The sequence below is a fragment of the Triticum urartu genome, chromosome 7A (assembly GCF_056163025.1).
Source record: "Triticum urartu cultivar PI428250 chromosome 7A, HENAU_Tu73, whole genome shotgun sequence".
NCBI lineage: Eukaryota > Viridiplantae > Streptophyta > Magnoliopsida > Poales > Poaceae > Triticum > Triticum urartu.
Window position 1 is genome coordinate 740,266,875 of NC_141879.1, and position 72,089 is coordinate 740,338,963.

General features: G+C 44.4%; 2 long non-coding RNA genes and 2 pseudogenes across 3 annotated transcripts; 3 read left to right on the top strand and 1 right to left on the bottom strand.

Annotated features, from left to right (window-relative positions):
- The first annotated feature begins 15,589 nt into the window (after nucleotides 1-15,589).
- On the top strand, nucleotides 15,590-20,060 carry LOC147962576 (putative disease resistance protein RGA3; annotated as a pseudogene).
- A 2,136-nt stretch (nucleotides 20,061-22,196) lies between these two features.
- Nucleotides 22,197-23,257, top strand: LOC147962577 (uncharacterized). Its single transcript, XR_015612403.1, has 3 exons — nucleotides 22,197-22,335; nucleotides 22,425-22,542; nucleotides 22,628-23,257. It is a non-coding gene; the product is annotated as an uncharacterized LOC147962577 (long non-coding RNA).
- A 654-nt stretch (nucleotides 23,258-23,911) lies between these two features.
- LOC147962578 (uncharacterized) lies at nucleotides 23,912-26,525 on the bottom strand (annotated as a pseudogene). Its single transcript, XR_015610795.1, has 3 exons — nucleotides 25,269-26,525; nucleotides 25,037-25,145; nucleotides 23,912-24,846 (listed from the first exon to the last, which is right to left on the bottom strand). The product of XR_015610795.1 is annotated as an uncharacterized LOC147962578 (transcript).
- Nucleotides 26,526-27,125: 600 nt separating this feature from the next.
- LOC147962579 (uncharacterized) lies at nucleotides 27,126-31,074 on the top strand. The gene is made up of 2 exons (XR_015611606.1): nucleotides 27,126-27,370; nucleotides 30,707-31,074. It is a non-coding gene; the product is annotated as an uncharacterized LOC147962579 (long non-coding RNA).
- Nucleotides 31,075-72,089: the final 41,015 nt, after the last annotated feature.

Genomic DNA, 72,089 nt, shown 5'->3' on the forward strand with positions numbered 1-72,089 from the left:
CTAATCCCCCCCCTCTAGACATACTTTCGATCCTACACCTGCCCTTCACCTTTAGCCATAGCCGCAAGCACATCACCATCCACGGTAGCCAACAACGAGGTAGGAGATGTGGGAGGGGCCACCTGCCCCTCGGTATCTCCCAACTAAAGAACTGCCGGTGCATAAAGGGGAGCCACGGAATCCACGGAACCCGGATAGACGCCCCGAAGCCGAGGTGGAGCAGAGAACGGTCCCAAGGACCCAAGCTGCAAGGTGGATGTCGGAGCCACACCAGATGACCGAGCAGGAGCAGTATCACTAGAATCAGTCGGACCGACCGGCTCCTTGGCCCCGTCATCATCACCCATAGCCGAATCATCCTGGTTCCCCGGGGCACCTCCTCCCTCAGTCGTGTCCATAGGAATATCATCCTCAAACTCATCGAACAAATTAGGATCCTCATACAGAACGTCCAGCTGATACAGAACACCATCGTACGTCCAAGGCACCATGTTCGGCAAGAACTCAATATTAGCCACACTGACAAGTAAACGCGCCACCCTGTTGGCCCGAGTGAATGGCATATCCACCTGTCCAGTCTTACCGATCAAAGACCCCAAACTCCACGTCACCAAGAAGCTATCCAGGGGATCAGATGGCACCCCGGAGAAACGAACCCAAATCTGCCTCAATGGCGTGCCCTGCGGCTCTTTCTTTTTCCATTCATCAAACTGCAACACAAAACTAGTGCCTGGGACCCTGCTCATACCGAACTTGAGGATTCGCAACTGATCCTCCTTAGACAGAAAATCAACTTTGTAAGACGTATCATTTAGCTTGAGCAGCGACCACTGAAAATTACCCGGAGCGAGTTCCCGCAGCTGCTGAATAATTTGTGCCTCGGTCAATGGTCCATGAACTACCTTCACCACCCCTGCGAAAGAGGTCTCTACTGCTGGTGCCAGAGGTGCCACACTAGGAGACTCGAAGAACATCAACTCCGAGCAGCATACCCCGAAAATCTGAACAGTAGGCTTGGGCCCAAGCATAAGAGGGCACTCGGCAGCGGTATGCTTAGGTTTCCGGCACAGGTCACATAATTCCGCAGTGCACTCAGCCATAAAGTGTCCCGTATCACCACATCGAAAACAAGTAAGTTTCTTCTTCTTTGCCGCCCACTTGGACAACTTGTCAGCCTCAGATTTGTCCGTACCATGCTCAGAAGCAGAATCACCAGTCTACATGGGTTCCGGCACTGTGACTTCAGCCAGGGCCTGAACCGTTTCCGCCGCCACCTGCGGTAGAACCGATCCTCCGTCAGCCCCCACCGCAGTCTCAACCGTAGGCTTCGGGTGCCTAGGCGGGTAGTTACGTCTGTGCCCGCCCCGACCTCCACGGAAACGGCCCCGGAAAGAGCGGTTATTAGGAGCGACCGCCCCCTCCACAAAGTTACCGGGCGGACCCTGAAAGCCCTGGTTGGCATTGCCTTCGTCCGTCCAAGCATGACCCCGGCCACCACCGGAGGATGAAGAACCCCTATGCAGTCCAGCACCGTAGGCGTCGTAACCATCATCACCCCACTTGCCTCGCGGGGGATTCCGGTCCTCTCCCTGCAACGCCGCAACACCACGGCCGAGCGGGCCTTGACCAAGGCCACCGCGGCCGGCCGCCATTTGCCGCGGCCACGGCCTTTGGGTCGGCTGCGGCTCAGCTCTAGGCGGTAGCTCAGCCCTAGGCTGGTTCGGCTGCGGCTCCGCCCTAGACGGAGGCAGCGGAGCAGCCCTAGGCTGCTGTGGCGGCGGAGGCAAAGCCCGGGTCGGCGGTGGAGGAGGCGCCGCCCGAGGCGGCGGTGGTGGAGGCGCCGCCCGATGCGGCGGCGGACCCGCCCGGGGCGGAGGTGCCGCACGCGCGAGACCCGACGCAACAGCGCCCGCCGCCAAAGTGGTCGATCCACCCGTGGCCCCGGACTGGCCTCTCACCATTGGAGGTACCCGCGGCGGCGGCGGCCTGGGCGGCATGGCTGCCCGTCGAGAGACTGGAGGCAGGCGCCGGTCGACTCCGGCCAAGCTATGCGAAGAACGGCGCGAGGGGGCCGAAAGAAAACCCACACGCCCGTGGCGCCTAACCCTAGCAGAGACAAGCGGAGGGAGGAGGGGGGTACGTGCATGCAGGGGCGATCGAACCAAGGCCACCTCATGCACGTCGCTAACCCCCGCTGCGTCGTTTGCCTGGCCAGCCCCCTGGGCCTCAAGCCCAGTACCGACCAGGCCTACGTCACAAGCACCCACAGCCATCCCAACAGAGCCCAACAACTCATTCAAACGCTCAGATCTGGCCGCCCGAATGTCACACGGCACGGCCACCGCCGGCGAGCTCTATGACACCATCGGACCACGTTTTTTCTTTCACCGAGTCAATCTCGTCCAGCACTCGGGATGGAAAAAATCTGACAAAGTGATGACCGACAGCACATCCTTTGGCAACGGACCCTTCCATGGTTTCACCTTCGACTTCTGCGAAAGAACCGAAGCATCCGACGAACTCGACTTCTTAGCACTCACCTTAGTTTTAGGTCCCGAGGTAGATGTAGCGTCAACAACGGTAGATGGTAACCGCACCGGCGCATCCGGTAGATCCTCATCATCGTCTTCTTCATCATCAGCTAGTATCCAAAAACGCCCCCCAACCCGCTGCGCAGGTTTGGGTTCCTCAGCGTCCGTCGTAAGGTCCACGAACTCAATTTGCTCATCGCATTCTCTGGGTGCCTGGACACACTCAAGAACTACGATATTGAAAATATCAATAGTAAAACTCTTACCAACAGCAATATCTTCGCCGGCGTAGAGATGTCGTCCGGCTAAAATGTCTCCTTCTTCATCGCGGATCGTCATCCACCGGGACGGGTGCGAGTAGATTAGGCCATTGATCCAGCTCCCCGCACCTCTTTCGTCCTGAAAACGCACAAACCATTTTGTATGATTCAAAAAATCCCAATCCCGATTTGCCGTTGATGGATCCGGGCTAGACGACGAGCAGAGAGGGGGATCGGGCGCCGCCTCCGGCACCGGCCTCCACTCCTTTTGGATCGGATCCGGATCAGGCGCAAGACGCCGGGGCGACGGCGGCGGAGGATCCGCACTGTGGGCGAGCGGCGGAGAGGAAAGCCCCTTCCCGACGGCACCCAACCTTACCCCGTCCGCCGTCAAGATGGGCGGCGGTGGCTCCGGCAGGATTGGAGTCGTCGAGGGTTCACAGCCGCCGCACGTCGAACCGCCCGAGGAGTCGCCCGACATCCTGCAGATCGTTGCCCGCATTTTCAATAATCATGGCGCATTTTCCTAGCCTTCTCGATAGCCACGAGGCCCAGCAGCCTGATCTTCTGTTTTTTTCTCATTGTAACTTCTGCATCTATTAGGGCTCTGCTTTCCTATGCTACATTAAAGCGAAGGATCAATTCTTGTGCCATGTGGAACTATATCCTGGGATCACTGAAGAGACCCTTGCTCCAAGCTTTTAGCACTCGGGTTGTACGTTTCAGCTTGCAGTTGATGATCATGTATGCCGATGAAGAATGAACCGGAGTGCACCAGGCCTGCATGACAGTTTCTCTGAAACCAGAGAACTTGGGCCAGAAACTTTCAAACTTGAAAGCTTTCTTTTTTCTTGGCGGGTTTTCATTGGACATCACGAGGGATGCATGGTCTGAAACAGTTGTGGAGGCGGCCTGGAGTAGGTAGCTTGGGTGTCCGTGATCCCAATCAATGTTGCAGAATACACGATCAAGTGCCACTAAGGTTAGCCTCTCTTGCTCATTGCTCCATGTATATTTTCTGTTTTTGCAGTGTATTTTCATCAGTTCGGCCGTGTTAATAGTAGCACGAAAGCTACCCATCATGCTTCTATTGAGATTTAACTTGCTCTTGTCTCTCTCCTCGTAGATGAGGTTGAAATCTCCTAAGATGATCCATGGGTTACCCCTGGGTGGTGCCGTCAATCCCATCTTTGCAAGGAATTGATCTTTGCCAGCATCATCTATCGTCTCGTAGACCGCAGTCAGAAGGAAATGATCGTTGTATTGGATTGACGTCACAACGGCAAAAATGGACAAGTGGTAGGCTACTAGCAGTGTTAGACTAACTAAGTTGTTGTTCCGAAACAAGCTAATGCCACCCCATGATCCGTTCGCCGAGAGGTGGAAGGACTGGTCAAGGAGTCCGCCTCCAATGTATCTCTCCAGGGGGAGTTCCCATTTCCGATTTTGGTTTCCTGCAAACATATGATTCTAGGTCGGCCAACAGCGCGCTTTGCTGGGGAGTTAAGCCCGCACACATTCCAGGACATAATCGTGCAATTGGTTTCACTCATTAATAAACTAAATTACCACCAGAGAGAAGCATACTAAAGCTAACGCAGAGTACACACGCCATACATAAACACTGCTACACCGGAGGCTACCACCAATGACCCACGGGTGCGTCGTAGATCCTACATCTACCTTGGAGAACAATGAAGTAAAACTAACACTAACCGATCATAGATCGGCCTCTGCTTGGCATACATAAGGTTTGCTAACATGGGGAAACTAATCAGCCTTTCAGCCGGAGGAGCTTGCATCGTCTAACCGATCCTAGATTAGGCAGCTTACAAAGGAGGAGGGGGGATTTGCCCCCCCCCCCTCTCGCACCCCCAGGCGTCCCTGTTAGTATGCTCCGCTTCGGCCCATGCCTACTGGCGACGAGCCTCGCTCTGCTCCCTCGTCAGAAGTTAGCCTTTCTCTTTATACTTCAATTTGGATCACAACATAATAGTTGAGCTCGAGATTCTCCACCTGGTTTGTCACATCCTCGAGCTACATGGCTGTGCTACTCATGGGCACACCAGGATCGGCAGTGTCTACTAGGCCTTGGATTGGCACAACTGATGAAGTGGTGCCAACTTTCTTCTTGATCGGGGGTCTTGCCTAATGGGGTGAAGGACAGTGGTTGTGACAGAGCTGCCCCGATTGTTGTGTTGACTTCAAACAGCATGTTGTCCACCCAGCGTGGCGATGAAGGGACGTCCTCCTTGTCGGCGAAGAACTCGGCCACCGAGTATATGTCGTCGGCGTCGTTGTTGTGTCCTGGCTAGATGTGTTGTGCAGGGCCAGTGGTGGCAGCAGGTGCAACAGGGGCATTGGGGCCAGCCAGTGCAGGCGCCTCGCCAGCCTCCGGGTGCACGATGATGTGGAGAGTATGTTGGAAATATGCCCTAGAGGCAATAATAAATTGGTTATTATTATATTTCCTTGTTCATGATAATCGTTTATTGTCCATGCTAGAATTGTATTGATAGGAAACTCAGATACATGTGTGGATACATAGACAACACCATGTCCCTAGTAAGCCTCTAGTTGACTAGCTCGTTGATCAATAGATGGTTACAGTTTCCTGACCATGGACATTGAATGTCATTGATAACGGGATCACATCATTAGAAGAATGATGTGATGGACAAGACCCAATCCTAAGCCTAGCACAAAGATCATGTAGTTCGTATGCTAAAGCTTTTCTAATGTCAAGTATCATTTCCTTAGACCATGAGATTGTGCAACTCCCGGATACCGTAGGTATACTTTGGGTGTGCCAAACGTCACAATGTAACTGGGTGACTATAAAGGTGCACTACGGGTATCTCCGAAAGTGTCTGTTGGGTTGGCGCGAATCGAGACTGGGATTTGTCACTCCGTGTAAACGGAGAGGTATCTCTAGGCCCACTCGGTAGGACATCATCGTAATGTGCACAATGTGATCAAGGAGTTGATCACGGGATGATGTGTTACGGAACGAGTAAAGAGACTTGCCGGTAACGAGATTGAACAAGGTATCGGGATACCGATGATTGAATCTCGGGCAAGTATCGTACCAATAGACAAAGGGAATTGTATACGGGATTGATTAAGTCCTTGACATCATGGTTCATCCGATGAGATCATCATGGAGCATGTGGGAGCCAACATGGGTATCCAGATCCCGCTGTTGGTTATTGGCCGGAGAGTCGTCTCGGTCATGTCTACGTGTCTCCCGAACCCGTAGGGTCTACACACTTAAGATTCGGTGACGCTAGGGTTATAGAGATATTAGTATGCGGTAACCCGAAAGTTATTCGGAGTCCCGGATGAGATCCCGGACGTCACGAGGAGTTCCGGAATGGTCCGGAGGTAAAGATTTATATATGGGAAGTCTTGTTTTGGTCGCCGGAAAAGTTTCGCGCATTATCGGTATTGTACCGGGAGAGCCGAAAGGGGTCCGGGGGTCCACCTGCCCCGGGGGGCCACATGGGCTGTAGGGGTGTGCGCCTTGGCCTATATGGGCCAAGGGCACCAGCCCCAAGAGGCCCATGCGCCAAGAGATAAGGGAAAGGAAGAGTCCTCAAGGGGGAAGGCACCTCCTAGGTGCCTTGGGGAGGATGGACTCCTCCCTGGCCGCACCCTTCCTTGGAGAAAGGGCCAAGGCTGCGCCCCCCCTCTCCCTTGGCCCTATATATAGTGGGGGGAAGGGAGGGCAGCCTGACCTAAGCCCTGGCGCCTCCCTCTCCTTCCCATGACACATCTCCTCCTCCCGCAGCGCTTGGCGAAGCCCTGTTGGAATCCCGCTACTTCCACCACCACGCCGTCGTGCTGTTGGATCTCCATCAACCTCTCCTCCCCCCTTGCTGGATCAAGAAGGAGGAGACGTCGCTGCTCCATACGTGTGTTGAACGCGGAGGTGCTTTCCGTTCGGCGCTAGGATCATCGGTGATTTGGATCACGACGAGTACGACTCCATCAACCCCGTTCTCTTGAACGCTTCCGCGCGCGATCTACAAGGGTATGTAGATCCACTCCTCCCTCGTTGCTAGATGACTCCATAGATAGATCTTGGTGACACGTAGGAAAATTTTGAATTTATGCTACGTTCCCCAATAGTGGCATCATGAGCTAGGTCTATGCGTAGTTTCTATGCACAAGTAGAACACAAAGTAGTTGTGGGCGTTGATTTTGTTCAATATGCTTGCCGTTACTAGTCTTATCTTGATTCGGCGGCATCGTGGGATGAAGCGGCCCGTACCGACCTTACACGTACTCTTACGTGAGACTGGTTCCACCGACTGACATGCACTAGTTGCATAAGGTGGCTAGCGGGTGTCTGTTTCTCCCACTTTAGTCGGATCGGATTCGATGAAAAGGGTCCTTATGAAGGGTAAATAGCAATTGGCATATCACGTTGTGGTCTTTGCGTAGGTAAGAAACGTTCTTGCTAGAAACCCATAGCAGCCACGTAAAACATGCAAACAACAATTAGAGGACGTCTAACTTGTTTTTGCAGGGTATGCTATGTGATGTGATACGGCCAAAGGATGTGATGAATGATATATGTGATGTATGAGATGATCATGTTCTTGTAATAGGAATCACGACTTGCATGTCGATGAGTATGACAACCGGCAGGAGCCATAGGAGTTGTCTTAATTTATTTATGACCTGCGTGTCAACATAAACATCATGTAATTACTTTACTTTATTGCTAACCGTTAGCTGTAGTAGTAGAAGTAATAGTTGACGAGACAACTTCAAGAAGACACGATGATGGAGATCATGATGATGGAGATCATGGTGTCATGCCGGTGACGATGATGATCATGGAGCCCCGAAGATGGAGATCAAAAGGAGCAATATGATATTGGCCATATCATGTCACTATTTGATTGCATGTGATGTTTATCATGTTTATACATCTTGTTTACTTAGAACGATGGTAGTAAATAAGATGATCCCTCATTAAAATTTCAAGAAAGTGTTCTCCCTAACTGTGCACCGTTGCGACAGTTCGTTGTTTCGAAGCACCACGTGATGATCGGGTGTTAGATTCTAACGTTCACATACAACGGGTGTAAGACAGATTTACACACGCGAAACACTTAGGTTGACTTGACGAGCCTAGCATGTGTACAGACATGGCCTCGGAACACAGAAGACCGAAAGGTCGAGCATGAGTCGTATGGTAGATACGATCAGCATGAAGATGTTCACCGATGTTGACTAGTCCGTCTCACGTGATGATCGGACACGGCCTAGTTGACTCGGATCATGTAATCACTTAGATGACTAGAGGGATGTCTATTTAAGTGGGAGTTCATAAGATGAACTTGTTTATCCTGAACATAGTCAAAAGGATTTTGCAAATTATGTCGTAGCTCGCGCTTTAGTTCTACTGTTTAGATATGTTCCTAGAGAAAATTTAGTTGAAAGTTGATAGTAGCAATTATGCGGACTAGGTCCGTAAACTGAGGATTGTCCTCATTGCTTCATAGAAGGCTTATGTCCTTAATGCACCGCTCAGTGTGCTAAACCTCGAAACGTTGTCTGTGGATGTTGCGAACATCTGACATACACGTTTTGATGACTACATGATAGTTCAGTGCGTAATGCTAAATGGTTTAGAATTGAGGCATCAAAGATGGTTTTTGAAACGTCACGGAACATATGAGATGTTTCGAGGGCTGAAATTGGGATTTCAGGCTCGTGCCCACGTTAAGAGGTATAAGACCTCCGACGATTTTCTTAGCCTACAAACTAAGGAGAAAAGCTCAATTGTTGAACTTGTGCTCAGATTGTCTGAGTACAACAATCGCTTGAATCGAGTTGGAGTTGATATTCCAGATGAGATAGTGATGTTTCTCCGAAGTCATTACCACCAAGCTGCTAAGAGCTTCGTGTTGAAATATAATATATCAGGGATATATATGATGATCCTTGAGATATTCGCGATGTTTGACACCGCGAAAGTAGAAATCAAGAAGGAGCATCAATTGTTGATGGTTAGTGAAACCACTAGTTTTAAGAAGGGCAAGGGCAAGAAGGGATACTTCATGAAACGGCAAATCAGCTGCTGCTCTAGTGAAGAAACCCAAGGTTGAACCCAAACCCGAGACTAAGTGCTTCTGCAATAAAGGGAACAGCCACTGGAGCAGAATTACCCTAGATACTTGGTAGATAAGAAGGCTGGCAAGGTCGATAGAAGTATATTGGATATACATTATGTTAATGTGTACTTTACTAGTACTCCTAGTAGCACCAGGGTATTAGATACCGGTTCGGTTGCTAAGTGTTAGTAACTCGAAATAAAAGCTACGGAATAAACGGAGACTAGCTAAAGGTGAGATGACGATATGTGTTGGAAGTGTTTCCAATGTTGATATGATCAAGCATCGCACGCTCCCTCTACCATCGAGATTGGTGTTTGCGTTGAGCATAGACATGATTGGATTATGTCTATCGCAATACGGTTATTCATTTAAGGAGAGTAATGGTTACTCTGTTTATTTGAATAATACCTTCGATGGTCTTACACCTAAAATGAATGGTTTATTGAATCTCGATCGTAGTGATACACATGTTCATGCCAAAAGATAGTAATGATAGTACCACCTACTTGTGGCACTGCCACGTAAGTCATATCGGTATAAAACGCATGAAGAAGCTCCATGTTGATGGATCTTTGGGCTCACTCATTTTTGAAAAGTTTGAGACATGCGAACCATGTCTATTGGTGTATATGCATGAAGAAACTCCATGCAAATGGACCATTTGGACTCACTTGATTTTGAATCACTTGAGACATGCAAATCATACCACATGGGCAAGATGACTGAAAGCCTCGGTTTCAGTAAAATGGAACTAGAAAGCAACTTGTTGGAAGTAATACATTTTGATGTGTGCAATCCAATGAGTGCTGAGGCATGTAGTGGATATCGTTATGTTCTTACTTCACAGATGATTTGAGTAGATGTTGAGTATATTTACTTGATGAATCACGAGTCTGAATTATTGAAAGGTTCAAGTAATTTCAGGGTGAAGTTGAAAGATCGTCGTGACAAGAGGATAAAATATCTATGATATGATCATAGAGATGAATATCTGAATTACGAGTTTGGCACAGAATTAAGACATTGTGGAAATTGTTTCACAACTAATACAGCCTGGAACACCATAGTGTGATGGTGTGTCCGAACATCATAACTGCACCCTATTGGATATGATGCATACCATGATGTCTCTTATCGAATTACCACGATAGTTTATGGGTTAGGCATTAGAGACAACCACATTCACTCTAAATAGGGCACCACGTAATTCCGATGAGACGACACCGTATGAACTATGGTTTAGAGAAACCTAAGCTGTCATTTCTTAAAAGTTTGGGGCTGCGACGCTTATGTGAAAAAGTTTCAGGCTGATAAGCTCGAACCCAAAGCGGATAAATGCATCTTCATAGGACACCCAAAAACAGTTGGGTATACCTCCTGTCTCAGATCCGAAAGCAATAAGGGATTGTTTCTAGAATCGGGTCCTTTCACGAGGAAAAGTTTCTCTCGAAAGAATTGAGTGGGAGGATGGTGGAGACTTGATGAGGTTATTGAACCGTCTCTTCAACTAGTGTGTGGCAGAGCACAGGGAGTTGTTCCTGTGGCACCTACACCAATTGAAGTGGAAGCTTATGATAGTGATCATGAGACTTCATATCAAGTCACTACCAAACCTCGTAGGATGACAAGGATGCGTACTACTTCAGAGTGGTACGTAATCCTGTCTTGGAAGTCATGTTGCTAGACAACAATAAACCTACGAGCTATGGAGAAGCGATGGTGGGCCCGGATTCCGATAAATGGCTCGAGGCCATAAAATCTGAGAGAGGATCCATGTATGAAAACAAAGTGTAGACTTTGGAAGAACAGCTCGATGGTCGTAAGGCTGTTGAGTGCAGATGGATTTTAAAAGGAAGACAGACAATGATGGTAAGTATCACCATTAAGAAAGCTCGACCTGTCGTTAAGATTTTTTCCGACAAGTTCAAGGAGTTGACTATGATGAGACTTTCTCACTCGTAGCGATGCTAAGAGTCTGTTGGAATTATATTAGCGATTGCTGGATTATTTATGAAATCTTGCAGATAGGATGTCAAAACATTGTTTCCTCGACGATTTTCTTGAGGAAAGGTTGTATGTGATACAACCGGAAGGTTTTGTCAATACTGTAAGATGCTAACAAGTATGCCAAGCTCCAGCAATCCTTCTAAGGACTGGGGTAAGCATCTCGGAGTTGGAATGTATGCTTTGATAAGATGATCAAAGTTTTGGGTGTATACAAAGTTTATGAGAAACTTGTATTTCCAAAGAAGTGAGTGGGAGCACTATAGAATTTCTGATAAATATATGTTGTTGACATATTGTTGATCAGAAATGACGTAGAATTTCTGGAAAGCATATAGGGTTATTTGGAAAGTGTTTTTCAATGGAAAGCCTGGTTTAAGCTACTTGAACATTGAGCATCAAGATCTATAAGGATAGATCAAAATTCTTAATGGTACTTTCAAATGAGCACATACCTTGACATGATCTTGAAGTTGTTCAAGATGGATCAGTCAAAGAAGGAGTTTTTGCCTGAGTTGTAAGGTATGAAGTTAAGACTTAAAGCTCGACCACGGCAGAAGAAAGAGGAAGGACGAAGGTCGTCCCTTATGCTTTTATCATAGGCTCTCTACAGTATGCTATGCTGTGTACCGCACCTGAAGTGTGCCTTGCCATGAGTCAGTCAAGGGGTACAAGAGTGATCCAAGAATGGATCACAGGACAACGGTCAAAGTTATCCTTAGTAATTAGTGGACTAAGGAATTTTCTCGATTATGGAGGTGGTAAAAGAGTTCGTCGTAAAGGGTTACGCCGATGCAAACTTTGACACTAATCTAGATTATTCTGGGTAGTAAACTAGATTCGTATAGTAGAACAGTTATTTGGAATAGCTCCAAATAGAACGTGGTAGCTGCATCTAGGAGATGACATAGAGATTTGTAAAGCACACACGGATCTAAAAGGTTCAGATCCGTTGACTATAACATCTCTCACAAGCATAACATGATCAAACCCAGAACTCATCGAGTGTTAATCACATGGTAATGTGAACTAGATTATTGACTCTAGTAGACTCTTTGGGTGTTAGTCACATGGGGATGTGACCTTGAGTGTTAATCACATATCGATGTGAACTGAATTATTGACTCTAGTGCAAGTGGGAGACTGTTGGAAATATGCCCTAGAGGCAATAATAAATTGGTTATTATTATATTTCCTTGTTCATGATAATCGTTTATTGTCCATGCTAGAATTGTATTGATAGGAAACTCAGATACATGTGTGGATACATAGACAACACCATGTCCCTAGTAAGCCTCTAGTTGACTAGCTCGTTGATCAATAGATGGTTACGGTTTCCTGACCATGGACATTGAATGTCATTGATAACGGGATCACATCATTAGAAGAATGATGTGATGGACAAGACCCAATCCTAAGCCTAGCACAAAGATCATGTAGTTCGTATGCTAAAGCTTTTCTAATGTCAAGTATCATTTCCTTAGACCATGAGATTGTGCAACTCCCGGATACCGTAGGAATACTTTGGGTGTGCCAAACGTCACAACGTAACTGGGTGACTATAAAGGTGCACTACGGGTATCTCCGAAAGTGTCTGTTGGGTTGGCGCGAATCGAGACTGGGATTTGTCACTCCATGTAAACGGAGAGGTATCTCTGGGCCCACTCGGTAGGACATCATCATAATGTGCACAATGTGATCAAGGAGTTGATCACGGGATGATGTGTTACGGAACGAGTAAAGAGACTTGCCGGTACCGAGATTGAACAAGGTATCGGGATACCGATGATCGAATCTCGGGCAAGTATCGTACCAATAGACAAAGGGAATTGTATACGGGATTGATTAAGTCCTTGACATCGTGGTTCATCCGATGAGATCATCGTGGAGCATGTGGGAGCCAACATGGGTATCCAGATCCCGTTGTTGGTTATTGGCCGGAGAGTCGTCTCGGTCATGTCTACGTGTCTCCCGAACCCGTAGGGTCTACACACTTAAGGTTCGGTGACGCTAGGGTTATAGAGATATTAGTATGCGGTAACCCGAAAGTTGTTCGGAGTCCCGAATGAGATCCCGGACATCACGAGGAGTTCCGGAATGGTCCGGAGGTAAAGATTTATATATGGGAAGTCTTGTTTTGGTCGCCGGAAAAGTTTCGCGCATTATCGGTATTGTACCGGGAGTGCCGAAAGGGGTCCGGGGGTCCACCTGCCCCGGGGGGCCACATGGGCTGTAGGGGTGTGCGCCTTGGCCTATATGGGCCAAGGGCACCAGCCCCAAGAGGCCCATGCGCCAAGAGATAAGGGAAAGGAAGAGTCCTAAAGGGGGAAGGCACCTCCTAGGTGCCTTGGGGAGGATGGACTCCTCCCTGGCCGCACCCTTCCTTGGAGGAAGGGCCAAGGCTGCCCCCCCCCCCTCTCCCTTGGCCCTATATATAGTGGGGGGAAGGGAGGGCAGCCTGACCTAAGCCCTGGCGCCTCCCTCTCCTTCCCATGACACATCTCCTCCTCCCGCAGCGCTTGGCGAAGCCCTGTTGGAATCCCGCTACTTCCACCACCACGCCGTCGTGCTGTTGGATCTCCATCAACCTCTCCTCCCCCCTTGCTGGATCAAGAAGGAGGAGACGTCGCTGCTCCGTACGTGTGTTGAACGCGGAGGTGTTGTCCGTTCGGCGCTAGGATCATCGGTGATTTGGATCACGACGAGTACGACTCCATCAACCCCGTTCTCTTGAACGCTTCCGCACGCGATCTACAAGGGTATGTAGATCCACTCCTCCCTCGTTGCTAGATGACTCCATAGATAGATCTTGGTGACACGTAGGAAAATTTTGAATTTATGCTACGTTTCCCAACAGAGTGCACGGTGGCGCGAGCAGGCATGCCTGCTCAGCTCGCACCAAGCGTGCTTGGGGGGAGCGGCGCTCGGAGGCGCGCCACTGGCGCGGTGCAGCAGCCATGGGCGTCGTGGTTGGATCAGGGCCGCCTTGGCGATGGCGGCTAGCAGGTGTCCTGCTGCGGTGACGATTTTCGCGCAAAGAGTGCGGCACAATGTGATATCTTCCCGCCATCCTGAAGCCCGGGAGGGTGTCCTTCCAGGAGCGCTTGTTGTGTCCCTCGTCGCCGTCATGGTTGCGGCACTGGCTAGCCTGTGACATGCCCCTAAATCCAGAGGAGCTGACGCGTGGGAAAGGCGACCACGCTGAACAGTAGGAGCCGGCGCGATGACTGGGAGGGGGGGCGCTCGTCAATGGGGATGACCGGCCTGTGCTGATCAACGTCGAAGTCCAGTCAAAAGGCTCGATGCGCGGGAAGGGCTGGTCATCATCGTCGCCGTCGTAGCCAGCAGAGGGCATGCTGCTATGCCCGGAGGACGGTGACCGCTACTCTCTTGGCGTCCAGTCCTCCACTTTGTCCTGGTGGAAGAGCAAGGTGTGGTGCTCAATAGTTGCTGGCGGAGGGACAACGCAACTTGGGGGGGAGGGGAGGGCGGCCCCTTCGGGGAAGGCAAACATGAAGTGGTGCGTCGGGATGTCGGTGGTACGCCGGCACCACACCCAGCAAACAAAGGTGCGCGTGTCCAGGTGCTCAAAGGTGTGTGTGTCCAGGCGGTCGATGCGGCAAAACTTGCCGAGGGACACCCTGTTCTTTATAAGCAAATGCTCCTCTCCAAATACATCTTAATTTGCAAATGGGACTACCACCCTCCTCGAGCTGTTAATTTTTTTTATACTTGCTTGAACTTCAGTTTCAGATCTTTCCGAGTACTCCCTCCATTTCATGATAATGCAGCTGCATTTTTAATAAATTGGGTTAAAAATGTACACATTTCAACGGCAGAGGAGGGCCATGAGCGCGGGGTCCACAAGTCATAAGACAAAGGCATCAGAGGGACCAGACGCCGCCCTCATCTTTGTTTTCCAATCCGGGCGGAGGTGCGGCGACGACGTTCCCCAATCGGGGCAGATGGGGCGCGGTCGGCCGCCGGTGCTTCGCTCCTTGGTCGTCCCGCTCCTCGCTTTCCCCCACCACGCATCGGCCATGGATGAATGGTCTCACCAAGTCAATCTAGGTCAGCCCCTTCTTAGTTCTTACCAAGAAAGAAGAACGTAATATAGTAGCATATTTTAATCTCGCCGGCGAACTTTATCACTGCCTTAATTTCACTGAAGACTCGATTACTGTACTAGATCCTACTTGAGTTCTAGACCTAGATTAGTACTAGTAGAGATTCCAAGTAACAAAAAATAAACGGTTCAAGTTTACTTTTTTGCGGGGTAGTTCAAGATTACATTAACTAGTAACGAAACACGACGATGTTACTGAAGACTGTGTATGTATGCGCGAGTCAAGCCTTTGGACGTGTCAGCTTGATGACGATCTCTAATCTCCAATGGTTCAACAAGTCAACAAAAGCTAAAGTTCCATCCTTTTCAGCTGGATAAGGCACCCCTTGGGCTGGGGATGAGTCGCCGAACAATCGGCCAAGTCTTCATATTTAATTCGTCATTCCTAGCAAACCACCTCTGGCTTAATACGAATTCAATGGTTGTCACACTCAAGATTACACCTACTCTTTAGAACGAAGCGTCGAGGATGGCCGTCCGGCCTTTCGAATACTATACTTCATTCAAGAGGCAACACAAATCATTGTCTGAGAGCACCTTAACATGCCCAATAACAGAGAAGAAAAATGGCTCAGTGCGCAAATGACCACACACCTTTTGTCCTTGCTCCTTATTGCTTGAAGAGAGTACAAAGCTATTTCCATAAAAGGATCCATCCACCAAAGACACACGAACAAACAGCTTTGCACAGCCTTTCTCGCCTAAAAACACCCCCACCCAACGAATTCTGCCGGAGCCGGAGGAGATGATGGAGGCGGCTATTGGCGCGGCAGTTCGCTCCGCGATTGGGGCCGCAGGCGGGCTCATCGGCAGCGTGGTGAATAAGCTCTCCGATAAGTTGGTGGAGGCGTATGTTGCCAGCTCCGAGCTCGGCCTCAACTACAAGAAGATAAAACAGGATCTCATGTTGACGCAAGGGCTGCTGCATGAGGCCCAGAGGAGGGGGGTGAGCGACAATCCCGGTCTGCAGGGGCTGGTGCAGCAGCTCAGCGGCAAGGCCGACGAGGCTGAAGACACCCTGGACGAGCTCCACTACTTCATCATCCAGGACCAGCTCGACGGCACCCAGTATGCGGTGCCGGATCTGGGCGATGGCCTTCGAGGTCAAGCTCGACATGGTGGCCATGCTGTCCGTCACACTGTCGGTAATTGGCTACCCTGCTTTTCTTGTTGCCGTAAAGAAGAGGATGATTGTGCTGCTGTTACGAAGAACCCACACAATCCAACAATTTCTAGTAATAGGAATGATGCTCCAGTTCCAGTTGATAAGCTCCCGTTTGACAGAGTAGCCATGTCCAAGAAAATTAAGTCTGTGATAGAGGAAATACATTCCCTGTGTGACCCTGTCTCCAAATTGCTCAACATAATTCCACACCATAGTAGCACAGCAAGTGTGACCCTGACACGGTCTCGCATGGGATCAATCACTACCCAACATACACTCTACGGAAGGGAAACTATTTTCGAGAAAACACTAGATGATATCACCAGTGGTACATATCATTCGGAAACCAGCCTTTCTGTTCTTCCTATAGTTGGTCCAGGGGGTATTGGAAAGACGACTTTCACACAACACCTCTATAGTGATAAAAGAATATAAGAACACTTTGATGTTAAGGTTTGGGTGTGTGTATCAACTGATTTTGATGTGTTTAAGCTCACCAAGCGTATCTATGACGGCATACTTGGGACTGAAAAAGAAGAAAGCAACACAAGTGCAAATCAAACAACCAACTTGAACGGGCTTCAAGAATCTATTGCCAGGAAATTGAAGTCCAAAATGTTTTTTATTGTCTTTGATGATATATGGGAATGCAACAGTGAGGGTTGGGAAAACTTGTTAGCACCATTCATCAATGGGGACACCAAGGGCAACATGGTTCTCGTTACAACTAGATTTCCATCTAAAGCTGAAATGGTGAAAACAACCAACCCAATAGCACTGGAAGGCCTGGAGCCTCAGGTCTTCTTCACATTTTTTGAAGCATTCATATTTGGTGGACACAAACCTAAGGATTACCAAGATGACTTAACTGATGTTGCAAGAAATATTGCCAATAAACTAAAGGGTTCGCCTCTAGCAGCCAAAACAGTAGGTCGGCTACTGAAGAAGGAACTTTCTCGGGAACATTGGATTGGAGTTCTTGAAAACAATGAATGGCAAAAACAAAAAAATGCTAACGACATCATGCCATCCCTAAGAATCAGCTATGATTACCTTCCTTTCCATCTGAAAAAATGTTTTCCTTATTTTTCCCTATTCCCTGAAGATTATAGGTTTAGTAACTTAGAGATTACATATTTCTTGATTGCATTAGGAATCATAGACAAAGATGAGAACTGCATGGAAGAATTAGTGGATAATGGTTTTCTCATAAAGGGAGTTGATATTAGGGAGAATCAATACTATGTGATGCATGATTTATTGCATGAACTATCTCGGAGTATTTCATCACAAGAATGCCTAAACATATGTACTTCAAATTTTAGAACCGATGTCATCCCACAAACCATTCGACACTTATCTGTCACCATGGAATTTGGATATGACAAGAATTTTAGGAGAGAGATGATTAAATTGAGGAGCAAGATAGACATTAGAAATTTGCGGGCCTTGATGATTTTTGGAGAATATGATGGAACCATTGATGGGATTTTGAAAGACAGTCTTAAGGAAATAGAGGGTCTCCGTGTCCTATTTATAGTAGTAGACTCTCCAGAATCTTTGCCACATAACTTTTCAAAACTTATCCACCTTCGATACCTCAAAATTACCGCATCAGATCACGAGGAAATGCCTTTGCTGCCTTTGCCTAGCACAGTATCCTGTTTTTACCACTTAAAATTATTGGAACTAAGAGGTCAATGTAGATATAAATTGCCTAAAGATATGAGCCACCTTATCAATTTATGTCATTTTTTGTTAGAGATCATGAACTCCAGTCCAATGTTCCCGAGGTTGGAAGGATGAAGTGTTTAAAGGAGTTGGAAGTGTTCTATGTCAAGAAAGAGAGTGTTGGGTTTGAATTGAGTGAGTTGGGGGAACTAATAGAGCTTGGAGGAGAACTGAGTATATATAATCTAGAAAAGGTGTCCACTAAGGAAGAGGCTATGGAAGCCAAATTAGTGTGGAAAAGGGATTTGAAAATTTTGAGTTTAGGATGGCATTGGGATGCAGGCCAACATATCACAGAATCTGATGTTATTGATGGTCTCGAACCACCCCCTAATCTTCAAGAACTATCCATTACAAATAATGTTTGCACAACTTATCCTCGTTGGTTTTGTGGTGACATTAGCACAAAAATGCTTGTCTCCCTCTACCTTGACGGTGTGTTATGGGGCACTCTTCCACCTTTTGGTCAGCTTCCTCTTCTCAAGACACTCACAGTGAGGCATATTTATAATGTTCGTGAGATCAAACCTGGCTTTGGTGGTGCTATGGACAAAAGCTTTATGCATTTGAAGAGGATTGTTCTTGATACATTGCCAGAACTTACCGAGTGGATTGGAGCTCCTAATGCTCATTCCTTCTCAAAACTTGAATACATTGAGTGCAGAGAATGTCCCAATCTCTGTATGCTGCCCTTCCTTCAGGAGGGCTCTGGCTCTTCTTATACTCATCTATCGCAACTTGAAATTTCTAATTGCCCTAAGTTGTCCCTGCCGCCCATGCCTCACACTCCCACATTAACGTCTTTCTCTGTGCAATGTCGTCATGGCACAAAATTGCATTATCTTGGAAAAGAGTTGGAAGTTAAGCAGTATGACAGGGAGTTGGCCTTGCATAACCTGGATAAAGTAGAGACTGTGAGCATTACTGGTGTATCACACATTTCGTTGACACGGCTCAACAAGCTTAGGCCCCTAATAAGACTAAGTGTCTGGTCATGCGGCATCACGTGCCATGGACTCCAGGACCTCACGCGGCTCCAATCATTTACAGTATACGACTGTGGCAACTTCTTTGGGTGGCCCATAGAAGAATCAGGAGAAGGAGCTCACACCATCAAGCCTGTTTTCAATGTTTCACTCAGTGATTTTTCAGTTATCTCAGACTCCAGCATGAAGTCATTGGCTCTCCTCTCAAACCTCACGTCTCTCACAAGGCTAGAGCTAAAAGACTGCGAGAATATAATAGTGGAAGGGTTCAATCCTCTTATCACAGTCAACCTCAAGCAATTGTGCGTCTACAATAGTAAGTATAGTATTAAGGGTTTTCAAGCCCAGTCTGTAGCTGCTGATTTGCTGTCAGAGATGGCAAGAGTGAAACTGCCAGCAGGCTCCTTCCACCGATTGACAACACTTGAAGTGGATAGCATCTCAGCGGTGCTTGTTGCTCCCATCTGCACCCTCCTCGCCACTACTCTCCGCATATTACGGATCAGCTGTGATCGGCGGAAGGAAAGCTTCACAGAAGAGGAAGAGAATGCGCTGCAGGTCCTCATCTCCCTACAGGAACTAGATTTTATGTTTTGCCAAGATATGCCATCCCTCCCTGAAGGGCTACACAGCCTTCCTTCTCTCAGGGAACTGCGAGTCTACGAGTGTCTTGGAATCCGAGCGCTGCCCAAGGGTGGCTTCCCCACTTCCATGCAACAGGTAGAAGCAATACATTGCAGTGCAGAGCTAACGGAGGAAGTCAAGGAATTAAAACGCACAACATACCCATATCTTAGCGTGAGATGTGTCTGTATATCTGCACGTGGATGCAAGTCATGTCGCATGCACACCTCAACCCATTCATGATTTTTTCTGCCATTGCCAGTTTTATGGTAAGTACATATTTGTGCTCAATGATTCATGATTTTTCATTCATTTGCGCTTCTTCATCTCACGCATACAGCTAGCTACCCAGGCTTGCATATAATTTCTTATGCAGCTTCGTTCTGTATGCAGTTTTGGAAGCTCTGAATTGGTCTGTCACACCTGGTATTCGAAATGGACTATTACTGTTCTCATGTTATACAACTGCCTGGTGAACTTTGAAGACCAAGGCGACACCTGATCGATGGGCCTGGAGGTGAGTCAATATCTATGTGCTTTCTTTTAACTGCTAAATAAAATCTCATCAAGCAAATATTTTCAAGTGTAAATATGCATTCAAATTTATCCATTCATGCAACTATCGGTTCCTCCATTCCTGCAAGCAGACAGGCATGTGAATACATATTTCTCCATTCCTGCAAGCAGACAGACATGTGAATAATGGAGCATCAACTATCGGTTCTGCAATTTAATTCTGTATCATCATGTATGGGACAACCTCAACAGGACGATTCGGGTACCTAAGCTGCTGATTTTTTCAGTTTTGCTTTACATTCTTCTCATAAACTGCTGAGATCGTGTCACTCACCATGAAACTTCCGTTAGGAGGACAATTTGAAGCTTCGAATGGCGATACGGCATCATGTTCCATGTACTGACTACTGGTAAGCAATTACAGTTAGTACCAACAACAACAAAAAACAAGGGTACGTATGTCCTTGACGCAATAATTTGCCATTCTGTCAGTGCACACTCCTGAATTACTTGAATTCTTTTCACCAGAAAGGTACTTTGCCGGTGCCACACTCCTCAAGCACCTGATATATTATACTAGCAAAGAAGATATTAAATCAGCGCCTTGATTCAAGATAGTCAGCACCTCTTTTCTCTAGTTGCTCTGAAGGAATAATTATTTGAGCAATAAGTCCTAAATAGCACAGGTTATGTTGCAAGCATTAGTTCTGTGTTTGAGTATACATCTCAAAGTTTTAAAGCATTCTTCGTGGTTTTAAGCGAGAATGTTCTATTAGCCTATTTTTCTGAAAATCTCAGTGCTAAAATACGTGTCATTCAACTTTGGAACAGGCTGATTATTTGTTCGAGTGAAGTGCATCATAGGTCCTCGAACTATTCCAGATCCTCAGTGCAATGTGTGTCATGCTGGTCCTCAAACTATTTCAAAGGTGTCAGGTAGGTCCTTGAACTATTTCGTAGGTGTCACACATACACACACTTATTACATTTCAAGGATTTTTGAGGACCTAGGTGACACTTTTCATAGTTTGCGGACTTACATGACACCTTCGAAATAGTTCGAGGACCTAGGATGCACTTCACTCTATTTGTTCACTAGCTGCCTAGTACACCTTGAGCTGATTGGAAAAATGCTGATGTTTCACTAGGCAGGTTCACCTGTTGACCAACTCAAAATTAAAGACCTGAGCATTTGGATTCATTGGATTCCTTAGCATTCGTTCATTTCTCTGACCTTTGCATTCGTTCCTTGGATTGTGCAGAACTATTACAGCGAAAGGCGAATTCTGCAGCTGGCATTCTGGAGTTGACTGTTCTACCCAAAGAATAACGTTAACAGAAGCCTCTGTCTTGGATCTCTTCTCAGTGTGGCATGATGATTCAGGTGTTTGACACTTTGACTTGTTTGATTCATCGTGTCGCATCATCATTCTTCAGGTGTTCCCCTCCCTATCTATTGACCAACCCAGACGTTGTGGCTGAAGTTGTGACTCAATGGCTGAGCAAGTGGATGGAGACAGCTATCGAGCGGTTCTCCTGATTCAGTGTTCCATACATTTTAAGGAAGTGTTCGGTTCCTCTCCGCTCCTCTAGCTCCGCTCCCGGAGCGGACCAAACTTCAGCTCACTTTGGCGGAGCTGCCAAAACCGAGCTCCACCAATTCCGCGTATTGGAGAGATTCCAAACAGGGCCTAAGTAAGTAGGACAAAGCATCATCTGTACGTATTGCATTTCAAGGTCTTAACAGTGAGATACCACGCAAAAAAAAAATCTGTAACAATCTAATTTGGATTATGCTGATGTTTCAGGTTTGACATCAACACTGCTCTGTCATTAATGGCCTCCTTGGACTGTTGCGCTATTCTCTTGCAACGCACATTGGCTGTCTTCCTAGTGACTCGGCTGCTTGCGTGTTTGATGAGGTTACCGATTTGGATGGAACAACAATTTATTCCCTGGTATGTTCATCTCTGAGCAGTTTTAGATGATAAGGGTGTTGTATATGGTGTAGGCAACGCACCTTCTTTTGTCCATTCACATTGGTTGTTCAGATAAAGAATGTTTGCTTAGCCCTTTGTTCCGAAAATCTGTTTCATTCATGCACAGCATCGGTACAGGATAATTATTTGTGCACACAGTACATGACACCAGAGAGAGCCAATTACATCGAAGAAGAAAAACAACTTGAGCAGGTTTTGGAGACTGCACATATGTGGTGTTTATTACACTGGCGTCTGTGAGAGTTTCAGTGCCAACTCAAAGTAATCAATTGAGCATTTACATTATGCGAGTTCCCTTTACCTTGTTCAATCAATTGCCTGACCTTAGATTAATTACTTGGATTCTGCAGAACAATTTGCAGACAACAGTAACTTCTGAAGTTGGTTGTCCGTCCCCCCGACAATACAAGTAACCAGTGAGCCTCTGACAGAGTGCTGCGCAGTTCTGCATAATCGACCCTATCAAAGGTAATTTACAGTTCATGTGTTCGGTGTTGCACGATTGATGATTCGGATGTTTTGGTACTGATTTTGTGCATCATCGTGCATGCAGGTGCCTGTCAGCCTGCCTCACTTTTGATGAACCTGAAATCCTCAACCATGATTAGGAGGAAGCTACTACAGTACGGTACAAGACAGGGAAGCAGTACAAACATGAAACCCGCCTTCTCCCCGGCCTCTCCTAGACTTACTCCACTCCCCCTCTTTCCCCCCCTGCATCCGCTCAGGCCACATTTTACGCTGACGCCAACCACACGTCCCGTTGCAAGCTCATCGCCCCGTTGTCATTGGGCAAGCCCTGAATGCTCCCTGCTGCCTTCGCCAGCCAGCTCCCCACCCACTCCATGTTCCTCCCTCCACCTCCTCTCATCTCCATCCTCCTCCTTGTTATTGCACACGCCGATTCAGTCCGTGTGCAGAGAGTCTGCTAGCTGCACAGCTACTCAAACGCATGTCCACACTTGTCTGCTCACAATGGCCAGCATAGCTGAGCTTCTTAGTGTCCTCTCATATATGGTGGATCTCTCCTTCGTCCTGGGCCTGACGATCACCACGGCAAATCGACTGACGGGACGGGATCAACCATCTGCAAAACTTGGCACGCGAGAGACAAGAGCCTGTTTCTTGATGATGATGGCGGTTTTAGAAAACCATGCACATGTTTCTGTAGTGTAGGTCAGTACATCAGTTCTTCCCTGCCATTTGTAAACTTACTTCAAAGGCTGGAATGTAATTATTGCAGTTTGGTTCCAGCAAATAAGAAAGAACATATGAGAAAAAAAAGCTCAAGCGTTGTAATGCTGCTACTTCAGAGTTCAGACTGGACAGTTCATTCTGCCAAGCTTGCAAACTCTGACGAACCTGGAGCAGCATTGCTTGTTTTTCAGATATGTGGTTACTACTAACAGTGTGCTGCACACTTGAATTATTAGTCCTTTTATTCTTGGAATCTGCGTAGTACGATAAGAGCATACTCCGACACTCTGCAACGGCAGGTAGATCACAAGAAACAGCAAAATAATATAAATAGGAAAGGAGCGCAAGAAATGAGTTTTTCGGTCAGCCCCACTCTCAGCACACCTCCAGGATTAACCATTTTTCAGCCTCGCGTCAATCTTTCTTCTCCATGGAAACTTCAGATACATGCTGCACTTGACACACCCCGCCGGCTTCTGCCACTGTAACATGCATTAAGGAAACTGCACTGTTAAGCGGGCGCAAAGGACTCCTGGAAGGAATTTTCTTCAGAGATCCACCCTCATCTCTAAAGCATTTCTGATCAACGCACCATACAAGGCGAGAAACAATGCATTGAAATGAAAAGGTGATCTACGCCCTCGGAAGCATTGCATATCACACACATGGAGATCCCAGCCAATTACAAACAGCCAGCTGCATAGCCAATAGTGCTGTGATTTCATCCATAGACTTTAAGTCTGCTACACACACGTGCCCACCTAGTTCGAATACATTTTACGGGCACAACTTTGTCTCTGTCGATGATGGTACATGTAACCAAAGAAGTAATCAGAGAAACTAAGCACTACACCACTAGGCAGACCCTTCAGGGATCGTATGACATAAGCTCCAGCACAGTTCCATAAGTAGATCACAGAACCAAACATAGGTGTATGAGGCTTCGGCATTTTCGCACTTCAGGTGGATGAGGAAAGCATCGTCCAGAGGCAAGCAACACTTTCCCAGGGGCCCTGCAGCCATGCCTTCCTCCAAAAACCACTCTGCTACCTGAGCCATGATGAACAAAATGTAGCATTCCTGTCAGATAGAATGTAAACAATTTTTCGTTCTGTACTTATTACTACTTATTAGGTTCTGTCATGTGATTTTAAAACACAAAAGCACCGCACGTGACCATCAACTAGAGCAGAAATCAATTTCTTTTTTTTCGAAAAGGGGGGACTCCCCGGCCTCTGCATCAGAATGATGCATACGGCCATCTTATTAACCAAATAAAGCAGTGCGAACATGGTTCCAAGGTCTCCAAAAGTAATAAAAAAGCAAAGAAAGCTCACACAGAGCCAAAAAGGGCTAGAAACACCAACTAGCCATGAAAAGACGCCACAACCGGCTGGCTAAAACTAGATAGGTAAACTAAATGCATATCCTATTACATGACCGCCATCCAAACCGGTTGAAGATATCCCGAGCTACCATCTCCCAGCGGAAAGATCCAGTAACCAAATGCTCCCTGGCCTCTGTCAGGGTGAGTAGCGACCACGAACGGATCAGTGACGTAGTTCGGAATATAACCTGCAAAAAATGAATACATGATATTCTGTTAAAAACCAAATCATTTCTGCAAGTCCAGATAGTCCACATCAAAGTGCAAACTCCAACCCGAATGTGATTCGCTAAGTCAGGCTCAATCCCATTAAGCCATGTCCCAAATAATGCGTTAACAGAATTCGGTGGATTGATATTAAAATCAATTTATGCTTACCTATGTATTTGATGGAATTAGCTCTACAGCACACCTGCCTCGCCTTCTCGGTCGTTTACAGTGATCACTGCTGCCGGCTCCTCTTCTTCTACTAATTCTTCGGGTAAAGCTTTGGAACAAAGAAAAAACAATGAGTATTAATTTGCACTATTGGGCCAGAGAGAAGAGAATTAATCTAGCTTATTATGTCAAAGTCTACAGAAGCCTAGCTGCGGGAGAGAAAAAGACTTACGAATCCGCTGGCAACGAAGGGTGGGCCGGTTAGGATGGGCGTCCAATGCGAGCTCCAACATATCAGCCGCTTTCTGCACTGCTGGCAAGCAGTGTTCCTCAGACCAAAGACGAACCGTGACTTTCTGTAAAGAAGGGAGGTGCCGCACGTCGGCGTCCAAGTCACCACTGGAGATGTGCGACGCTCGGGCACAGAAGAAAAGAGTTTCAAGCCTGGGCATAGATCCCCGTGGAAACATTGATGGCCCTATCTGATCTTTGCAAACTTAATTTTGTCGAGTCCATACAACATCTTCTTGAAATTCTTTGTTATGTCGGGATTCCGAGACACCGAAACAAACACTCCACAGTCGAATTCTGCTCTGATCTTGTCATACACCGCCCTAGCAAGCGTTGTCTTACCCAATCCACCAAATCCAACAATAGACATAGTCTTGAGCTGCTGCTTGGACCTCTCATCCTGACCAAGGAGCTTCTCTATCAGCTCATCCCTTATGCCCTCAATGCCTACAAGTTCTGCGGCATCTCTGTACACAGCCTTAAGGCGAGGATCAATGGCATTCCCCACACGGTCGGCGCGTGCCTCTGACGGAGCTCACCCAGCTCCTTGGCGAGCTCCTGGGCGTCTTGGATGGCACCGGAAATCTGATGGAGAGACTTGCCCTTGCTGAACAATTTCTTGGTCCGCTTGAAGAATTTCTTAACTCTGTTCTTCAAGTTGTTGGGGCCGAGCTCGGCATGGCTGCCGTCGTACACGCGGACCATGTAGGCGTCCACGGCGTCCTCCATGTTATGTTGTAGGACAGCTCCCTCACCTTGCCCGCCCAGATCCGGACCTGCGGGTCGAGCTGCTCCGGCGGCACGTCGCCGACCTTGGAGAGGACGACGTACATCATCTCCAGCTCCGTGACGAGAGACTGGACGCCCTTCTTCACACGGCTGCCCAGGGTGAACTCGGCCACGAGCAGGTCGCCGAGCTTGCGGAGGAGGGGGCTCAGCGCCCCGGTCGCGACCTGCATTGCTCTGCTCGATTGGATCTAGTGGCGTGGCGGTCTCCGGCGGCTGGTCTCCAACGGGGATGGTGAGGTGGACGGGTGGCTGCTTTGTGGTGAATGGTGAGGTAGTAGTGGGACGGGTGAAAATGGGAGGGCACGAGTTCTCTCCGGCGGATCGGCTCCGGCGAGGTGGCGAGTTCGCTCCAGATCTGAAGTTGTGATGGTACTACTCCCTCCGTTCCAAATTACTCTTTATAATTTTAGTTCAAGAGTAATTTGGAACGGAGGGAGTAGTACAGAGAGGAGTGAGGCGAGGGAGGCAGGAAGACAAAGAAGACTCGCGTCTATACAAGCGTGGACTTGGGGTTGACTCGAGCGATCTGGATTAACCAACGTCTTAGTGAAGAGTATCCCTAAAACAAAACGCCTACTAGTAGTTCAGAGTAGATCTATAAGAAATTGATGCAATGGCGTGTGAATAAGGAAAAGTTCTGAAGCATAGAAAAATAATCACATAATACTATATCACTTAAAAAGAGTGAATTGAACAAGTTCTTTTTTATTAAGTGTTTACTCGGTACTTCTGGTTGGGTTTATAAGCCAGGTAGGGGAATTTAGATCAGTAAATGTAACTACGTAGTAGCAAAAAAAAAAAGTGGTGATGTGCCAATATAGCGGGATATCTGCATTCAAGTGTCTTCTTTCATTAACGGTTTTGCTAATTTACATACGGATGAAAACAATTCATTTTCATCCGTTTTCTGTGCCGTGCGATCTGTGCGCGGAGATTCGTGTGTTTGACCCGTTAGTTGTCTCTTTTTGGTCTCGTTTCTCTTATCGGGCCCGTGTGGTTAACCCGTTTTCCCATCGCAACCCCGTGCGTCTGTGTCGCTCTCCTCCTCCCAGCCCCTCTGTCAATTTCAAACACGCAACCCCGAACAGAGTCGAGCGAGAGAGTGTTTTGGTGGTGACTCGTCTGCGCTCTACCTCGTGCTGCCCCGCTTCCTCTGCTTCCCTTTTGTTCCTGCCGGCTGGATCTGCGGCATCTCTTGGCCCCGCACCGACCCGTCCCCATTTCCGCCGCTAGCGATTTTGTTTGTCGGATTCGGTATTTCCCCCCTTCCCTTTTTGTTGTTCATGTGATTTGTTAGGTAGTGAGTTGGTTTTGTCTGTCAGATCTGTTGATTGTATCCACCCCCCGCACCTATTTTCGGTGTAGATTTGTTTAGGTTGGCCATTTCTGGGATGCGTTTGGTTGATCTGCTAAGCGCGGTAGCTGCGGTAGCTGGGATGCGCGTCAGTTTGATCTGATGATCTGTAATTCGTTGGTTGTTCGAATTCGAGTTGTTCCTGTCAGGCTGGCTTGCTTAGTTGTACTAGTCTGATGTATTCAGTCAATTCGAACGGATCTATTCTGTTCCCTGGCCTTAATCCCTAGACCGTTTTTCTTCACTGGTGGGTATGTGGCTTACTCTGCAATTCCTATTTGGACTTACAGTGATTTACAGTGCAATCCCCATTGTTTTTTTAGAGTGATTTACAGTGTAATTCATACTGGATTTTCATTGATTTTTCACTGTAATTCGTAGTGGGTTTCCAGTGTGATTTTCTAGTGGGTAGGTAGTAGATTGTACTGTAAATCCAAAGCAATTTGTACTGTAATCCCTGGTTATTTTACAGTGTAATTACAGTGTATTTTGCCGTCAGTGGATTTGCACCGTATTTGCTAGTGGAATAACAGTGTATGTGTCATGTATAATTACAGTGTATTTTTGTCAATGGAGTTGCACTGTATCTGTTAGTGGAATTATAGTGTATTTGTCAGTGGATGTACAGTGTTGTACAGTGTAATTTGATAGCTGATTTACAGTGTAATTGACTTGGATTTTTATAGTGGAATTGCGTTTGGATTTACAGTGTATTTGTCAGTAAATTTACAGTGTAATTGATAGCTGATTTACAGTGTAAATTCAGTGTAATTACACTGTAATTGTGATTGTATTTACAGTGCAATTACAGTGTGTAGCTTGATATTGTATGTTTTATAGCAGAGAAATTGTGACCATTTTGTGATGCATCGCTAGTTTGCAATTGATATTCGGAATTGCTAATTTTCAGTCGGATGAAAAAAATTGGGCTTCATTCGTTTTTTCAGTCGTGTGATCTCTGTCCTGAGATTCGTGTTTTGTCTTATCGGGCACGCTAAATTTTTGAGGGAGACCCGTTTTAGTTTTCCCTCGCGGCCCGAACCGCCGGTCTTCTCTTTATTTTCATTTTTTTCCCTTTTTCTCTCCCCCTCCCCTTTCTCATTCTAGCACGCCACCGAGAGAGAGAGAGAGAGAGAGAGAGAGTCATGGCCATTTGGAGCTCCCCTCGCCCCTCCCTCAAGTTCTTGGTTGTAATTATCCCCTATCCCCTATATCATCCCCTGCATTTTTTTCTTCTGATTTCTTGATCCGACAGATTGTATTCTTGTCTATTGGTCATTTCTGGGCTTTTTTGTTGCGGATGATGTAGATGTAGTGGTGGATCTCTCTATCTTTTTTAATATTAGCTTATCCTGTCATTTGATTTTGATGCCCCCTGTACTGGGTGTTGTGTCGTCCCTATGGGCGTCTGATAGGTGTATGATTCCACTGGTTGTTTCAATTCAGCTAGCCTATTTGATGTGGATGTAGGATGCAGATGCTTAATCCCCTGGTTGATTGAGTCTCATGGTCTGTAGTTGGGGTTTCTCGATTATGTGTCCATTTTTGTGTAAGTTCCAGTGGAATTTTCAATTTAATTACATTGTAGTCCAGTGTAATTGTGTAGTGGTGTACAACCCTGTAACTTACAGTGTATATTACACTAATTTCAATGTATTTTCACTGTAATTTTAAAGTAATGTGTAACTTACAATGATTTACTCTGAATTTTTAAGTATTTTAGTGCAATTTATAGTGATATTTTCAGTGTAACTTGGAATTTCTAGTAATTTTAGTGTTACTTACAGTGATTTGCACTGAAATTTCCAGTATAATTTTCTGTGCAATTCCAGTTTAATTATGTTATAGTCCAGCGTTATTGCATAGTGCTTTACAACAATGTAGCTTAGCATACTTTTGTACAGAAATTTCCAGTGTAAATTTCGGTGTATTCACAATGTAATTGTCTAATTTACTAGTAGTGTCCTGTGACTTACATTACTTTGCACTGAAAATTCCAGTGTAAATTTGATTGTAATTTCATTGTATTTACTGTGTAATTACACTGTATCATCAGTGCACTTATACTGTTAATCACAGTGTAATTTCAGTGAATTACAATGTAATCCATGTGATTACATTTACATGTGGTGCTTCCTGGTGTAGCCGTGGCATATTTTAGGTGGTCTTTTTGTGTGTCTTAGTTGCAGTCCTGATTGTTTTCTATGATTTTTAGTTAGTTATTATGTAAGTGGTTCTCTCTGTAATATATTCTTTTTGTGAATGATAGAAATGATTTAGTTTACCGTGTCAGTCTTTGGAGGGTGTTCATTCAACTGTTGTTATTAGTTTACTATCATAATCATTTGACCATGGTTAGTGAAACAAATGGGCAGATTGATGAAGGGTTGTGAGCAGGGAACCCATGACCTTTCTCCTCATGATAGTGTAGATTCTTAAGAGAAACCTTTTATCCCCGACGACTATGCTGATGATGATTGTTTCAACGTGTCGCAGGTTTAAATTTTCCTTTTCAATAGACTATCCTGCTTGTTTTGATTTTCCTGCACCCTAGTTTTAACTAAGTTTCATTTTGCTTTTTCCAAGTTTTGTCTATGGATGATGGTATTTTAGACTAAGCATTGTTTGATTTCTATGTGAATCATGTAAGTAATTAGTTATTGTTCTCTTCAATTCTCATTTCGTGTTGGTAGCTCCTAGTATTTTTTTTACAGTGCCTCTGATCTGAACTTACATTGCCCCTGTAAGTTTTGATTTTACAGTACCATTGTTTCATTTTCTACAATGTGCTTCAGTAAGATTTACTATTTTTATGATCAAAGTAAATGTGTTGTCACATTTACTGTAAGTTTTGGTAGCTCATAGCATTCTTTTTACGGCGCCTCTGATTTGATTTTACAATGTGCTTCAGTAAGATTTATAGTTTTATGATCAAAGTAAACAATGGTGTCATTTATTGTAAGTTCTGGTAGCTCCTAGTATTTTGTTTACAACACCTCTGATATGATTTTATAGTGTTTTCAAGCTATGGTCAAAGTATTTTTTTATTTTCATTTTTTACAGTGCTATTGATGGATTTCTTGCAGTGTGCTTTTTCGGACTTTTACTATTATTTCATCACATTAATTGGATGTTCCATTTTCTATGAAGTCTGAGATTTTGATAGTGTGCTTTTCACCATCTTGCAGTGCACTATTCTCATCTAGTTCCATGTTTCTTCTTTTTGTTGTCTTCAGACCATGAAGCAACTCGTTGGAGTTGTTCAAGGTTATCAAAGTGTTGGATTGCTTAGTTGGGTCCTCTTTCAAAGTTAGTGATGGTTTTTCCCCAAGATTGAATGCTGAAGTTAAATTCCAAAACATATCATCTACTCCAACTTTGAAATTTTCCAACAGTTGGAAGTACTATTCATGGAAGCAATCTGCAGATTAGCAGAGAGTATTATGTTATCAATTTTTTTCTTATGTATTTTTATTTGTTCAAGCTTTAAGTAATGTTTTTGTTTTTGTACAATTTGACCTTATGTAAATGATCAAAATAAAGTCCAGAATGTTTGAAAGGCTGACACCAATTTATGCATTATTTGGTTCAGTCTATCCCTAAAGTCTTGTTTGTTATCTCTTCTTCTGTTTCTATCGGGTTTCAAACAGGTGTGGACCCGTTTAGTATTCGTGTTGTTCCCTCTCTAGGATCCCATGTTTGTGATTCTTGCAGAACCATTAAAAGGATAGAGCGTAGCTGGGATAGATACAGCGACAAACAAGAACAGGAACATACAAAAGGACAGTGGACACTTTTCAAGTTGTGGACACTTTTCAAGTTGTGGTTGGTCCAAAAAATATGACTGAAGCCCAATAGCTTTCATCCGGCTGTCAAATAGACAGTCCCTTCATTAAAGTGGAGTTTTTGTTCTGTCCAAGAGACAAAGAGAGGCTAATTTTATTGCACACACCTTGGGTGAGAGTGTTGTGTTGACACTTGTCTTTGGTTTCATGATCCCCCGACCCCTATTCTTCCTCTGTTAATTGACGATGTAAGTGTGTTTTAATTAATAAAGCTAACCATGATAGCATTCTCTAGAAAATAAGTGTTTACGTGCCACAGAAAAAATAACTTTTTAGACACGTTGTCAACTGAAGTTTCTAAAATATTCTAGGTTGTCAAAAGAAACTATTCATATGTCTCTTACTTATTTTAATTTTAATTTTATACCTTTTTCATTTTTATAATATTTTTTCTTGTGTATATATGAATATTTTAAAGGTAAAGACATGGCAAGTATTTTTTAATAATTATATGGTGATCAGATTTTTAAACATCGCGGACATTTACACTATGACCATTTTTTTGTGTTCAAGCATTTTTATATAAAGTTCATCTATGTTTCTACAATTATCATGTAATATTAAAAAATACACGTGTAACTAAAATAGTGTTCCTGTCGCAAAAAATGATTTCAAAGTGTCACTTTTTTTAAAATATGTTTTTCTTCTGAAAACAAAAAATCTACAAAGAAATTGACGGAAATATTGCTTAAAACCAAACTGATTGAAAAGTCGAAGAAAAACAACATTACGCGGGCCAATGGCACATGACTGCATCATGTGGTACCCACTCGTTACGAGCAATCACATATGGGCAGCTAGTGGGCCGACCTACCTTAGCTATTGGGTAAAAGGGGCATTTCCTTCTTCTTCCCAGCAAAAACCGGCTACAGTAGTATTGAAAAACTTTAAACTGAAAATATTTGATTTTAAAAAAATCTTGAAAATAAATTTTTAGAAATTTAAAAATAATTCTAGAATGGACAAAAGTTCTAGAAATTATTTTTTTTGTCAAATGTTAAAAAAGTTTCCAATTCCAAAATTTTCATGATTTCTAAGTTATCTGGATTTTCTGAAAATGTTCTTTTATTTTACAAAAAAATTCAAATTTTGAAACATGTTAATAAAAATTTGTGAATACTATTAAAACTTTGTGAAGATTTCTTAAAATTCTAAAAAGTTATTGGAATTTGTGAACTTTATTTTCTTTTAGAAATGTGAACATTTTTGGAAATTCCATTATAGTATATTTTATAAAAATAATAATAAGAGATAAAAGCTTGTAATACCAGTAAAGAAAATAAAAACCAAATAGGAATCGTCTAGAAGCTTCCTAAAACTAGAAAAACCAGACCATATTTGACCATATTTGAAAAACGAATGCAATGCTAATCTCTAGAACTTGTGCTTCAGACCATGTTTGCAAGGCTGGAATTTGATTATTGCAGTTCCAGCTCCAACTAGCAAGCATGAGAAGAAGTTCTAGTCCTGTTGTAACTGCTACTTGCTTCAGTCCGGACAAGCTGTAGCTTGTTAACCCTATGGCCTTGTACAATGAAAGGTGGTTGGTAAAAATAAAATGAGTTTTTCTTAAGCACCAGTGCTTATCTCGATAGTAGGGGGTGTCTAATTAAGCATCTCCGGTCGTATTTCCCCCGCGGGTCATCGGGCGAGGAAGCGGACAATGCTACACGCCATGAATCCCCCTTTCTCGTTCACTTAGTGTGCAGTGGGAAAGGGAATGGGCACTGGGGTCCACGTGGGAAGGATATACATGAATCCTTTCTAGTCTTATCCTTCCCAAGCGAACTATCGCCCAACGTTGACTTGTCAGGGTAAGCGCACTAAAATCCATGCAAAGCGACTAGGCAACATCAAGGAACGTTCGCAGGGGGTTGTCACGTATTTGGCACTGCGCCAAATATGATTTCCATAGAACAAAAGAGAAAAACACTAATAAATGAAAAGGATAAATATTATAGGATAGATAGAGGACATCGCCTTCCTCTGAGCCGCTCATAGAAAAAAATATAGTACCAAAATAGCAAAATATTAGAACAAAATATTAAAAAAAGACTAATAGAAAAGACAAAATATTAGAGGAAAGAGCTTCCATTGAGCCACCGAAAACAAAAAAATAGAGCACTAAAATTGCGAAATATTAGAGCAAAATATGAAAAAAAGACTAATAAAAAAGTCAGAAAATATTAGAGGACATCTCCTTCCATTGAGCCATCGAAAGCCAAAAAAATAGAGCACTAAAATAAAAAATATTGGAGGAAAATAGTGGAAGAAATAGAGCACTAAAATTGCGAAATATTAGGAAAATAAAAAAGATAAAAGAAAAGGCAAAATATTAGTGGAGTGTTAGATGACATCTCCTTCCATTGAGCCATCGAAAGCCAAAAAAATAGAGCACTAAAATAAAAAATATTGGAGGAAAATAGTGGAAGAAATAGAGCACTAAAATTGCGAAATATTAGGAAAATAAAAAAGATAAAAGAAAAGGAAAAATATTAGTGGAGTGTTAGATGACATCTCCTTCCTCTGAGCCATCGAAAGCCAAAAAAATAGAGCACTAAAATAAAAAATATTGGAGGAAAATAGTGGAAGAAATAGAGCACTAAAATTGCGAAATATTAGGAAAATAAAAAAGATAAAAGAAAAGGCAAAATATTAGTGGAGTGTTAGATGACATCTCCTTCCTCTGAGCCATCGAAAGCCAAAAAAATAGAGCACTAAAATAAAAAATATTGGAGGAAAATAGTGGAAGAAATAGAGCACTAAAATTGCAAAATATTAGGAAAATAAAAAAGATAAAAGAAAAGGCAAAATATTAGTGGAGTGTTAGATGACATCTCCTTCCTCTGAGCCATCGAAAGCCAAAAGAATAGAGCACTAAAATAAAAAATATTGGAGGAAAATAGTGGAAGAAATAGAGCACTAAAATTGCGAAATATTAGGAAAATAAAAAAGATAAAAGAAAAGGCAAAATATTAGTGGAGTGTTAGATGACATCACCTTCCTCTGAGCCATCGAAAGCCAAAAGAATAGAGCACTAAAATAAAAAATATTGGAGGAAAATAGTGGAAGAAATAGAGCACTAAAATTGCGAAATATTAGGAAAATAAAAAAGATAAAAGAAAAGGCAAAATATTAGTGGAGTGTTAGATGACATCACCTTCCTCTGAGCCATCGAAAGCCAAAAGAATAGAGCACTAAAATAAAAAATATTAGAGGAAAATAGTGGAAGAAATAGAGCACTAAAATTGCGAAATATTAGGAAAATAAAAAAGATAAAAGAAAAGGCAAAATATTAGTGGAGTGTTAGATGACATCACCTTCCTCTGAGCCATCGAAAGCCAAAACAATAGAGCACTAAAATAAAAAATATTGAAGGAAAATAGTAAGGGATGAAAGAAAAGACAACATCTCATTCCTATGAGCCGTTGAAAAGGAAAAATATTAGTACAAAAAAAAGGTAAAAAAAGACTGACATCGCATCATACTTCTAACCCCCAACACACAGCGAGGGTGACCTAGGGTAAGAGGCCGACAGGACAGGCCCGGCCAGAAGTACGTAGCGAAAGCTCTTTGCCTCAGCAGAGCTAATGAATGAGCTTTGCATCCTCGGCGATGGGAGCTCAGCACCGGGCTATTTATGCCGCGTAGCACCTTCGTAGACGAGCGGTGTGGCACTAAACATCCGAACAGCAGGCGCTGCCGTTAGTTCGTTTCTAGACTGGGCCGTCATCATCTTCGGCCCATCAGTTAGGCTGGCCCTCAATCAGTTAAAGCGTGAATTTCCTAAAAAAGACAAAGTTAAAGCATGAAGCCACGGGAATCGGGCGGTCGCTCTGTTGGGCCGACCCACGAAACGAGCAGCGAACGCAAAGCTCGTAAAAAATAGGTCTCGAACTCTCACGAGCTTGGATTTCACAGGTACGTGCCCCACTAGCCACCGTTATTAAATTGTCACAGCAGCAAAACATAATAAACAACGACGCCGCACTATTTTATTTCACAGAGTCACTATTGTATCGCTTTTTTTTGAATTATTTGGAAAAAAATCGTGAATTTGAAAATGTTCATGGATTTTGAAAAAGTTCTTTATTTTGGAAGAAAAGTTCACAAACCTGAAAAAAGTCCATTGATTTTCAGAAAAAGCTCATGGTGCTGAACTGATGTACTACATGCATCCCTCGATTAGGGGTTTTCAGTGGTTATTTAAGCATACATACACAGCTAGTTATTTCTATGTTTTGAGCAGGAGCATACACATATGCATTTCGTCACATCACCACTCATCGATGCGAACGGCTTCTTCTCCATCACACTTGTCTTCATGCTTCCTCTCACACAATTCACTGTCCTTGCCAACACACAAGAAAGCATCAGTTCCATCACGCAATACACTGTCCATGTGAATACACAAGAAGGATGCTCCTCAGTTGCGCAGTGGTGTTTGGTACGCACGCCGGTGCGGTGTGTTAGTTTGCTTGCCAAGTCTTGGTATTTGTGATCCCTTGATGACTCTCTCCATTTACTTGCAAACTAGGCGTGCCTTGTCTGGGGCGTCCACTTCTTATGTCTCTCTTCCTGTTTTCAAGTGAATAGTATAAAACTACCACAATTCGTGTTAGGGTTTCAAAAAGCAACCACAAATTTGTTTATGATTGATAGCTATCAAAATCGATGCCGGCTGTTTCAAAACATCCGTGGCTAAGAAATTAAACTGGTTTATGACAGGTCGGGCCTGCACCTAAACGAACCGTCTGTTTGATCGTTAACTGACATGTGAGGCCCACATGTCAGTTATCTCTTCCTCCACCTCCTCCTCCTCCTTCTTCTTCTCTTCCCCCCCTCTCTCTCTCTCTCTGCCAGCCAGCAAGGAGCAGCAACAACGGCGACTGGCAAAGAATAGCAGCAGGGAGCAGAAGGGAGAAGGAGGGAGAAGCAGGCGCTGCCAGCAAGGAGCAGCGTGTCGCAGCCGGCAAGGAGAAGCAGGCGCGACCGGCAAGGACTCCACCTGGACAGAGCCCGTTGCCCACCTGGAGGAGCCCCGCCTCCGCGCCGAGGCCGGCGCCGCCATGGACCACCAGCTCGAGCCAGCGCCGAGGTCGGCCACGCCGCCGCCATGACGGAGGTGCACGGGCCCGACGAGCCCCGTCTCCCCGCAGAGGTCGGCCACACCGCCACCACCTCGAGCTGGCGCCACCATCGACCGACCCGTCGAGCTTCTCCACCGCCGACCACGCTGTTGCCCACGACCTGGGCGCCGACGCGTCGAGCTGCTCCACCGCGGGCCACGCTGCTTCCCGCGACCTGCCACCGCCGAGCTGCCGGCGCCTCGAGCTGCTCCACCACCAGCTACGCTGCTGCCTGCGACTTGGACGCCGACCGCAGAAGCACCGACGCCATTCTTCATGGCGAATACAGCTTCTCCCAGGGACCCGATTGCTTTTTTAAACTTATAGGGACCCAATTGCTTTTTTAAAAAACTTACAGGGACTATTCTATAAAACAATTAGGCCATATATTCTGAGATATTTTTATTAGAGTTTAAGAGACATTGACATGTGGGCCAAACATGCCAGTTAACGGTTAAACAAACGGTCAAACAGACGGTTTGTTTAGGTGCGGGCCCGGCCTGTCATAATCGCGATCAAGTGTAAAGCACTCGGCGATTTGGATTTTTTGAAACAGCCAACGCCGATTCTGATAGTTATCAGTCACAAATAAATTTATGGTAGTTTTTGAAACCCTAACGCGAATTGTGGTAGTTTTATGTTATTCACTCTCTTGTTTTACCATCTCTTGTACGGTTTTCCGCCTCGGTTTTCCTCATAAACAAGGTCACGACTTGTTCAAGTTTTCGATCCGGTTTTTCTTATAAACTGGATCAATCTCATGGCATTATGGTCTTTTGAAATATATTCAGGTGGAGAACATTTCTCCTAGTGACCATTTCAAAAAATAGTTTACACCTGTTGACCGACGACTCAAAGGTAACGGCTCGATCCTTTTGGTTGGTTATTTCTCATACCTTGTTCAATTCCTGAGCTTACATTCATTAGTTGGATCCTATCCTACAGAACAAACAATCTGCATCCGACAATGGATCTAGGGGCGTGTTTGGTTGCCATCGGCTACAGTATCCGCATTGCATACACTTCTCCATTCAGCCTGGCTCTCGAAAAACAACCGCATATGCGACAACTGCAAGTTGTTTGGTTGCCTGCATATGGACTGCCTGCATTAGTGGATCAACTTTGACATGTTGTTTGGTTGCCTGCATTGTCTCGACGCATACAACTACACGCTGTTTGGTTGCCCGCATGGGGTATGATTAAGAGCTAGCACTTGCCCTTAGCACACAGGGTTAAGAGCTAGCAGAGGAAGGGGAAGAATAAATGCAGTGTGCACCGGACCATGGCGACTACGGTGGATAGTGACCGTGACGCCGTGTCCGACATGACGAGCATGGAGTTGTGGACGAGCGACCCCATCGGCGGCACGGCGAGCGACACCGTCGGCGAACTAGTTGCGGTGCTCGCGCAAAGACAGTCGACAGAGGAGGAGAATGCAGTGCCCGCGCCATGGTATCGTCAGTGCAATGGACGAGAGAGGATGCCGAGATGATCGACACCGGAAATGACTTCAGTGTAGTAGGGCGAGAGAGAGGAGGCCAAGATGATCGACCCCATCGGCGGCGTGGCGAACTGCAGTGTGCACGGAGGCAGAGGACACAAGAAAGCAATGTGCGTGCCATTGCAGCGTCAGTGCAATAGGAGGAAGACAGAGAGTAGGCCGAGATGAGCGACGCCAGAAACGACTCTAGTGTAGTAGGACGTGGGCAAGGAGATCAAGGGGGGAGGGCTTCGGCATCGAGAGGGACGAATAAGAGGGTTCTGAGAAGAGGACAGAGGAGCTCGACATGGCGGCGTCAGTGCACTAGACTGCTGCTCAAAGAGAGATGAAGCTACGATCGTCGAAACCAAAAACTTACAACACGAATGTTGTGAGAAACCGCGAGATTAGGCTGCTGGTCAAAGGAAATTTCAAATAATCAATCGCGCGCGAAGAATCTGACAAAATTCATCCAAAATAGCTCCAAACGGAAAAACAAAATTAAGAATTTACGGCCGACGAAACTACGAACCGATCGCCTGAATGGAACCGTAGCATCGAGGTGTCTCTTTTTCGTGTAGAGCTTACCTCGAACCGAAGCACCGTTGTGTAGATCAGAGGAAGGAGAATAGATAGGAGCTTAGTGGAGGTTGAAGAGACCTCACCTAATCACCTCGCATCCCTCCGGTCTCCATTCGTGCAAGGGTGCACTCGCTTGCGCTCGGCTCGGCCTGACTCGTGAGAAACTGTCGATCTGAGTGTTTCGAGCGAGTCAGGTCCAAAGATGCTTTAAGTTATATGCTATGCAGGCCTAATAGTGTATACAGGCAATCAAACAGGTTGGATTTTTCCCGCGCGGGCCTCGTCGAGATGTATGCAAGCAACCAAACACGTCATAGAAGTTCGCATTCAAACTTGCAAAACTTGGCTGTTCTATCCAAACAACATATGTGAGCAATTCTGCATAATCGACCATTTCGAAGGTAGTCAGTTAACTAGTTCATGTTTGATGATTCATTACGCGTTTAAGGAGGTTACGCTACATATTCAAGGTGCTTGTCCATTTCATGTATGTGCAAAACCTGAACCCTGAGGAGTAAGCCTCCTCTGTTTTCGTTCCCTGTTTTCGGCCATCTCTTCTCTTCTTTTTTGTGCCGGAGTCGATGACCGTCCCGCCGGAGCCGTCCGTCTTGAGCGTGAACGCGGACTCCGGGACCGGCAACCGCACCTTGCCGACGGTGATGCCTTTGAGAGAGAGAGAGAGGTAGTAGTACACATCGGAGTCGGGAACCCGTACTAAGGGAGTGGACAGGAAAGGCCCCATGGCGTGCGCTGTGAGGTCGTCCGGGGCGCCCAGGAACAGGGCTGCTCCTCGACTCGAATATGCTGGTGAAGCAGTAGGAGAAGCTGCCAACACGGAGCTGCCCAGGCAGCGACAATGGCCCGCGGGCGAAGCCGGACTCGTTGGACGAGAAGTTGCCGGTGGTGTACTGGCCACATCCAAAGGCGAGGTCCGGCACCACCTTGCCCTGCTGTAAGGCGAAGGAGTCTTTGGCGAGCTGGCCCATTGACACAGACTTATCGCCGTAGGCGAGTCGGTAGGCACAGCCGCCGAGGAAGCACGCGCAGCCGCTGAGCGCTGAAGGCCTACGTTTTTCCAACAGAAGAATTAGCATCCTGTACATGTACATAAACACCCCTTCATGCATCATCCCACGTCTCATCGGCTCAGCACTCCACACGAGAGACGACATCAACTCAACCTACTGTAAACTTAATTACAAGGCTTGGAGTTGCTGCGATTTAGTTGCAGCAACCAATCACCCCTGCTTCAGAGTTTCAAGTAAGTGTTACCCCTGCTTCAGAGTTCAGTCAGGACGGCTAGCTGTGACATCCTACTGAAACGAAACTGGAGCATTGGTTCATGTTGAGATATGTGAATTACTTGTATTAAGCGGCATCACAATTTAATAGAATGTCCATATATATCTGGATTGTGCTTATGATCGATTAAGGGCATATATAATTTCTGAGTGGAGTGGCGATTGTCCAGATGAGTGCATGTCTGAGAAAGAAAACAATACAAATTTGGTGTGTTTTAGAGGAGATCGAGACCTTAATGTACAACATTGAAAGAAGTCTTGGTCACTGGTGCATCTAGCTCGGCGGTTTCTGCCAGCAAGCAAAGACCGGTGCTGTGTACTAGCCATGGAAGTCCAGCTAGAGGCGTTATGAACGGGGCAAGTTGCAGCCCAGGAACGGGCCATGATAGAAGTCCAGCCAAAGGTTGTAGTCCATGTGTTACACCAGTGACAGGAAGCTTAGCAATAGAAGCTTGGGATGGTATTTTTGCTTCGTCAAATGGAATGCATGGAGCAGAAAACTCTGTATCGTCTCCAAAAGTACAGGATAAAAGGACACCATCATCTACACCTATGCATCTCGGACTGGTGTTCGACATACATCCGGAGAAGTCTCTTCGGACAATTGACCCAGAAAAGATGAAAATGTGTGAGCGACGGTGTCTAGGAAGCACCAAGGAGCCGGCGGATTTTGAGAATGCGAACACGAAGGAGTGTTGGCGCCGGGTAATGGAAGAGGAGTTGAGGTCGATCCACGACAACAATGCATGGGAGCTTGTGCATCTTCCCAACAATGAAAAAGCCATGGATCTCAAGTGGGAATTTAAGATCAAGAATGACGCCAAAGGGTGCGTGAAGCAGAAAACGAGGCTAGTAGCCAAAGGGTACGTGCAAGAGAAATGTGTGGACCTCGAAGAAGTGTTCGTTCCCATTGCAAAGATGGAATCGGTGAGACTACTCATCGCTCTTGCGGTTCAGGAATCATGGAAGATACATCACATGGATGTAAAATCCGCGTTTTTGAATGATGAGTTAGAAGAAGATGTGTATGTGAATCAGTCACCGGGATTCATCAAAGAGGGAGAGGAACCAATATTGTGTATGTGTATGTGTATGTGAAAGCAGATATCTCACATAAAAATATCAACGGCATTGAACCAATATTGTGAAGTACAATCCTCTTAACACCAAAAGATCAAAGGGACTTTTTTCACAATCAAAGGAGCTCAGCTCTCTTCCTCATGATTACTGTCAGTTTGCATCAAAAAGCAAGTTGATCCGGAGCAGCATTATGCCACAGTCTCCGGTCACTAACCTGCAGGGGCAGCTTTGCACACAAAAATCAGCCTCTAAGAATAGAAGACACCGTAAGGGACAAAAGGCTTGGCTCGGCTCCTCAATTTCACACAGGAGGCCCATAATGTCTAATATGTTCTCTTTTCATTAGTTCCACATCTCCACCAGTACCTGACAATCATATTGAAAGCTAACATCAGGCCATTCTTCCTCCTTCACAGGTCGTACGTACCACATCCTGGAGAGAAGTGTTTCAGCAACCAGAGAGTTTGGAATATTTGCATACCTCTGAGACGCTGCTATAATGAACTCACCTCTAGTACGTCTTACAATTAAATCCATGGTCGCACGAGCATTGTCACATGAGAATGCCACGTAAACGTTAACTTTGGTAATCCCAGGATCTGGGCGTCTTTACCTCTTATTTAAGCTTGCTTGGACCACATCATTAACCCATTTTCTCAAGTTTTATTGGGCTTCACAACATAGTTTTCCCTATGGCTAGGAATCTATTTTCATGCACCACTGCATTTGAGAATCTGAGAATAAGAATGGATGTTGCTACTAAAAAGCTATAGTTTATGTGTGTTCTGGAAACAATGGTAGTTTTTCAAAAACAAATGCAGTAAGTTTCAGCTTACCATCCTTTGTTTTGATTCTCTCTGCTTAGAGTGGCCTTAAAAAATAATACCCAGTAAGAAGCACAAAGAAATACAAAGAACTCGATTCACATTGAGTTACAATAATAAGTGCATATTGATAATTTGACAACATTTCTCATATTAAACTTAAAATGTAGAACCCACTGAAGGAATCTTGTTCCAAACTACAGTCACACAAAAGCAGTAAAACAGGGTTTGCTCCACTTGGCATGGAACATGCAGAGAGGAGTGTGCTATGTAACATTAAAATCATTTATCTCCTGAACGTTACCTAGGAAGTTTTCTTCCAAGTACTGCAGACCGGTCAAGATATCCAACAACCCTTTGATGAACATCGTCAATGTATCTGCTCAGTCAAGTCTAGCTTTGGCAATCAAAACCTATTTATCAAAAGAATGTTAGCAGTAATAACATAAGATCTGCAAATGTGGCTAAATCAGTAGATTGTATATTTCTATAGTCGGCAACAAATGAAGTTGTTCAAGATTCCAAATAGCAAGGCCATAAGTTAACCACTTTTAATATTCAATTTCAGATACGATGTGGGTTGTTGGACCTGGAGTGCCTGTAGCATCTCCAACAATTACAGTTTGGCATGTCACTATGAAATAGAGAGTAGTTTTTCTACACCCAGGCTCGGTGCACCCACGCAAGAAAACGTGTACCAAAACATTTCAAAAAATTCTGAAACTTTGTGTGAATGATTATCAACAAATGTTATGGGCGCTTGCAAAATTTGGTGCTCAAATAACATTCAAGGAGCTCTCTACAAAAAAAAAACAAATTCACTGAAAATTAGTCAAAATGTAAGTGCACTGTTTGAGCAGATTTTGTAATTTTATCTTTTTTGGAGAGAGCTCCTCCGTCCGAAAATACTTGTCCTAGAATTGATAAAAATGGATGTATCTAAAACTAAAATAGTTCTAGATACATCCATTTCTCCAACAAGTATTCTGGATGGAGGGAGTACAAACAAAGAGAGGCAAGTTAGGTTGTCGTGCTTGTTGTTGTACGGATATTAAGGAGGATGAAGGCAACAACAACATCTTGGTTCTTTATTTTTAGCTTCAGAGATAAGATACCTTGTGCAACGCAAAAGTGTTTTTCTGTTAGTCCTAGAGCATCGTCGACGCTGTGTACTGCAAATAAAAACACATCGGAGGTTCTAAAATGACCCAAAGAATCAAAGGATGTGAAAATTGGGATTCATGCATACATATGTCAAGTTGACAAGCTAAAACCAGTCACTTGGATCACAAATACTGTTCACTCAGCTTGAACCTAAAATAAAGAACCAAGATGTTGTTATAATCCATGAAACATGCACATCATACTTCATTATTTTTGAAATCTGCCATTTGTATAGAACATCGGAGCTTAGACCTAAAACTTTACCTGGAGAATGGGGAGGACAGTGCCAACATGAGCAGCAAAAAACATGATTTTGGCATCAAAAGCATCATGGCAATATACAATAGATAACTTGTAAAATTAGCAAGCGCCCACGTAAACAAATGGCAAACAAAAATAGGTAAAAGGATAGAAACATGTATATGAGAGTACCTATATGCAAGAGTTAACTACCGAACCTCTAAAGATTATTACGCTGTTGGAGAAATATGAAACATGACATTTGTACTGCACTTAAAAATGAACACCCAAAACACGGTTAAAAAGCACATACCTATTGTTGCATCATAGCCCAAACTAAGATTGTCTTGTACCAAGCTTCCCAATAAATATATTGATCAGGGGAGCCTGCAGAAATTCAGGAACAATTAATATATGGATTAATAGGCCTGAGACATTAATGGGAGAGCACATACAACATATAATCAGGCTGCAAACAAACCAATGAGAAAGAAGTAGAGAAATATCTTTAAGAGGCTAAAGGAAAATCTGATTACATAGAACAGAGTATACACAATAGGAAAATGATCACAATTCACTCTCCTGCAATGTAACAACAGTCCATACACATCTATTCCTCCCAAATCACAGTACCTTAATTTCAGAAACTAATAACCAGTCCAAAAGACATACAAATTATCAGAAAGTCGTCACCAGACTGGCAATCAGATAGAAGGTCGAAATGAGTTGGTCATGCAACAGACCCTCATTGGAGAAAAGAATATACAACACACTGGGATATGATTATGCTGAAAAGGAAACATAAATGAGAGGTAGTGCCATCAAGAATCATTCTGTGGCGAAGATAGTTTAAAAAAAAGTGACGACCGAGGAAGATTACGTACCCAACTCTGTACCTTCCCAATTCCCTATGGCGAGCGTTGCGTCGGTACTCCTCTGTCGAGCTACTCATTGTTCTGCAGCTTGTTGTCATCTACCTGCACCTGACCATGATGAAACACTTTTGCAGCCACGCGCATTTGGGTGGCACCTCGAGGCAATAAGCCAAGGGCACAACAGGAGGAGGACGCCGGGATTACGACCGAATAATGATGGTTAACAACGGCAGTTTGTGCCGATGCTACGAGTAGAATGGGCGATGACTTGCGTTTCATTGCTGGATTAAACAGCTCTGAAACAAAAAAAAAGTCAAAATTGAAGCCGTTCCAGGTCTCGCAATGCATCATAGGTTCCAATGTAGGTGTAGCAGGAATTGATCATAACAGGAAACAATGCATATGTAGCAGGTATTGATCTACATAGCAAACATTGTCGTTGCTACCGGTTTTTGTTGCCTGTGTGCACAAAAGTAGCATCCCAAAGATCAGATAGTTAGGTTGTCCTGGCTATGCATCCCACACAAAAAATAGTACTGCATATGAATTTTATAAAGTCGTCTTCTAAGGGGCACATACATTGTCCAAGTTAGAAAATTAGAAAATTGTAGTCTTGAATTAAACCTGGCAAATTAGAAAATTGTCCAAAGAAGTATGTAAGGTAGCAGTGCATTACCTTCAGGTCCTCCAATATACATGTAAAATAATTCTGAAGCTCAGAACCCTAGAAGTATGTAATGATCTCTTGCCGGATTCTGCACAAAAAATAGTGCAAAGCTAAATAAGACTATCTTGAGCAGGTCACAATATAGGGAATATCTTTTTTTAGAAGATATAATTTGAATCATCCCACATGAGGTTTCAGCTTGCCAGCTAAGACTTTAAGTGATGCGGATTTTCCAACTCCATTTGTTCCAACAAGGCCGCATATCTGGGAAGACCTTGAGACGGGCTAATTGTTCGATTCTATCAAAAGGGATAAGCTTCAGGAGAGATTGGGAAACCTACAAACAATGAACAACACAAGTTCAGACAAGCAATAGGTGGTGTCTTTCTCAGATCCATCGGAAGGTTGATGATCTCGATGGCATAAAATTGGCATTCTGCACCAAGGATTACAGCGGAAGACAATGTTATAAGACATACGACCGTATTTTCACAAAACAATAGAAGTTCTTCTCGTGTTTAATCAACTGACATGATGTTAGAGACGTATACTGTGTATACCTTGTGCAAATAACACAATCTGCCTCCGCTCTTCCGGGATGAACATGACCTTGAATGGGGGTCTAACATTGTTGCAAAGCTTCCCTACACCAACAACCAAAACCATTCTGCAATGAACCATTGAGTAATCTAAAAACCAACATTCACATCCAAAATGAACCCAGCTCTACATCTAAAACCAATCTTAAATAAAACAAGAAAAATGCAACATCAAGATCAAGATCTCAGCAATCGATTATTCGAAAGACTGAAGAAGATCAGAAATACTAAATCTCAGTAACCCAATTAAAGGATTTCAAAGGACGTCGCCACCCCGCGCTCATGTCCTTCTGTGGGGCAGCAGATGAAGGCCGGCGGGATGCTCACGCTCTCCCGCCTTCTTGGGGCAGAAGAGGAGAACCGGCGGGGGGCTGCTCACACTCGCGGGGAAGCAGAAGAGGAACGGCGGGGCGGCGTCCGAGGAGAGGATCGGCGGCCGGCGACGAAGGGCGAGCGGAGCGGAGGACCGTGGTCGCGAAGGCGAGGCAGATGGGAGCCAAGAGGAGCTCGTTCCCTCCAAGCTTGATGCCGATGGCAACTGCAGGAAGCCGGCAAAGCATCCTCGAGTAGCGGGGCTGAGCAGCGGGAGGCGGCCGGTGCGGGCGGGGCGGGGGCTAGCGGCGGGTGCGGAGCCTGTCGACCGGCGGCGCTAAGCGGCGGGAGGCGACCGGTGCGGGCGGGGTGGGGCGACTGACGGTGAGAATGGGGAGGCAGGGGCGCAGCGGTTCCCAAGCGTGGTGGGCTCGAGCATGGGGGCGAGCAGTTCCCGAGCGTGGCGGGGAGTCTGTTTCGCGAGCGTAGGGCTTAAGTCGTTTCATTAGCGAGGGGATTACGTTCCGTAAGTGGCCAATTTCATTAACAATGGCATGGTGAGTAATTAAAGCATAAAACACGTTTAGTAGGCCGGAGGATGTAGACCATCGGATTGCAGGTTTCGATGAGTAAATAGCATAAAACTACTACTTTACAGGTTAGGGTTCCAAAAAACTACTGATTTTTATTTTTTTTTCAGATAACTATCAAGTAAGTGGTCGGCTGTTTCAAAAAACCCCAAATGCCTGTTGCTTAAAATTTAAACTTGTTTATGACAGGTCAGGCCCGCACCTAAACGATCCATCTATTTGGCTGTGTGTTTGACCGTTAACTGACATGTGGGGCCCACATGTCAGTGTATCTTCCACACTTTTTTCTTCTCCTCTCAGGTAATCCCTCCTCTGTGCCTTCCTTCCTCTCGTCTCACCGGCGCCACCTCACCTCCCTTCCTCTCCCCTCACCGGCGCCACCTCACCTCCCTTCCTCTCCTCTCGCCACGTGCATGCCCCGTCCTTGTCGCCATTCACTGACCTTCCCGGCGCGACAGCCGCCAGCCACCGCGTCCGCCCCTCACCTTCCGGCGGCCGTAGCAGAGGCCGACCTCGGCAGCGGTAGCGGGCACACGCTCCAGCAACGGCGCAGGCTGTACGCGTCGGTGGCGGCGGCGAGCTCGAGAAGGCCGGCGAAGCTGTCGGCGGTGGCCGCGGGCAAGGAGCTCCGCCTGGACCTCAACACGTCGCCCGCCGGGACCCCAACACGTCGCCCGTTTGGACCCACCTCGAGCCGGCGCGAGGAAGAGGAAAGAGAGACAGGGTCGCACGACGGTGAGCTCCGGCGGCTGCCGGCGCGGCTCGCCGGCTGAACGAGGCGGCGTCGAGAGGAGCTGCGCGAGTGGTGCTGTGATCTCGAGCAGGGACCCGATTGCTTTTTGGAAAAAGATGCAGGGACCTGATTGCTTTATAAAAATATTTTCAGGGAGCTGATTGCTTTTCAGAAATACACTGACATATGGGTCCCGCATGCTAGCTAACGGTCAAACAAACGGTCAAATAATTAGAGCTCTGACACATGAGGCCCAACTGTCATAATCACGATTAATTGTAAAACACTATCACCAGGGTTTTTTGAAACAGCCGACCACCCACTTGGTAGTTATCTGAGAAAAATTAAAAACCGGTAGTTTTTTGGAACCCTAGCCTGTAAAGTAGTAGTTTTATGCTATTTACTCGGTTCCGATGGATAAGATGATTTGGTTCTCCGCACTCTCGTGCTTTTATAGGGATAGTAGATACATGTAAGGACCACTGTAATTGAACCGTGGAGACCGTGAGATCAATAAAGCAAAACACGCTCGAGACGGGCCTCTGGCAATCATCCAAATACTTGTGTGCGTGCGTTTGTTTCCGGCCGGCTGGCCTCCGTGCACGTACGTGTGATTTTGGTGTTGCCTACGAAAAGATTGATCAGGAGCAGACTGGCTAGTACAAGCTAGCTTTGCACTACGGTGTGTATTGACGTAAAGCATTTCGTCGAGATTGTCAGCAAGCTTCGTTCGTCACCGTCGTCTGTCGTCGGTCGTCGCCATCGCCAGAAAGTACTCGGCGTTAGGTCTAGGCCAACATTATACTCAACCCTCTGCAACAGCAGCAGATTGAATCAGCTAAATACAGAGCTATATATATTGGGTCATAGGATTCCCTCATGCTGATGGGCTTAAATATTGGAAGGGGGAGAGGCCGGCACCGTTGCAGTCTGGGATACACTAAAAGTAACTGCCGGCCGGCCCTGATAGGCATGTTGCACATGATACACAGCAGAGGTAAAGAGCAGGTTGCCGGCGGTGCATCAACTTTTACAAATAACATTTTTTTAGACAGAAAGCTTGAACTGGAACCGGCTGTGAATTAACAAAATCATCAACCGGCCAGGATTTGAAGATGCAATGTTGCTGACTGGCAGCTTATGGTATCTCCAACGTGGCCCGTAATACAAACATTGTATTTGTCTGCGGATGCGTCCGCGTCCGTGGACAAGTGATATAGGAGCTGACCATCTGATCATCCCGGCCCGCATATATACATATTAAAGCGGATATGAAGAAAACAGACGAATTCATACAAACCGGATGATTTTCATACGTCTATACTATGTTAAGAAACACAATTGTATTTATCATCAACTTTGCTATCTGCTGACAAGAAACGGAGATACCAAAGTCATTTCTTTGTCGCCTCGACCATACCATGTCTTGGAAACATCGCCACACATTCCTTATTAAGTAGCTCATAATCACGGTATAATCATATGCACTAACTAACCCCACCTGGTGAAGCTGAGCACCTACCGTACGTCCTCGCCTTGTCGCGCGAGGAGCAACAGCTTTAAGAGCAGTCCTCCATTCAATGGGTTATACCAGCTCCGCAGATGCTAGTGCAACTACGATCTTCATCGCCATCTTCATCGCTGTGGTCTTCTTCGCCGCTCTGTTGCGGCACCTGTGCTGTGCTCGGTCGAGGGAGGTGGAGGAGCACGAGCAGCCCTTGACTTCATCTGGCTGTTCGCCGGGGGTGCGCGCCTATCACTGCAGGACACGCCAGCCGGCGGCGGCGACCATGGAAGTGCGCGTGGGGCCATTTGTTTGGACGTTCCGCAGAGCCGATGCGTGGCGCGGGTCATCTTTCCCAGTGTGCCGGTCTAATAATGATGTGGTGGACGGCGATTTTGTATAATCACGTTGTTGTTTAGGCTTCAGGGCTATTTGCTTCTAAGAATGTTATGTACTCCCTTGGTCTCAACGCATGTGGCGTCCTTGTTTTTCGTGTGACCATTAGTACATGAGTTAAAAACTAATTCGGTCAAATACAAATTTAATGGTATAACTTACATGACATATATATATAATCCCCGTCAAATCGATGATCGAACTTAGATCTCAAAACGTGTATGCGCCAGCTAAACAGGGAAGGAGGGAGTAGCTAGAGATCACGCACCCAGTTCCTGAACGCCCTGCACGTTCGGTTGGAGCAGATCCACGCTGCGTTCATGCCGAGCTCCAAAAATAGCAAATCAGCTCGTAATCGTATGTCTTTACGATATTTCCTAAACTAAACCTCAAAATTTATGGTGACACGAGCAGTGCACCACCCATCCCCTCGCCAATCACGGCACGAGCCCTCGAGCAAAGCCTGGGATGTGCCAGCGGCGGCGGAAGTTGTTCTGCCCGTGCTCATGGAGGGATGCGACAGCCCAAAAGCGGTACGACAGCAATGCGATCCTGAAAGCATTATTGCTACTGTCATTATTATTACTATCACTAAGAGAACAATTCATAGACTTTGTTGAAGGATTTCGCGGCCAGCTTACTACCGTTACTAAGAAAAGAATGCATGGACAATCATACACCTGTCCACGCAAACTGTTTTTTTTCTTCTTTTGAAAAGGAGGTCATCCACCGGCCTCTGCATCGGAGAGATGCATGCGGCCACTTTATTATATTAATTCCAACCAACAAAGTCTGGTCTGCAAAATACAACTCACAAAAGGAGCAAAAATAAAAAGTAAATAACTCAAAGCCACAGCCAGCTGGATAGAGGACACTAAGGACCTATCCTATGAAGCGACCGCGATCCAAACCAGTTCAAAATAATCCGTGCTACCATCTCCCATCATTTGCACCCAATAACCAGCTGCTCCCTGGAGGCCGTAAGAGTGAGTAACGACCACGGATCCATGTCGTAGTCCTGAAGATATCCTGCAAGAAGTTAATCATAGATGTTCTATTAAAAATCATATCATTCCTGCAGTTCCATATAGCCCAAAGAAGTGCGCATATTCCAATCCAAATACTAGACGCAATATGAGTAGTCACTCCATTTAGCCACATTTCAAACAACGCTTCAATGCTATCTGAAGGGATAATGTTAAAGGCTATATAAACAGACCTCCAAAGTAACTTCGCGAGAGGGCAATGAAGGAATAAGTGTTGGATTGTTTCATCGCGAACACAAAAACAACAATGTGAACTATCTACCCATCTCCGCTTTAATAAGTTATCTTTGGTAAGGATCACCTGCTTGTGCACAAACACATAAAAATCTTAATTCGCAAGGGAACCTTAACTCTCCAAATGTGAATTGATCGTGGGATTGGGCCAGAATTTATAAGATCTAAGTACATCGATTTAACCGTGAACACTCCATTATCCGTTAACTTCTAGTTCAAAGTACCCCCCTATCTAAGAGGTGAACTTCCATCAACCTCCTGACTAAGTGTAACCAGGAGAACCATCGTTCCCCTACTAAAGACCTCCTGAACGCAAACTGTTTCTGGATTAATTTTCCCAAATTATAAGTGACACACGTGTGGCATGAAGCACTCCAGTCCTGATAATTTTTACAATTAAAGTTGCCATCCGAGAGGCTTGAGGACCGGTTTATAAGCGCTGGTGATGATGTACAGTGAAACTCCTCCTTACATTTCCTTTAGCGCTTACACACGGCGCGGGCCCTAGTCCACTGGCCCCTTGCAGTATTGTGACGTTCGAAGGTAGTCCCATGGTTCTTTCTCTCCCTCTCCCTCTCCCCCTCCCTCTCTCTCTCACAGACACACAAACACACTCTCTCTCTCAATGCTTCTCCCTTTATGTTAGTATATACTAGAAGATACCCCTGAAATTTGAATGTGATAATTGTGGCATAATTCTCTTTCTCTGGATGTTTTGCATGAAGTTTGTATCTGATTATTGTGGCACAATTGAGTGGGTTGGTAGCTTACTTGTGCAACCACACAAATACCCCTAAACTTTTGATATTTTCAGTTGTTTATCAAGCTCAAAATAATACTAGTTCACATTTATAATTAACATATGGAAAGAGTTGATTGTTGTACGATTCTCCTTTGAAATATATGTGAACCAAATACATACATAAAATCACTTGCCCTAAATAGCGTGTTGCCTATCTGGTTGTGGCTCAATTGTACAATATCTTTTTTGCGAGGTCAATAGTACAATATCTTAATCTACACTACCTTAAAAAAACATAGTGTTCCGTGTTTCGTCTTACGTCGTCGTCCTTCGTCCGTCTCTCTCCCACCATTCCTTTTTTCACGCCGGCAAGAAAAGGAAACAGCCCACGCACACATCAGATTTTTTTTGGAAAAACTAACTAAGCCCTCTTCCCCTCCTGCGATCCCCATGCAGGCATGATCTGGGGAAAACACAGGCGCACCCACGCCTCCGCCGCAGCATGTGCTCCCCCATCCGCCCGAGTCCTCTGGTCCATGATCTCCCTCTGTTATCCCTCCTCCATGTGTCCCTTATCGATCCGAACACGATGGTGCGCGCATGGCGGCCAATCCTTGCCTTTGAATGCAACTTCATTGTTTCAATCCGAGTCGCTTGTGGCGTTGAAGATGGTGCAATCAGAGGACATGATTTGTACGCCCTATACCTCCCACACATAGTTGTCCACCTCCTTCCTGCGTTGTTTGGTAAGACTAGCACATTTGCCCATGCGTTGCAATGGGAGACTTCGGATCCTTCGGTGGTACGACCTTTTCGAAGCACCTTGGAGCGTTGCTTGTCGATTATTACGAGCTTCATGAGTGCGACTGAGCATGGAAATCGCGAGTTCCTCCGGTATCTGGAGTGGCAGCGCGATATATAGGGTTAGTTCGTATGTTCTATGTCATCTTGCCCGTTGCTTGACTCGTCATCATCCTGGGTCACCTTATGTTTTTTCCTATGATTATCCAAGAATTTAACAACCTTTATCTTGCATGTCATGAATCCCATTTTTTTAAAAACCAACGGCTCATTGCTCCAGCCTTCTCAGTGATCATAATGGCATTTCGTGTGCATCATCCTTTTAGTCACCTTGTGATTTTTTTTTCCTTTTTTCCTTTGATTGACCCAAGGAGTTAACACAATCCTTTATCATGCATGTCATAAATCCCTTTTCTTAAACCAACGGGGCTGCCCGATTGCTCTAATCTTCTTAATGATTGGCTTAATTATACATAAACCGGTGAAAATAGTGTGTAACATAGCAAGATGGGACTATTTAATGGGTGAATAAATATGATAATATTGATTACATGATTGTTATACGCTGCCTTGACAGGCCTTTGGCATATATCACTGCACACGCGACAGCTGCAGTTGCTCCGCATGCCTGTGCCGCCGACGCACCCTATTTCTGCATGCTCGCAGCGTACTACAACCGATTTGCTCGCCGAAAAGACCTGAACTCGACCACATCCTTGCGCCACAAGAAGAATCGTCTTATCTTTCAAAATGAACTAGGCGCCCTTATAAATCACAGGCCACTCAGGTCAGGGATCGAATCCCAGTGTCCTTATTTTTGTTTCTTTGTTTAATTTACACACATGCAGCTGCTCGGGTCAAAAGGGACCAGGCGCCATATCTGAACATGGCCACAACATTGGCGAACTAGTTGGCAGCCTGAGAGTCCACATGGGAGACCAAGAATCGAATTCTTGCGGGAGCCCTCTATTTCTTTCTCTTTGTTTATTAATAATTTGAACCCACACGTGGCTGACTTAGGAAAGATCATAATAGGATGAAAAAAACGTGGATAAAAATCCATACATTAATCTGAAAAATATATATAAGTGTTATTTAAAAAAACTAATATGTTTGTGTGCGTGTTGGACCCTCGTACTCTAAAAAGAGAAGGGACTCTCTATGGACTACTTGTTTTTTTATTTTACGTGACATTGTGCAGATCTACTTTTAATCTCAATCGTCAATTTTATCGTTAACATAAAATCAATGGATATAAATGAATGGTATGAAAGCCTTCGCCCTTTATTATTACTAGCACAAATGCTTGTGCGTTGCAACGGGGAAACATACGAGTTTCTATGGAGCATGGTTGATGAGATAGAGGAACTATGTCAAGTGACAACGGTTGCTGATGACAAAATAAAAAGATGCATGATTTGAGGATCAAAACATGAAACTTAGAACATGAGTTATGATCCGGAGTAAAAAAATTATGGAAACTTTCGAACCTGTGTGTTACAATGGTAGAGAAAAATTGTCCCGTACTAAGATTTATTGAGAATTATTTACATCCACAATTCATGAAAAATTTGGCCTTATCAAGATACGTAGAACACATGAATGAAATGTTTTCAACAATCATTTTTTTATTTGATTTTGAGGGATTTTATTTTGTAAAAACAGATCAAAAAATTAGACGTATATTATGAGAACTTTAAATATATAAATGTTTAAATTAAAATTCTCATATTTGTAGTTCAAACCTTAATTTTAACCTAATTGGTGTCTACGTTTTTAGAAATAAAAATATGAATTAAATACTAATGAAATATATATAGATTTGTCGTAGGCTTTCTTTCAATTTGCTGGCTGTCTACCATCCCGGTATGTGTTCATACCACCGCGTGTCATGTATTTCTATTTGATCATTTCTCCTTTTTCTTTCTTGCGGTTTTTTTGTCAATTTTGTCACCTAAGGTTCATATTATTCGAGTCTTGCTTAGTCCGCGTGAAAATGAATGAGCGTCTATGTGCTAGACGGAAATCAAGTGAGGTGATCCTAAAAATAGTCAATTTGAGGCAATAGAAATCAATTAGGAAACTCATAGTGCGTGTGTTGTGCTTCTCCGCTATTTTCGCAATTCTTTGTATTCGTTTTTTTCTTTTGGATGTTTGTCTGCTGCTGATTTTGTAACAAATCAGATTGTAGTTGGTACACATGCATGTGGCAGAGTTGTATATACATATTTTTTTAGTGAAGTATATACATCTATTAATGGTGCGTGTGTCCGGAGATCAACTTAATCTGTTATCTGTATGTGTTATTTTCAAAACAAAACAAAAATTAATATTTTTTAGACTAACTTCACGTCAGGCTTGCTCCACTAATCTCGGCAGGGCCCTCACAAAGAAAAATATAGGCTCATGCACGCACTACATTACTTGCATGCAACCAGAAAAACTGCTAATGAACAACCATGTGCAGGTTCATGGCTAACATACGTGCGGCTCATCGCACTTCAAACAGCATGCCGCCCACCTTGCCACAACACCCGTGCACGTCACCTACATTGCCGCTGCACCCATGCACGTCGCTGCCGGTGGTGATTGGCCGGTTCGCTCGGTCCGTCCCGGGCTTCGCGGTCGCCCGTCGGTCCCTGAAAACATGACCGGGTGGTCGGTCCGGTCCAGTCTGGACCACCGGCAGCTAGTCCAAAAGGTGGCTCGGTGAGGAACCAGAACGGTCCGGACGCTGTCCACCCTACACCGGCTTGATAAAGTGGAGAGCGTGCGTCTTGACTCCAAGCTCCGTGTCTCCATCTTCATCGGCATCCAGCATGATGAAGCGGATGGCAAGCGGCGACGCGGCGTCATGGTGCCGAGCTCCTCATACTTGTCTTCGGCGGCTTCCACATGGTGAAGTGTTTCGCTTGACGTGCAAGTTGGTGAAGCAACTCTAGTGTAACCATGCATGTGCCGGGCATCGTCGTCCGAAGTCATGGCATGTGGACGTAGCAGATAGTGGGTAGCGTCATTGGCACACTCTGCACGACTATGTTGGAGAGCTTCACGTGGACACAATGATCCTACGACGATGGCGCCAATAGTTTGATGCATCTTTACGATTTCCGGGGTCTTGTGTGACAGCTTCATCCATCATAGTCGTGTTGTGCTTGCATGCATAATCTCACCGTTCACAAGGATTAGCCACGCCTCCATCATCAGCTGAGTGGTCCGCTGGGTACATGTGCGCCTCTAACGAGACCGGCGGCCTACACTTTAGCCTTTACGTTTATGTGCTGCTCGCTCCTGGCCGCCCCCTTGGAGCACTCGCTCGTGCTCTTTTGTCTCCAGGTGCTCACGCTAGATGCAATCGCCTCTGGTTGTTCTTACCTTGGTGTGTTTTGTGCCCATTCTCTTAACCTCCCCTTGCTGCGTACTTGAATTGTGTTTTTTTTGTGTGTGTGTGTGTGTTTGTGCTTGTGTGCAAGTCAGACTTCCATAGACTGTTAAAAAAAGGAATCTTCGTATACGAGTACGTGTTGGGTTGTGTATGTGCCTTATATTTGAAGTAACGTTATCTAGATCTATTTTTTAATCCCAACCATCTATCTTTAGCATTAACACAAAATCAACGGATATAAATGTTGGGTTTCGTAGTAATTTCAAAAAAATTCCTACGCACACGCAAGATCATGTGATGCATAGCAACGAGGGGGGAGAGTGTTGTCTACGTACCCACGCAGACCGACTGCGGAAGCGTTGACGCAACGTAGAGGAAGTAGTCGTACGTCTTCACGATCCAACCGATCAAGTACCGAAACTATGACACCTCCGAGTTCGAGCACACGTTCAGCTCGATGACAATCCCCAGACTCCGATCCAGCAAAGTGTCGGGGAAGAGTTCCGTCAGCACGACGGCGTGGTGACGATCTTGATGCACTACAGCAGCAGGGCTTCGCCTAAACTCCGCTACAGTATTATCGAGGAATATGGTGGCTGGGGGCACCGCACACGGCTAAGGAATAGATCACGTGGATCAACTTGTGTGTTCTAGGGTGCCTCTACCTTAGTATATAAAGGACCAAAGGGGGGAGGCTGCCTGCCACAAGGGGTGCGCCAGGAGAGTCCTACTCCCTCTGGGAGTAGGATTCCCCCCCCCCCCCCCAATCCTAGTTGGAATAGGATTAGCGGAGGGGGAAAAGAGAAGGAGGGGGCCGGCCACCTCTCCTAGTCCTAATAGGACTAGGGGAAGGGGGAGGCGCGCAGCCCATGTAGGGCTGCCTCTTCTCTTTTCCACTAACGCCCATCATGGCCCATTTAGCTCCCGGGGGGTTCCGGTAACCTTCCCGGTACTCCGGTAAAATCCCGATTTCACCCGGAACACTTCCGATATCCAAACATAGGCTTTCAATATATCAATCTTTATGTCTCGACCATTTCGAGACTCCTCGTCATGTCCTTGATCACATCCGGGACTCCGAACAACCTTCGGTACATCAAAATGCATAAACTCATAATATAACTGTCATCGTAACCTTAAGCGTGCGGACCCTACGGGTTCGAGAACAATGTAGACATGACCGAGACACGTCTCCGGTCAATAACCAATAGCGGGACCTGGATGCCCATATTGGCTCCTACATATTCTACGAAGATCTTTATCGGTCAGACCACATAACAACATACGTTGTTCCCTTTGTCATCGGTATGTTACTTGCCCGAGATTCGATCGTCGGTATTCCAATACCTAGTTCAATCTCGTTACCGGCAAGTCTCTTTACTCGTTCCGTAATACATCATCTCGCAACTACCTCATTAGTTGCAATGCTTGCAAGGCTTATGTGATGTGCATTACCGAGAGGGCCCAGAGATACCTCTCCGACAATCGGAGTGACAAATCCTAATCTCGAAATACGCCAACCCAACATCTACCTTTGGAGACACCTGTAATGCTCCTTTATAATCACCCAATAACGTTGTGACGTTTGGTAGCACCCAAAGTGTTCCTCCGGCAAACGGGAGTTGCATAATCTCATAGTCATAGGAACATGTATATGTCATGAAGAAAGCAATAGCAACATACTAAATGATCGGGTGCTAAGCTAATGGTATGGGTCATGTCAATCAGATCATTCTCTTAATGATGTGATCCCGTTAATCAAATAACAACACTTTGTTCATGGTTAGGAAACATAACCATCTTTGATTAACGAGCTAGTCAAGTAGAGGCATACTAGTGACACTAAGTTTGTCTATGTATTCACACATGTATTATGTTTCCGGTTAATACAATTCTAGCATGAATAATAAACATTTATCATGATTATAAGGAAATAAATAATAACTATATTATTGCCTCTAGGGCATATTTCCTTCAGTCTCCCACTTGCACTAGAGTCAATAATCTAGATTACACAATAATGATTCTAACACCCATGGAGCCTTGGTGCTGATCATGTTTTGCTCGTGGAAGAGGCTTAGTCAACGGGTCTGCAACATTCAGATCCGTATGTATCTTGCAAATCTCTATGTCTCCCACCTGGACTAGATCCTGGATGGAATTGAAGCGTCTCTTGATGTGCTTGGTTCTTTTGTGAAATCTGGATTTCTTTGCCAAGGCAATTGCACCAGTATTGTCACAAAAGATTTTCATTGGACCCGATGCACTAGGTATGACACCTAGATCGGATATGAACTCCTTCATCCAGACTCCTTCATTTGCCGCTTCCGAAGCAGCTATGTACTCCGCTTCACATGTAGATCCCGCTACGACGCTTTGTTTAGAACTGCACCAACTGACAGCTCCACCGTTTAATGTAAACACGTATCCGGTTTGCGATTTAGAATCGTCCGGATCAGTGCCAAAGCTTGCATCAACGTAACCATTTACGACGAGCTCTTTGTCACCTCCATATACGAGAAGCATATCCTTAGTCCTTTTCAGGTATTTCAGGATGTTCTTGACCGCTGTCCAGTGATCCACTCCTGGATTACTTTGGTACCTCCCTGCTAGACTTATAGCAAGGCACACATCAGGTCTGGTACACAGCATTGCATACATGATAGATCCTATCGCTGATGCATAGGGAACATCTTTCATATTCTCTCTATCTTCTGCAGTGGTCGGGCATTGAGTCTTACTCAATTTCACACCTTGTAACACAGGCAAGAATCCTTTCTTTGCTTGATCCATTTTGAACTTCTTCAAAATTTTATCAAGGTATGTTGTTTGTGAAAGTCCAATTAAGCGTCTTGATCTATCTCTATAGATCTTAATGCCTAATATGTAAGCAGCTTCACCGAGGTCTTTCATTGAAAAACTCTTATTCAAGTATCCCTTTATGCTATCCAGAAATTCTATATCATTTCCAATCAGCAATATGTCATCCACATATAATATCAGAAATGCTACAGAGCTCCCACTCACTTTCTTGTAAATACAGGCTTCTCCAAAAGTCTGTATAAACCAAATGCTTTGATCACACTATCAAAACGTTTATTCCAACTCCGAGAGGCTTGCACCAGTCCATAAATGGATCGCTGGAGCTTGGACACTTTGTTAGCTCCCTTTGGATCGACAAAACCTTCTGGTTGCATCATATATAACTCTTCTTCCAGAAATCCATTCAGGAATGCAGTTTTGACATCCATCTGCCAAATTTCATAATCATAAAATGCGGCAATTGCTAACATGATTCGGACAGACTTAAGCATCGCTACGGGTGAGAAGGTCTCATCGTAGTCAATCCCTTGAACTTGCCGAAAACCTTTTGCAGCAAGTCGAGATTTGTAGACAGTAATATTACCGTCAGCGTCAGTCTTCTTTTTGAATATCCATTTATTCTCAATTGCTTGCCGATCATCGGGCAAGTCAACCAAAGTCCATACTTTGTTCTCATACATGGATCCCATCTCAGATTTCATGGCTTCAAGCCACTTTGCGGAATCTGGGCTCACCATTTCTTCTTCATAGTTCGTAGGTTCATCATGATCTAGCCTCATGACTTCCAGAACGGGATTACCGTACCACTCTGGCGCGGATCTTACTCTGGTTGATCTATGAGGTTCAGTAGTATCTTGTTCTGAACTTTCATGATCATTATCATTGACTTCCTCACTAACTGGTGTAGGTGTCACAGAAACAGTTTTCTGTGATGTACTATTTTCCAATAAGGGAGCAAGTACAGTTACCTCGTCAAGTTCTACTTTCCTCCCACTCACTTCTTTCGAGAGAAACTCCTTCTCCAGAAAGTTTCCGAATTTAGCAACAAAAGTCTTGCCTTCGGATCTATGATAGAAGGTGTATCCAATAGTTTCCTTTGGATATCCTATGAAGACACATTTCTCCGATTTGGGTTCGAGCTTATCAGGTTGAAGCTTTTTCACATAAGCATCGCAGCCCCAAACTTTCAGAAACGACAACTTTGGTTTCTTGCCAAACCACAGTTCATAAGGCGTCGTCTCAACGGATTTTGATGGTGCCCTATTTAACGTGAATGCGGCCGTCTCTAGAGCGTATCCCCAAAACGATAGCGGTAAATCAGTAAGAGACATCATAGATCGCTCCATATCTAGTAAAGTATGATTACGACGTTCGGACACACCATTACGCTGTGGTGTTCCGGGTGGCGTGAGTTGCGAAACTATTCCACAATTTTTCAAATGTACACCAAACTCGTAACTCAAATATTCTCCTCCACGATCAGATCGTAGAAACTTTATTTTCTTGTTACGATGATTTTCAACTTCACTCTGAAATTCCTTGAACTTTTCAAATGTTTCAGACTTATGTTTCATTAAGTAGATATACCCATATCTGCTTAAATCATCTGTGAAGGTGAGAAAATAACGATATCCGCCACGAGCCTCAATATTCATCGGACCACATACATCTGTATGTATGATTTCCAAAAAATCTGTTGCTCTCTCCATAGTACCGGAGAACGGTGTTTTGGTCATCTTGCCCATGAGGCACGGTTCGCAAGTACCAAGTGATTCATAATCAAGTGGTTTCAAAAGTCCATCAGTATGGAGTTTCTTCATGCGCTTTACACCGATATGACCTAAACGGCAGTGCCACAAATAAGTTGCACTATCATTATCAACTCTGCATCTTTTGGCTTCAACATTATGAATATGTGTATTACTACTATCGAGATTCAATAAGAATAGACCACTCTTCAAGGGTGCATGACCATAAAAGATATTACTCATATAAATAGAACAACCATTATTCTCTGATTTAAATGAATAACCGTCTCACATTAAACAAGATCCAGATATAATGTTCATGCTCAACGCTGGCACCAAATAACAATTATTTAGGTCTAATACTAATCCCGAAGGTAGATGTAGAGGTAGCGTGCCGACTGCGATCACATCGACTTTGGAACCGTTTCCCACGCGCATCGTCACCTCGTCCTTAACCAATCTTCGCTTAATCCGTAGTCACTGTTTCGAGTTGCAAATATTAGCAACAGAACCAGTATCAAATACCCAGGTGCTACTGCGAGCATTAGTAAGGTACACATCAATAACATGTATATCACATATACCTTTGTTCACCTTGCCATCCTTCTTATCCGCCAAATACTTGGGGCAGTTCCGCTTCCAGTGGCCAGTCTGCTTGCAATAGAAGCACTCAGTTTCAGGCTTAGGTCCAGACTTGGGTTTCTTCTCTTGAGCAGCAACTGGCTTGCCGTTCTTCTTGAAGTTTCCCTTCTTCTTTCCTTTGCCCTTTTTCTTGAAACTAGTGGTCTTGTTGACCATCAACACTTGATGCTCCTTCTTGATTTCTACCTCCGCAGCTTTCAGCATCGTGAAGAGCTCGGGAATAGTCTTGTTCATCCCTTGCATATTATAGTTCATCACGAAGCTCTTGTAGCTTGGTGGCAGTGATTGGAGAATTCTGTCAATGACGCAATCATCTGGAAGATTAACTCCCAATTGAATCAAGTGATTATTATACCCAGACATTTTGAGTATATGCTCACTGACAGAACTGTTCTCCTCCATCTTGCAGCTATAGAACTTATTGGAGACTTCATATCTCTCAATCCGGGCATTTGCTTGAAATATTAACTTCAACTCCTGGAACATCTCATATGCTCCATGACGTTCAAAACGTCGTTGAAGTCCCGATTCTAAGCCGTAAAGCATGGCACACTGAACTATTGAGTAGTCATCAGCTTTGCTCTGCCAGACGTTCATAACATCCGGCATTGCTCCTGCAGCAGGCCTGGCACCCAGCGGTGCTTCCAGGACGTAATTCTTCTGTGCAGCAATGAGGATAATCCTCAAGTTACGGACCAAGTCCGTGTAATTGCTACCATCATCTTTCAACTTTGCTTTCTCAAGGAACGCATTAAAATTCAATGGAACAACAGCACGAGCCATCTATCTACAATCAACATAAACAAGCAAGATACTATCAGGTACTAAGTTCATGATAAGTTTAAGTTCAGTTAATCAAATTAATTAAAGAACTCCCACTTAGATAGACATCCCTCTAATCCTCTAAGTGATTACGTGATCCAAATCAACTAAACGATAACCGATCATCACGTGAGATGGAGTAGTTTTCAATGGTGAACATCGTTATGTTGATCATATCTACTATATGATTCACGCTCGACCTTTCGGTCTCCGTGTTCCGAGGCCATATCTGTATATGCTTGGCTCGTCAAGTATAACCTGAGTATTCCGCGTGTGCAACTATTTTACACCCATTGTATTTGAACGTAGAACCTATCACACCCGATCATCACGTGGTGTCTCAGCACGAAGAACTTTCGCAACGGTGCATACTCAGGGAGAACACTTCTTGATAATTTAGTGAGAGATCATCTTATAATGCTACCGTCAATCAAAGCAAGATAAGATGCATAAAAGGATAAACATCACATGCAATCAATATAAGTGATATGATATGGCCATCATCATCTTGTGCTTGTGATCTCCATCTCCGAAGCACCGTCATGATCACCATCGTCACCGGCGTGACACCTTGATCTCCATCGTAGCATCATTGTCGTCTCGCCAAGTTTATGCTTCTACGACTATCGCTACCGCTTAGTGATAAAAGTAAAGCATTACATCGTGATTGCATTGCATACAATAAAACGACAACCATAAGGCTCCTGCCAGTTGCCGATAACTCAGTTACAAAACATGATCATCTCATACAATAAAATTTATCATCATGCCTTGACCATATCACATCACAACATGCCCTGCAAAAACAAGTTAGACGTCCTCTACTTTGTTGTTGCAAGTTTTACGTGGCTGCTACGGGCTTAAGCAAGAACCAATCTCACCTACGCATCAAAACCACATCAATAGTTTGTCAAATAGACTCCGTTTTAACCTTCGCAAGGACCGGGCGTAGCCACACTTGGTTCAACTAAAGTTGGAGAGACTGTCGCCCGCAAGCCACCTATGTGCAAAGCACGTCGGGGGAACCGGTCTCGCGTAAGCGTACGCGTAATGTTGGTCCGGGTCGACTCGTCCAACAATGCCGCCGAACCAAAATATGACATGCTGGTAGGCAGTATGACTTATATCGCCCACAACTCACTTGTGTTCTACTCGTGCATATAACATCAACATAAATAACCTAGGCTCGGATGCCACTGTTGGGTTTCGTAGTAATTTCAAAAAATTTCCTACGCACACGCAAGATCATGTGATGCATAGCAACGAGGGGGAGAGTGTTGTCTACGTACCCACGCAGACCGACTGCGGAAGCGTTGACGCAACGTAGAGGAAGTAGTCGTACGTCTTCATGATCCAACCGATCAAGTACCGAAACTACGGCACCTCTGAGTTCGAGCACACGTTCAGCTCGATGACGATCCCCGGACTCCGATCCAGCAAAGTGTCGGGGAAGAGTTCCGTCAGCACGACGGCGTGGTGACGATCTTGATGCACTACAGCAGCAGGGCTTCGCCTAAACTCCGCTACAGTATTATCGAGGAATATGGTGGCTGGGGGCACCGCACACGGCTAAGGAATAGATCACGTGGATCAACTTGTGTGTTCTAGGGTGCCTCTACCTCAGTATATAAAGGACCAAATGGGGGGAGGCTGGCCGGCCACAAGGGGTGCGCCAGGAGAGTCCTACTCCCTCTGGGAGTACGATTCCCCCCCCCCCCAATCCTAGTTGGAATAGGATTCGCGGAGGGGGAAAAGAGAAGGAGGGGGCCGGCCACCTCTCCTAGTCCTAATAGGACTAGGGGAAGGGGGAGGCGCGCAGCCCATGTAGGGCTGCCTCTTCTCTTTTCCACTAAGGCCCATCATGGCCCATTTAGCTCCCGGGGGGTTCCGGTAACCTTCCCGGTACTCCGGTAAAATCCCGATTTCACCCGGAACACTTCCGATATCCAAACATAGGCTTCCAATATATCAATCTTTATGTCTCGACCATTTCGAGACTCCTCGTCATGTCCTTGATCACATCCGGGACTCCGAACAACCTTCGGTACATCAAAATGCATGAACTCATAATATAACTGTCATCGTAACCTTAAGCGTGCGGACCCTACGGGTTCGAGAACAATGTAGACATGACCGAGACACGTCTCCGGTCAATAACCAATAGCGGGACCTGGATGCCCATATTGGCTCCTACATATTCTACGAAGATCTTTATCGGTCAGACCGCATAACAACATACGTTGTTCCCTTTGTCATCGGTATGTTACTTGCCCGAGATTCGATCGTCGGTATTCCAATACCTAGTTCAATCTCGTTACCGGCAAGTCTCTTTACTCGTTCCGTAATACATCATCTCGCAACTACCTCATTAGTTGCAATGCTTGCAAGGCTTATGTGATGTGCATTACCGAGAGGGCCCAGAGATACCTCTCCGACAATCGGAGTGACAAATCCTAATCTCGAAATACGCCAACCCAACATCTACCTTTGGAGACACCTGTAATGCTCCTTTATAATCACCCAGTAACGTTGTGACGTTTGGTAGCACCCAAAGTGTTCCTCCGGCAAACGGGAGTTGCATAATCTCATAGTCATAGGAACATGTATATGTCATGAAGAAAGCAATAGCAACATACTAAACGATCGGGTGCTAAGCTAATGGTATGGGTCATGTTAATCAGATCATTCTCTTAATGATGTGATCCCGTTAATCAAATAACAACACTTTGTTCATGGTTAGGAAACATAACCATCTTTGATTAACGAGCTAGTCAAGTAGAGGCATACTAGTGACACTAAGTTTGTCTATGTATTCACACATGTATTATGTTTCCGGTTAATACAATTCTAGCATTAATAATAAACATTTATCATGATTATAAGGAAATAAATAATAACTATATTATCGCCTCTAGGGCATATTTCCTTCAATAAAGGGATGACCTATGGGGAACTATGAAATCTTGCATCCTTTAATATTATGTATATGTATAGAGGTATAGACATAGATATAGATATTATGTATAGATTGGCTTTTGTTTCTGTGCATATTGTCAAAGGTTTAGCAGTTTGACTAATTTCACTAAGATCTGCCTCTCCAAATTGATGACTATAGTTAGTAGGCTACTGGGCACAAGAATAAAGAAATAACGCAAGAAACACCTAACCAAGATGTTTTCCTCCATGATGTTCTTGAATAAAAAAGATATATCTCTGGAAGGATATTGTTCCAATTGGAATATATATCAAACAATAGTTTCTTTATTTTTCCCTTACTACTCTTAGTTTTCTCAAGACTGTGAGCATCATAGACGAATATCCAATTTTAAGCCAGGGCTCAACTGCACCTGGTTAAAAAATAATTCATAAAAAATTCACAAAAATTCCAAAAAATTCCAAATTTTTTGTGCATGGTAGATAATTTGGTGCGCGAGGTGCGCTCCAAATTTCAGAGCGATTGGAAATTTGATTACCTCTCAGCAAAAAATACAAATTGGGTCAAAACAGTATATGAACAGTACACTATTTAACAGACCCCAAATTTGTCTTTTTTTGGCCGAGAGCTACTCAGATGTCCAAATGATTTGAATTTGCACCGGACATCACGCACCAAATTATCTACCATGCCAAAAAATTGAATTTTTTGAATTTTTTCTATTATTTGTTTTGATTTTTTTTATTCAGCGCAGGTGCAGATGCTCCTGGGAGCCAAAACGCCTCACTCCATTATAAACTCTTACTTGAACTTTGCAGATTTGCAGAAATAAAAGGCAAATGTTCATCATATACATGCACTATTATTTTCTGACGAGCCTACTACTGCTGTTTTTTATTGATAAAACTTGATATTTCTTTCAAGGAGGCATGCTATGTGTATGTCTAGGGCACAACTAGATGTGCCTTAGTTATTGCACATTGAAATGAGCCACTCAAACATAAAAAAAGAAAAAAAAACCCACACCAATATTCATGTACAATCAATGACATATGATTTAGATGTGCAATACTATTTAAAGCACATATAAATGTGCTTTAGCAAAAACGTATTTTATAACTCGAATTTTTCTGTCCAGGGAGATATACCAACGACTAGAATATGGAACCATACATGTAAAAGCAGTGGGCATTAGTTGCATAATTGAATTAAGGGTAAAGCTATAGATTGTTCCAAATGATGTAGGTTATATTAGGCTTGAGGGCATCTGGGCCAAGCGCGTGCCACGGCGGAAGCAGCTACCCTCGGCGACGGCGGCACGGACGTCCGAGTTCTCTACACTCTTATGCCATCGGACCAGCAGCATCAATCCGGCCGCTTGAGGTGGACGGGGTTGGAGCCGAGGTGTACTCCCTGACCAGTGCTCCTCCCTTTGCATGACGGCGTCACTCCTCCAACTTCCCTCACTGATGATACTCTTCAAATGTCGGCTCGTACTACCACCAACTTCTCTACGCAGGTACTACACTCAATCTGGTTGCTCCGGCCCTCCGCATGGCGAAATTAGCTTTTCGTGCATGGCTGTTAGATAGGCAGAGATCATCAGATGAGAAGGGTTCATGCATACAGCGAGCGCGGTGCATGCACACATACATGTCATCTTGGTTGCAAGTGCAATTAGCCTGTCCATCGGCCTCGTGCATGTGACTGCACATGCCCTGTGGTCCTTGATCATTAACTGAGTGATCAAATTACTATGGTTAACTTCAGAAGAAAAGAATTATTGTGATTTCTTCATTTAGGAATTGTAGCAAATTATTATGCACTAGCACTAATATGGTTACCTTCGATGGGTTTATTGCCTGCATGTGCTTTTTCAAGTTTGTTTGTGTGTTTTCTCTTCTGGTTGTTCCTTTTCTACAAGTGTTGTCATATAAACAGAAATGAAACTCACATTCTATATTTGAATATTTCAGATGTATAGATAAATGTGAGTCAGCCTTCAAACTTGCCAAAAACGGGCATGGACATAGATTTAAGGGTTATCATTCACTTAAATCTTGACGAATTGATATCTGTTTACATTCAGAACTGAGATAAATAGGAATCATTTTGTTCATGATACTTGGTTACATGAGCCTTTTCTCTTCTGTGTAGGCCAAAATTGTACAAAGTTATCTCCTCAAGTTATATAGAAGGTGAATTCTGTGAGGTAACCATCTAAATTAGTTTTTAATATTTGTTACAGGCTCTTGTGTCGAAAGGTTTTTCGCTTGTTCAATCTCTTACCTTTTAGTATTTCAAGAATGAATTTATAAATGTTGCAGTAGCAGGGGATGAAATTGTTAAAAATAGGGACAATGGTGTTAAAAAAAAGGCACTATTACCCGCTCCCTTACATTTGGACTAATGTTCCTTGTCCATTTTTAGGTTCTGAAAAATGAAATGAGGTAAAAAGTAAAGCTTAGTTGCAGCAACATGTTTAGACTGCAATGAAGAGGGGTCATTGTTGATCAGCCTGCAAGGTCAACAAACAATGTTCGTTGATAATGTTGCTTAATATGGATGAGAATCATAAAAGATATATTTTTCCACGATTAATAATGAACATCTAGAATGCTTAGACCCTAGTGCAACACACGGGCAATTACCTATGAATAATAAAAAGGGCCATTCAAATTTACTTTCTGCTTGGACTCAACTAAACGAAATATCTTGATAACATGAATACCGGAAAAAAACTACAGCCCCTTAGTGGAATTAGCACATAAAATGACTTGAGAAGGCCATACATGATCTGCAGGGTACAAAGAAAACCGGCTACAGTAGTATTGAAAAACTTTAAACTGAAAATATTTGATTTTAAAAAAATCTTGAAAATAAATTTTTAGAAATTTAAAAATAATTCTAGAATGGACAAAAGTTCTAGAAATTATTTTTTTTGTCAAATGTTAAAAAAGTTTCCAATTCCAAAATTTTCATGATTTCTAAGTTATCTGGATTTTCTGAAAATGTTCTTTTATTTTACAAAAAAATTCAAATTTTGAAACATGTTAATAAAAATTTGTGAATACTATTAAAACTTTGTGAAGATTTCTTAAAATTCTAAAAAGTTATTGGAATTTGTGAACTTTATTTTCTTTTAGAAATGTGAACATTTTTGGAAATTCCATTATAGTATATTTTATAAAAATAATAATAAGAGATAAAAGCTTGTAATACCAGTAAAGAAAATAAAAACCAAATAGGAATCGTCTAGAAGCTTCCTAAAACTAGAAAAACCAGACCATATTTGACCATATTTGAAAAACGAATGCAATGCTAATCTCTAGAACTTGTGCTTCAGACCATGTTTGCAAGGCTGGAATTTGATTATTGCAGTTCCAGCTCCAACTAGCAAGCATGAGAAGAAGTTCTAGTCCTGTTGTAACTGCTACTTGCTTCAGTCCGGACAAGCTGTAGCTTGTTAACCCTATGGCCTTGTACAATGAAAGGTGGTTGGTAAAAATAAAATGAGTTTTTCTTAAGCACCAGTGCTTATCTCGATAGTAGGGGGTGTCTAATTAAGCATCTCCGGTCGTATTTCCCCCGCGGGTCATCGGGCGAGGAAGCGGACAATGCTACACGCCATGAATCCCCCTTTCTCGTTCACTTAGTGTGCAGTGGGAAAGGGAATGGGCACTGGGGTCCACGTGGGAAGGATATACATGAATCCTTTCTAGTCTTATCCTTCCCAAGCGAACTATCGCCCAACGTTGACTTGTCAGGGTAAGCGCACTAAAATCCATGCAAAGCGACTAGGCAACATCAAGGAACGTTCGCAGGGGGTTGTCACGTATTTGGCACTGCGCCAAATATGATTTCCATAGAACAAAAGAGAAAAACACTAATAAATGAAAAGGATAAATATTATAGGATAGATAGAGGACATCGCCTTCCTCTGAGCCGCTCATAGAAAAAAATATAGTACCAAAATAGCAAAATATTAGAACAAAATATTAAAAAAAGACTAATAGAAAAGACAAAATATTAGAGGAAAGAGCTTCCATTGAGCCACCGAAAACAAAAAAATAGAGCACTAAAATTGCGAAATATTAGAGCAAAATATGAAAAAAAGACTAATAAAAAAGTCAGAAAATATTAGAGGACATCTCCTTCCATTGAGCCATCGAAAGCCAAAAAAATAGAGCACTAAAATAAAAAATATTGGAGGAAAATAGTGGAAGAAATAGAGCACTAAAATTGCGAAATATTAGGAAAATAAAAAAGATAAAAGAAAAGGCAAAATATTAGTGGAGTGTTAGATGACATCTCCTTCCATTGAGCCATCGAAAGCCAAAAAAATAGAGCACTAAAATAAAAAATATTGGAGGAAAATAGTGGAAGAAATAGAGCACTAAAATTGCGAAATATTAGGAAAATAAAAAAGATAAAAGAAAAGGCAAAATATTAGTGGAGTGTTAGATGACATCTCCTTCCTCTGAGCCATCGAAAGCCAAAAAAATAGAGCACTAAAATAAAAAATATTGGAGGAAAATAGTGGAAGAAATAGAGCACTAAAATTGCGAAATATTAGGAAAATAAAAAAGATAAAAGAAAAGGCAAAATATTAGTGGAGTGTTAGATGACATCTCCTTCCTCTGAGCCATCGAAAGCCAAAAAAATAGAGCACTAAAATAAAAAATATTGGAGGAAAATAGTGGAAGAAATAGAGCACTAAAATTGCGAAATATTAGGAAAATAAAAAAGATAAAATAAAAGGCAAAATATTAGTGGAGTGTTAGATGACATCTCCTTCCTCTGAGCCATCGAAAGCCAAAAGAATAGAGCACTAAAATAAAAAATATTGGAGGAAAATAGTGGAAGAAATAGAGCACTAAAATTGCGAAATATTAGGAAAATAAAAAAGATAAAAGAAAAGGCAAAATATTAGTGGAGTGTTAGATGACATCACCTTCCTCTGAGCCATCGAAAGCCAAAAGAATAGAGCACTAAAATAAAAAATATTGGAGGAAAATAGTGGAAGAAATAGAGCACTAAAATTGCGAAATATTAGGAAAATAAAAAAGATAAAAGAAAAGGCAAAATATTAGTGGAGTGTTAGATGACATCACCTTCCTCTGAGCCATCGAAAGCCAAAAGAATAGAGCACTAAAATAAAAAATATTGGAGGAAAATAGTGGAAGAAATAGAGCACTAAAATTGCGAAATATTAGGAAAATAAAAAAGATAAAAGAAAAGGCAAAATATTAGTGGAGTGTTAGATGACATCACCTTCCTCTGAGCCATCGAAAGCCAAAAGAATAGAGCACTAAAATAAAAAATATTGGAGGAAAATAGTGGAAGAAATAGAGCACTAAAATTGCGAAATATTAGGAAAATAAAAAAGATAAAAGAAAAGGCAAAATATTAGTGGAGTGTTAGATGACATCACCTTCCTCTGAGCCATCGAAAGCCAAAACAATAGAGCACTAAAATAAAAAATATTGAAGGAAAATAGTAAGGGATGAAAGAAAAGACAACATCTCATTCCTATGAGCCGTTGAAAAGGAAAAATATTAGTACAAAAAAAAGGTAAAAAAAGACTGACATCGCATCATACTTCTAACCCCCAACACACAGCGAGGGTGACCTAGGGTAAGAGGCCGACAGGACAGGCCCGGCCAGAAGTACGTAGCGAAAGCTCTTTGCCTCAGCAGAGCTAATGAATGAGCTTTGCATCCTCGGCGATGGGAGCTCAGCACCGGGCTATTTATGCCGCGTAGCACCTTCGTAGACGAGCGGTGTGGCACTAAACATCCGAACAGCAGGCGCTGCCGTTAGTTCGTTTCTAGACTGGGCCGTCATCATCTTCGGCCCATCAGTTAGGCTGGCCCTCAATCAGTTAAAGCGTGAATTTCCTAAAAAAGACAAAGTTAAAGCATGAAGCCACGGGAATCGGGCGGTCGCTCTGTTGGGCCGACCCACGAAACGAGCAGCGAACGCAAAGCTCGCAAAAAATAGGTCTCGAACTCTCACGAGCTTGGATTTCACAGGTACGTGCCCCACTAGCCACCGTTATTAAATTGTCACAGCAGCAAAACATAATAAACAACGACGCCGCACTATTTTATTTCACAGAGTCACTATTGTATCGCTTTTTTTTTGAATTATTTGGAAAAAAATCGTGAATTTGAAAATGTTCATGGATTTTGAAAAAGTTCTTTATTTTGGAAGAAAAGTTCACAAACCTGAAAAAAGTCCATTGATTTTCAGAAAAAGCTCATGGTGCTGAACTGATGTACTACATGCATCCCTCGATTAGGGGTTTTCAGTGGTTATTTAAGCATACATACACAGCTAGTTATTTCTATGTTTTGAGCAGGAGCATACACATATGCATTTCGTCACATCACCACTCATCGATGCGAACGGCTTCTTCTCCATCACACTTGTCTTCATGCTTCCTCTCACACAATTCACTGTCCTTGCCAACACACAAGAAAGCATCAGTTCCATCACGCAATACACTGTCCATGTGAATACACAAGAAGGATGCTCCTCAGTTGCGCAGTGGTGTTTGGTACGCACGCCGGTGCGGTGTGTTAGTTTGCTTGCCAAGTCTTGGTATTTGTGATCCCTTGATGACTCTCTCCATTTACTTGCAAACTAGGCGTGCCTTGTCTGGGGCGTCCACTTCTTATGTCTCTCTTCCTGTTTTCAAGTGAATAGTATAAAACTACCACAATTCGTGTTAGGGTTTCAAAAAGCAACCACAAATTTGTTTATGATTGATAGCTATCAAAATCGATGCCGGCTGTTTCAAAACATCCGTGGCTAAGAAATTAAACTGGTTTATGACAGGTCGGGCCTGCACCTAAACGAACCGTCTGTTTGATCGTTAACTGACATGTGAGGCCCACATGTCAGTTATCTCTTCCTCCACCTCCTCCTCCTCCTTCTTCTTCTCTTCCCCCCCTCTCTCTCTCTCTCTGCCAGCCAGCAAGGAGCAGCAACAACGGCGACTGGCAAAGAATAGCAGCAGGGAGCAGAAGGGAGAAGGAGGGAGAAGCAGGCGCTGCCAGCAAGGAGCAGCGTGTCGCAGCCGGCAAGGAGAAGCAGGCGCGACCGGCAAGGACTCCACCTGGACAGAGCCCGTTGCCCACCTGGAGGAGCCCCGCCTCCGCGCCGAGGCCGGCGCCGCCATGGACCACCAGCTCGAGCCAGCGCCGAGGTCGGCCACGCCGCCGCCATGACGGAGGTGCACGGGCCCGACGAGCCCCGTCTCCCCGCAGAGGTCGGCCACACCGCCACCACCTCGAGCTGGCGCCACCATCGACCGACCCGTCGAGCTTCTCCACCGCCGACCACGCTGTTGCCCACGACCTGGGCGCCGACGCGTCGAGCTGCTCCACCGCGGGCCACGCTGCTTCCCGCGACCTGCCACCGCCGAGCTGCCGGCGCCTCGAGCTGCTCCACCACCAGCTACGCTGCTGCCTGCGACTTGGACGCCGACCGCAGAAGCACCGACGCCATTCTTCATGGCGAATACAGCTTCTCCCAGGGACCCGATTGCTTTTTTAAACTTATAGGGACCCAATTGCTTTTTTAAAAAACTTACAGGGACTATTCTATAAAACAATTAGGCCATATATTCTGAGATATTTTTATTAGAGTTTAAGAGACATTGACATGTGGGCCAAACATGCCAGTTAACGGTTAAACAAACGGTCAAACAGACGGTTTGTTTAGGTGCGGGCCCGGCCTGTCATAATCGCGATCAAGTGTAAAGCACTCGGCGATTTGGATTTTTTGAAACAGCCAACGCCGATTCTGATAGTTATCAGTCACAAATAAATTTATGGTAGTTTTTGAAACCCTAACGCGAATTGTGGTAGTTTTATGTTATTCACTCTCTTGTTTTACCATCTCTTGTACGGTTTTCCGCCTCGGTTTTCCTCATAAACAAGGTCACGACTTGTTCAAGTTTTCGATCCGGTTTTTCTTATAAACTGGATCAATCTCATGGCATTATGGTCTTTTGAAATATATTCAGGTGGAGAACATTTCTCCTAGTGACCATTTCAAAAAATAGTTTACACCTGTTGACCGACGACTCAAAGGTAATGGCTCGATCCTTT